Source organism: Gymnogyps californianus, chromosome 7 (genome assembly GCF_018139145.2).
Source record: "Gymnogyps californianus isolate 813 chromosome 7, ASM1813914v2, whole genome shotgun sequence".
In the NCBI taxonomy this organism is placed as follows: Eukaryota; Metazoa; Chordata; class Aves; order Accipitriformes; family Cathartidae; genus Gymnogyps; species Gymnogyps californianus.
Window position 1 is genome coordinate 36856928 of NC_059477.1, and position 50711 is coordinate 36907638.

At 41.0% G+C, this 50711-nt stretch overlaps 3 protein-coding genes across 5 annotated transcripts in view; 1 reads left to right on the forward strand and 2 right to left on the reverse strand.

Moving 5' to 3' along the window:
• Positions 1 to 10088, forward strand: part of UBXN4 (UBX domain protein 4) — a 16786-nt gene extending 6698 nt beyond the window's left edge. Inside the window, exons 2-13 of one of the 2 annotated variants that reach the window (XM_050900172.1) lie at positions 374 to 476; positions 1345 to 1373; positions 2213 to 2331; positions 2928 to 3095; positions 3541 to 3644; positions 5232 to 5286; positions 5441 to 5605; positions 6418 to 6545; positions 7583 to 7685; positions 8035 to 8166; positions 8497 to 8705; positions 9456 to 10088. In XM_050900172.1, coding sequence (XP_050756129.1) covers positions 374 to 476; positions 1345 to 1373; positions 2213 to 2331; positions 2928 to 3095; positions 3541 to 3644; positions 5232 to 5286; positions 5441 to 5605; positions 6418 to 6545; positions 7583 to 7685; positions 8035 to 8166; positions 8497 to 8705; positions 9456 to 9594 — 1454 coding nt within the window. In that variant the 3' untranslated portion in view covers positions 9595 to 10088. The remainder of the gene's footprint in view (positions 1 to 373; positions 477 to 1344; positions 1374 to 2212; positions 2332 to 2927; positions 3096 to 3540; positions 3645 to 5231; positions 5287 to 5440; positions 5606 to 6417; positions 6546 to 7582; positions 7686 to 8034; positions 8167 to 8496; positions 8706 to 9455) is intronic. The other variant, XM_050900171.1, reaches the window with a different exon arrangement.
• Positions 10089 to 11055: 967 nt separating this feature from the next.
• On the reverse strand, positions 11056 to 31144 carry LCT (lactase). 2 transcript variants are annotated; one of them, XM_050900247.1, is made up of 19 exons: positions 30481 to 31144; positions 28525 to 28554; positions 27907 to 27968; positions 27109 to 27192; positions 26000 to 26102; positions 25266 to 25336; positions 24801 to 24841; positions 23763 to 24450; positions 22730 to 23375; positions 20603 to 22162; positions 20009 to 20277; positions 19291 to 19581; positions 17981 to 18179; positions 17059 to 17261; positions 16561 to 16670; positions 14464 to 14598; positions 13163 to 13386; positions 12017 to 12253; positions 11056 to 11264 (listed from the first exon to the last, which is right to left on the reverse strand). In XM_050900247.1, the coding sequence occupies exons 1-19, from the start codon at positions 31142 to 31144 to the stop codon at positions 11056 to 11058; spliced, it is 5826 nt and encodes a 1941-aa protein (XP_050756204.1). The 2 variants fall into 2 exon arrangements, with proteins under 2 accessions (XP_050756204.1, XP_050756205.1); XM_050900248.1 differs by lacking the exons at positions 24801 to 24841; positions 27907 to 27968 and having other exon boundaries at positions 25258 to 25336; positions 28475 to 28554.
• Positions 31145 to 33532: 2388 nt separating this feature from the next.
• MCM6 (minichromosome maintenance complex component 6) lies at positions 33533 to 47899 on the reverse strand. Its single transcript, XM_050900071.1, has 17 exons — positions 47790 to 47899; positions 46885 to 47031; positions 46208 to 46318; positions 45458 to 45707; positions 44603 to 44768; positions 44371 to 44516; positions 43317 to 43467; positions 42525 to 42666; positions 41376 to 41517; positions 41125 to 41232; positions 40368 to 40523; positions 39165 to 39293; positions 37913 to 38074; positions 36671 to 36806; positions 36234 to 36401; positions 35163 to 35302; positions 33533 to 34537 (listed from the first exon to the last, which is right to left on the reverse strand). Exons 1-17 carry the CDS (start codon positions 47897 to 47899, stop codon positions 34424 to 34426), a joined length of 2478 nt encoding a protein of 825 aa, XP_050756028.1. The 3' UTR covers positions 33533 to 34423.
• Between the last annotated feature and the right edge of the window lie 2812 nt (positions 47900 to 50711).

A 50711-nucleotide genomic window follows, 5' to 3' on the forward strand; every position in this document is an offset into this window, starting at 1 on the left:
ACTAGATGATGCAATCAAGCCAATCTTCGGACTTGCCATCACCTGCAGTTCCTCTCTCTCTCTCGTCTGTGTGGTCCAGCCCCTTCTGCTCCCTTGGACCAGCTCACCATGCAGTTAAATGACTGCGAAAGCTACGTGCTTGCTGGCTTGGGAGGATTTCTGGTATGTTAGGTTTTTGGCATGTTAGCCAGGCAAATCAGCTTAAGTGAATTGTCTCCAGATTATAAAAAAAAAAAAAAAGATGAACTGACTTGAAAATAACCATGGGAGTGTCTTTCAAAGGTGATTTCAAGCAATTGAAGCAAAGCTGAAATCAGACCAGAGACAGTAATTTGTGGTGTGTTTAGTTTCACACGTGTGCTGTATCTTGCAGGTGAGGATGAACAATCTACTGAGATGGCTGCAAGGTGGGAAGATGAGAAGGTGACTGAAGCTGCCTCAGATGGTTTTGTTGCTATTAAAATCGACACCAAAAGGTTTGATCCTATTCTAATTCTGTCTCTTATACAGTCTTTCATTGATGATGATGAGAGTAAGAGGCTTTTGAAGTCCTTGCCCTGATTTGGAGGTATTCTAAATACAAGGTTCCAGAACACAAGTGAGTTCAGCACTCCTGAAGCCACTAGAGCCTGAGAAAATTCCAAATTTCCAAATTTACTGTTGTGTTCTGCAGAATATTTGTCGTGTATTTTGGACTGTATTTCAGTACTAGTAAAAGAATGCTTGAGGTTGTCCTTTTTCAACAGGAAGAGACACAAAAGTTATGTAAAAAAGCTGGAATCAAAATGCAAGTACTCTTGAGGCAGTTCTTGATTTGCCAAGTTACATAACAAATTTAAAAACTCATGAATTCACAAAGATAAAAATCTGTAAAGCCCCAGAGAAAATGTGTTTGTCTCTATTGTAACAGATAGAATAGAGAAGCATTGAAGTTCCTCGGTAAACTACTCAACTATTTTTGTTATGTATAAGTGTTCCAGTCCATGTGCAGAAAGTGCATTGACATTTCCAAAAATGGTATTATTTTGAAATGCTCTATAGACTTTTATTAGACTTACTATATTATTTGCACTCAATAGACCAGATTCTCTTTCCTGAATTGCTTCTTAGCACTGTTTCCTAAATCTTATGTAGTCAACTGTGATAACCAGGAATTGTCACCATGTCAACACTTATGCAAAATGTCAATGAGAAGATGCAATGCAGATTTGCTTTTAGTGTTCTCTCAAGTATTTAAATAGTTTTGTGTGTGGTAGTAGGACAGTTATTTTTATGATGAAAGACTTAATCTAAAGTTGTTGCAAAGTGATTGCTCCTCCTAAACAAATCTTTTCTTTTAAACAGTGAAGCATGCCTGCAGTTTTCTCAAATTTGTATCCTTTGAGATCAGTATAGATGCTATATTATGATTACAGATAATTGCCTTTTACAAGTTAATACTGTTCTTAAGAGAAATATGTACAAGCAACATTATTAAAAATACTTATGGCAAAAAAATATGTGATAAACTATGTAGTTAAAAGATACCATCTATGTATTCAACTTACCGTCAGGTGAACAAGTTGGGGTTTTTTTTAATGTTAATCCTATGTAATTCTCCAAATAGAAAATTATCCAAAGCTTTATGTAAATAAAATAACCCATTGGTATTACTAATCAGCATTAGAAAACAAATAAGTAATTCTTTACATTACCAGCTGGAGTTCAGAGTTACAGAGGAGGAAGAACAAGTAGTGGATTGGGTTCTATCAGATACACAGGGATGAAGTTAGGTAAACATCTGCCTACCTTAAGTAGGTTGCTGCATATAGCTCAGGAATTCTGTATGATGCTGAGGAAGGGAATTCGGTACCTTAACTTGGTTTTTCTTAATACTGTAAAGAATTCATTATTGTCTGCATAAGATGTTGTCTCATACTAAACCAAAATCTTTGAAGTCGAAGCATAAGCAGTTGTTGGATACATGTGTGTGGAGAAAAATATTTTGGCTTAAACTATTTCAAATAAAAGAAGAAGTACTAATCAGTTGTATGTACTGTTTTCCAGCATTTTTGTTAGTGTCTTTTTTCTTCCTCCCTTGGCAGTGACTACTGGCGGCCAGGTGGAGATAGGGTATTGGGCTAGAAGGTTCTGTAGGAAGGACTTCTGCTTTTACTTTTAAAGTTACTTTATAAACTTTTGTCGTTTGTTGCCCTTAACTGTTTCTGTGCAGATCCTGTAGTGTGTGTTCCATCGAGTTTTTTTATAGGAGACAATGGAATCCCTTTGGAAGTAATTGCTGGCAGTGTTTCTGTCGAAGAGCTTGTTACCAGAATCCATAAAGTTAAACAGGTAACGCTTGCTGGCAGGCTGGATCTTTCAGATTGAGCTGGGTGTGCTCACATGCTCAAGACAAGAGATGTCCCTGGCCCTTAGCATGTGCCTTGGGGAATTATGAATTATTGGTTCTATATCCTTCCAACAACAATCTGCAAACTTAAAATCAGTACACAAATTGAACAGGTTGGAAAGCACTTTGCAAAAGTGCTACATGGTTTTTTTGTTTCACAGATTGGTTTAGATATCTGTAACACCTACAGTATTGAAGAAATGTCAAGAACTCTAAACGGGAATGACGTGCTGATTACTCTTTCAGTAAAGTTCATACGTGGTTTTGCAATACTGTCTTGTAATGTGGATTTATAAAATTATGCTATGGAACATAATATAAATGTAGATAGTTTTATCACTTTGACTTCAAGTGTAAGACTAAAATTAGGAAAAACTATGAAATGTGTGATTGAATCACACTCAACAATATGTGATAATTTTAGTTTTATGTTTTAAATAGGACTGATTCTCCAAAAATAGTTTAGTCTTGACCTTTGAACCTGTGGAAAATATTTGAAGTTTCATAGTCTCAGCTTTTTTTTTCCCCAATTTCTTAGATGCACACAGTAAAAGGGGAGCCTTTGGAAAATGGAAGTCAATCATCTGCTCCCTGTCCCTCCTCTCAGTCTGATGGTGCTCCAGAAAATACACAATCCAGAGCAGTAGAGTTTTGTGACTCTCCTGAGTCTGTTATGTCTGAGACAATAAGACCTTCTGCTGGTAATGTATTTTTACACAAATGCTAGCTAATTTGCTTTTGAAATAGTTTTCCTTTTCTGAAGTTGTTATATGATGGTACAAGAAAGGCAATATATTGAGTGGACTTGTCGAGGAAAAACTTGGGTATCCCAGAATGCTTCTTGCAAGTCTAGAAGGAAGACTAACTTCTCATTCTGCTCGGTTTTAATAAGTGAGAAATCTATGGTTTATAATACAATAAGAATTGTGTACGCTTTCTTGAAATAGGATTCAATTTAAAAAGTTTCTCCAGGTTAGTAACCTGAAACCAAATTGTTGGGGCGGGGGGGAAGTCTAAATAGCAGAACATCATATGTCCTTAAGTTACCCTAGTTGCTGTGAATTATGGCTAACAATGAGCATAATCATTTTTTATAAGAAATACACCTCTTATTTTTCTCTTATGTGTTACTTTCTTGTAAATCACTTGAAGATGGAGCAAATTCAGGTCAAGCAAACCAGGAAGCAACTAATTCTTTAGATGAACACGTCAGTGATGCTCAGCCTGTGAATGATCTTACACTCAAAGTAGAAAGGTAAGTCTTCTTTTGCAGACTTCCTAGTGTATTGTATTTGTTTCTCAGGAGGCAGTTGTGTTGTGGGTTTGGTTTTGGTGGGTTTTTTTGAACAAACAGGCTTAATTACAGGATTATGGTGCTCATTCTGTTATCTGGCAACCATTTATGTGGTCTTATTTTTGTTTAGATGTATGTGACAATACTAGGGTTGATACAAAAACAGCTTTTAAATTAATCTCATTTTTCACGTACTCTGAAAGAAAGAGGTAATCTGGAAAACTACAAATGTTCACCTTTGATATAACTTGAGTACAGACAATATGTTTGCTGCAAATTTTTGAACGAGTTAAAACATTGAACTGAAAGCACTTGAAACTGGGGTGATAAAGTGCTAACCTATGTTTTGTATAGAGATACCATCTTTTTTCTTTTTCTTCTTGTCTATTTGATGACTGTTTGTAGTCTAGGCATATTGAAAAAGCCAGAGGAATCCTATTCTGAGACTCTTCTTCTGATCAGTGAACAGTAATGAGGTCTGATGAGCAATGCTAGTTCTAGTATTTTAAAGTATGGTGACCAGAAGCATCTGGTTCAGTACATGGTTCATTCATTACATTGATTGTTTTTAAGTACAAGATTTAGTGTATAAAGTTGTTTTTTAGCATCTGTAAGACTGATACTATTTGTAATATCCTACCTAAAACCAGTAACACATACTTAGTAAATAGGATTATTTACACTGCTAAAATACATTTTAAAACTTTTTCACATTTAATTTCAGTTTTCTTTGAAAAATGTTGGACAATAAGTATAATTTTTACTTATAAGAAAATGCAGTCAGCATTTTACTATAAATACCAAAGTTCTTTTTTAAAATACACATTAATCTTAAATTATACCATATTTGCATATATCTACAGCACTCCTTTCAGGGGAAAACAGGCAAAGCTCTATGGTAATTACCATGTTCTTTTTTAAAAAGCAAAACAGCTACCATACAAGCAAAATTTTTCTGATTATCTGACTTGTCATGTTGTTTGTTCATGCCTGCCCTTTCCCCAGACTTAAAATATGTTGTAAATTACTATGGTTTTTTAAGTCAATCCTTATTCTAAGGCACCTTTCTGGATAGGTGAGGCAGATGCATGTGCATCTATGTCAGTGCTATATATTGCTTTCTGTTTTAGGAAGTGATGTGCAGAAGAAACCAGATGGCTTAAATAGCTAAGAAGAGATTGAGTTTTAGTGTTTCTGTTACCACAGATCATAAATAGTATTTGCTTATTTTATGTCTTACAAGTTGGTTCAACAGTAAGATGTAAGATTCTTCATTTACTGAGCGGAAAAGGACAGAAGGAATATGTTAGAACTCCATTAAAAGTTGGAAACTCGGTGGTGAATCGCCACCTCATCTTTTTATGGATGGTACACCCGTGTGTGAATGAATCGTTACTGTTACACTAGGTAGTAGCACTGTGTTACAGTTCATGTTCATTTTCATGTGTTCCGTTCTTCTGCGAGTGTTTGCAAATGCTTCATTAAAATTTTAAATGTTAATAACAGATACTGCAATTTTAAGACTTTTCACTTCATTCTTAAATTTAGAATAACAAAAAAGCTTGAAGAAAGACGAGAAGAGAAAAGGAAAGAAGAAGAACAGGTAACACAAAAATGTAGAACCGCTTGCAATTTTTTTTATACCCTTATTTGTATAAATGCTTAATTCCTTTTTAAACAGATGTACTTCAGTCTTGTCTTACTCTTGTCCAAGGCAATTTCGTGGTCCAACTTTTATGTGTCTGTTGTTTATTCAGAAAGAAATTAAGAAAGAAATTGAACGGAGAAAAACTGGTAAAGAAATGTTGGAGTACAAAAGACGACAGGAAGAAGAATTGACAAAACGTATGTTAGAGGAAAGGAACAGAGAAAAGGCAGAAGAGAAGGCTGCTAGAGAGCGTATAAGACAACAGATTGCAATGGTAAATTTTTCATTTTGGAAGATAGCTTGCTGCTTCTCTCTCTCACAAGGGCCACCGGTGTACTAAAAGGATACATTTTCTCATTCGGTGAACCTTCGAAAGATTGTCCGTTTTTCTGTTTGGAATCCTGTGGCCTTGTATTTGTTACAATTTGTGTGTTTGGGGTTTATGTAGCATTTCCTGTGTATAAAATGAAGCTTCTGCTTTCATATTCATGAAGATCTTTTCTATCTGGACAAACATACCAACTTTTCTGTCGTATTGCTTGAGTCCAGTCAAGAATTATCATTTAAACATAAAAATAATTGCAATTCAAGCATAGTTCTGGAACAGAAGCACAGGGAATATTTAATTGTGGAACATGCAGAAGAACACTCATCTCAAAATGGTGGTGGGGATTATTTTCTAAGTTTGTATATTCGTGTGTACGTATATGGATGTAAACAGTTTGTAACAATTGAAATCCCTCCTCATTATTAGGTTTTGGCCTAGAACACTTAGAACTGTAATCATGTAACTTGTCATAAGATTTTTTCCCTTTATCTTCACTGGAGTGTTAAACTTGCATGGGAAGATCATCTATTAACAGCTATTTGCATGAAGTGACTCATTGAACAGTGTGTCACCTTGGCTAATGACATCAGATTGTGCGGTTTGGCAGTGAATTCTTTGCAGCACTACTGTCTTTTCTCCATATGGCCTGCTTATATCTGCGTAGTTGAGTGCTGAGTACAGATCGTAGCTCTCTGTTTTAATGAGTATTAAGCTACAACTTATGTTAAAATTAAGGTTTCTGTTTGGTCCTTTCACAGGATCGTGCTGAGAGAGCAGCTCGTTTTGCAAAATCGAAGGAAGAAGCAGAAGCTGCAAAAGCTGCCGCTCTTCAGGCTAAACAGGCTGAAATAGAGGCCAGAAAAGAAGCATCTCAAAAGGAGCGAAGGTGAGTTGCTGTAGAGAAAGAAGTGTATATTTTTGGGGAGAGAGGTAAAGAAACTTGAACTTTTAAGAGATTTAATATATATCCTAATCTATTAATTGATGCCACGTTGAACTGTTTAAATAGTGACATAAAAAGTTGGCTTTCTTTTATAATATTTGTTTGTAGCTATTTACATGAATATTATGTTCTTTGATAACTTTCAACCTTTTGACATTCCTGATTATGAAACACTAACCACCTTTCCTTGTGTGTTATTTTAGTTACATAAGAGCTTTTTCTGTCTGATCTTTGATTTAAATACCACATGTAATGGGGCTAGGTGGGGAACTAGATAAGGTGAGAAAGTCCTAGATAATGACTGGACAGGATGACTAGATAATGTCAGAACTGCGCTGGGGAGCGTGGTGCCGACCCGGCTGTTTGGCTGGGTGCGCAATTGGCTTGGATTCAGTGAGGCTTGATTGGGCTCGTCAGCTGTCCGTGTCAGAGCTGTCTCCTGCTTTGCCCAACACGACTGTTTTAAGAAATATTCTAACCTATAGAGACCTTACGTGGAGTTATGGAGCCCCTGTGAGTCTAGTACTGCCCCTGAACAGAGGGCAAGCACGGGAGTAACAGCCTGTGTTGGTGTTGAAACTCAAACAGTAATGCTGGGCCATAGCTAGTTGAATATAGAATTACTTGCCGAGCCAGCTTAAATGTCTGTGCCCTCATAGTACAACTTCTTGAAAAAAGAACAAAAGTAATACAGGCCACACAAAAGAAATATGGTTTATATTTCATTCACATTTTTTGCATGATTAACGTAAATACCTTGTTTGAATGGTGATGGGTCTTGGACTCTGACAAAAACCAGAGGAGATGCATTGTGAGATATAAGCAGGTGGTTATCAACTGTGGATCCAAACTTACAAGCCATCTGCACTGCCATAAGTAGGATGACTGTCCCTCTCTTCCACATTTCAATACTACCAAGCGAAAGCCCCAGGAGCATTTGTCTGTTCATATGCTGACTGACCCCGATACGTGTCCTGCAGTGCAATAGCCAGGATTCAGTTCCGCCTCCCAGATGGATCTTCCTTTACTAACCAGTTCCCATCTGAAGCACGGCTGGAAGAAGCAAGGCAGTTTGCTGCACAGGTAAATTGGTGTTTCGTTTTCTCAGCTACGTGCTGATTACAACTTGGTGTAGCATCAAGTAGTTGTTGATCGTGGTGGAGTTGTCATCAACTGCTTTCCTTTTTGTTTATTGGAAGAGGGTTTTGGTAGCAGCCTTCTCCAGTGCCACCAACTGCCTTTGTGTTACTGCAGTGTATCATTAGTAAGAGATAGTAGGATATGAAAAATCCTTCATTTATCTATATGAAGGTGATTGATAGTTTGATATAGAACTCTTGGGTCAATATGGCAAGGTATACTCAACTGGCAAATCTGCAGTTGTTTGAAAGTGAACAGTTATAAATAAAATGTTTTCTTTATATTTTCACAGACGGTTGGTAACGCTTACGGCAATTTTTCACTGGCGACAATGTTTCCCAGAAGGGAGTTTACCAAAGAAGATTATGGAAAGAAATTACTGGAGCTAGAGTTAGCACCCAGTGCTTCAGTAGTGTTGCTGCCAGTAGGTGTTGGGTTTTGGTTTGCTTGCTTTTCATTTTCCTGCAAACAGCAGTACTGTAGCTGTATATTTGCTGTTAGTTGGCCATGATAATATTTGGCTTGAATTTTGTGTCTAAGACAGATTGCAAAACTACTTTAATTTTTGTCAGGACTGATTTGGAGGAGGGCTTTTTCTGAAGCAGATAAATGGTGGCATAGATATTTGTCTAATGTGTAACGAAAGGAGTTCTCTTGGGTCTGCTAAGCTGCTTCTAAATTATGGATTAAATACTCTGTCTACAAGTGCATGACTTTAATACCTGACACGTTTGCTTTATGTGTTCATGACCAGGCGGGAAGACCTGCTACTTCTGTTGTTCAGGCTTCAGGCGGTGATCTGTGGAAGTTCTTGGGCACAATACTTTATCCCCTCTTAGCGGTCTGGAGATTTATTAGCAACTTCCTGTTTACGAGTCCACCCCCCTCCCAGCCTAATGTGAGATCAGCTCATCAGCAAGACCATTCAAATCCTTCAGCATCTAGCAGCATTGAGCAAAGCAGGTAATCAAAACTGTTTAAGGCAGCCCTTTCTGAAACTGCTTGCCAGAACTGTTTTCATCTTGTAGCGGGGAACTGAACTGTATCTGTCTCGTAACTGCTGCCCTCTCCTTGTAGTTTCTGGCCACCACCCTTCCATCTGGTTAAAAGGCTTAACCTGGTGGCTGGTAAACTGCATGGCAGCTCTGACTAGGACTTCTCGGTTTTTACATGTGTGATTAAGCAAGCTCCTTATTGTTTGCTTCAATTCCCAACTACCGAGTAGAAAAAGCATTGTCTTGCAGTCATTTATGAATAGGGAAATCAGCTGTAACTACAACGGTGGGCTTCTCTTGAGCTGATATTGTTTGGAAGATAAAAATTTGGAAAACTAGATGTCAAATTTGTTATGGTATGTGGTTGTACGAGGAACTCAAGCAACTGAAGTCTGGTTTTGACAGTTAGGGTTTTGTATTGCCTAGAGAATGAGATCTCCCCTGTACCAGGAGAGCTGCTAACCATTTCACGTGAAGCAGCCACGTGTCGCTTCAATGACAGATGCTTTCCAGGGGAAACGAGATTCTGTCAGTTTTTGTGACTCCTAAATGACAAATGTTCAGCTGGGTATTGCTTCCCAAGGAATCAAAGGGCTGAAGAAAACTGTTACTGGGGATAAAAGAAGGAAGGATGCATGATTTGCATTTATTGCATTCGCTTCTCTTCTGTAATTATTACCAGGGAGACTGTCAAACCTCACTGTCATTTGTACCCTAGGCAAGCAGTCAGGAAACGAGTAGTGGAAAAGCGGGGGGAAGACTTCAAAAAAGAAGGCAAAATATATAGACTGAGGACTCAAGACGATGGAGAAGATGAAAACAATACTTGGAATGGAAATTCTACACAACAAATGTAGTTTTGAGTAACTGCACTAATCACTGTCTGGCTTTTTTTTTTTTCCTTCTTTTCTTATTTGATCTAAGTCAACTAAAGCTTCTGGACAAGTGGGGCTTATTTTACACTGACTGAATTACTTCATTCTTATTCCTGCAGTGGAGTATGGAATAAAGTCACCTAAGTCAGAAAAATGGAGTGGGTGTAGCTGAGGCCTAGAAGCAAAGAGTTAAAAACACTGAAAATCTCCATCAGCTTTCATAATCATTACTCTACTGCCATAGAAAGGCACTTTTTAATCTATAAATATTCTGCTACATAAATTTAAGGGCCAGATATTAATATAAAGGTCATGGTAGGCAATGACTGATTAAAATGAGGGTTTCAGAAGCACTATAAGTAGCAAATCAGGTAACTAATTTATGTTTAACTTTTTTCTTGCTTCTGCAACTGCAAGCAAAACCTTGTAGTTTTTAATTCCCCAAGCACTCAATAAACTATTTTCCAGAAAACATAACTGTCTTCTCTTGTGAAGTTCCTCTGAAGTACTTGTGTCAGAAGGAAGCAAGCAGTTAGGATCATACACTGAAATTTAAAATAGAGCGGACAAATTTTTTGTTCCAGTTTAAATGACCTTACTTGGGAGTTGTTCATATTAAAATCTGGTAAAACACATCTGAAACAGTGTTTTGGGTCCAGGCTATGGTACAGGAAGAAAAAAGATGGGTCTTTACCACATAAAACGGAAATGTTGTTAGCAGGGGGCTGCAACACGAGAGCCTGGAAGCTTTTATTTTGGAGGAAGGGTCATAGCCTTCCTACATGAAAGGATGTCAACCTTCCCTCCCCCACACCAAGTACTGTGCATCTCATTGTTAGAGACCTCTCTGCTGCTTCGGATTCCTGTTTAAAGGAGATTTAATTAAGTATTGCACTCCATTCAAATGTGAAGGCATAGTACTAGGGCCACTTCCATTATTTTTTTAATAACTTACGATATATAATTCAAAAAATACAGTATGTGAAATAAGGGGCGGGGGGGGAACCAATACAGTAGCTGCAATAGAAGAGTACGTTCTCCTACACCAGTTTTTACCAGTATAGACACTAATGTGTCTTAAAAACACTAAGAAGCAGTAGAGCTTCTAGGGGCTGCTCTCGGATCCCTTGAAGAGACCTGCATCATCCAAGGGGAGATGATGAAGCAAGAACAGATGAATGTTGAAGTTCAGAATCCTTATGCAGATAGGAACAAGCAATTTTACTTTTGTCTTTAAGAAATCAAATCAATAATACCTGGGGAGAAAAGAGACCAAAAATTTTTTTCGTTCATATTTTAAAGTTGGTAAGCAAACAACAAATGATGATGAGCCATCTCTAAGGCAAGACACAAAGTTGCGGTAGTATAAGCACTAGGTTTCTTTTCCTGGTGCTATAGCCTTTTTTAATAAAAACCAAACACATGCTTTAGCAAGTGGAAACTTTACAGTTTACTAAGTTCCATGTGTGATCGTTTATGGGATCTTTGGGATAATTTTCCATACTTATATGCAAAAAGAGCCAAGCCCAGTGCTCCAACTGCAGAAAGAGCAAAAAGCACATACAGTGCTATTTCTGCACTTTGTGATGTTAAATCTAATCCCAAAAAGCGCACGCTCTCAGCCGGTCCTGGTGTGGGGTCTGTTGGTGTCACTGTCCAGGGGAAAACAATAAGAAAGTATTAGTATGCAGCCTGGGGTGAACTCTTTCACGCACGTGTGTGCATTGCTGCCTCCTGCCTCTCCAAGGCTTTCAGTGCTGCTGTTCGGTACTCTGGCAGTAGCCGTAATTCTGTGGGATCAGTGATTGACACCAGTCTAGCTCAGAGTAAAGGCACAGCGGAGGCTGATAGTGCAATTTTTGAGACTCCAGGAAAGGCAAGTATTCTCTGGCAGCCGTGGTCATCCCCAAAACCCCACACTGACAATGGTTGCTGTTCGATGTACTCCTCTAGTTCAGAAAATGTAAATGATGAATCAGTATTTCCAAAGGCTTACCCAAAACACCGATTCGTATAAAGTATTCAAAATTGTTTAGAAAAAAAATGGTGTGGGAATACTGAATGTGTGTGGTTTGGAAAACATTTTAGGCAGTTCTGTTAATCAGAGGAAAGTAGAATGGAATAACTTTTGCTGCATTTTGGAGACAGGCATGTATCGAGGTGCTATTGCACAAAATTTCGTCGTTGTTCTGGTTTTGCGTACAGAAGTGACATAATTCCACATGAATGTCTTCAGTCATAACAAAGACTGATGATTAGTCAGTGCACTACTGGAGCCCCTAATAAGAATATTGCAGAAAATGGCGGTGTCTTTAAAGACCATAGATTATGGAAATCTTTTGGGACTAGAATCAGATGCACACAAACATATACACACCAGCACAACGTCTGCTGTATCACTTACCTTCAGGCTCCAGTTCCAGACAGGGATGTGGGCCTGTTGCTGGGTCTGGAAACCCATTGCAGTTTATGATCTGTGAGTAATACCTGGCAGAGGCCTTGGGGTGCCGCGGCAAGTTGAGGTCTGTGAAGTTCACGTGATAGAACCCAAACCTTTCATCAAAGCCCACTGCCCACTCAAAGTTGTCCATCAGCGTCCACGCCGTGTAGCCTCGTAAGTCGACGCCGTCGAGCACAACGGCTGTTAGCAGGACCAGACAGAGCAGGTTAGTTGTGCGGCCGGGTGACAGGAGGCGTCACCACTAGGCCAGCAGTGGCACAAAGATGCTCCGGGACACTACACAGCAGCCGAGCGCAGTGAGGTTATTGCCACTTCGGCCTCATTGGTTTTGCCGTCTCCCCATTCCCACCTCTCTCACGTGTTGCCGTAGCTCAGTTGTTCTGAGGTAGTTCAGCTGCCAACTTACAGCTAAGGAGCAACCAGGGTGGCTCAGTCAGCCTGCCAGTATTGGAGGCTGCTTTCCTCTGCTCCAAAAATCAAAGCTTTTGTCCAATAAACAAAGGTTTAGGAAGAGAGAAGAAAAGCCATCAACCCGCAACCAGTGTTTAGACAAATGCTTGTGAGGCCTCGCTGCTAAAAGGCAGTGAACGAGCACTTTCTGAACATCTGGCTGGCAGTTCCCAGTATGTCAGAGAAGCAAACTGAAAAAGCCCTTCCCCGATGCTGCTTGACCACTGCTGTAATTGAAACCAGTTTGGGGTTTGGGTTTTTTTCTGTTTTTTAAAAAGATGCAGTTTTTAGACACAGCAGTAGTCAAACTAGAAGTCAAAATAGGTATTCATCAAGTAGTAGTACCTTCTCTTGCCAGATGCAGCTATACAAGGAAGCTGCAGTTACCCTACTAAACCCAGGGTTTGTTCCTTTAGATCACCTTTCCCTGCAAAGTCGTGGCTATCCATGGCCAGTTTCTGCTCAACCCAAAGACTCTCAGAAATGGACACAGAGTAAACCCATGAAGTGTGTAGCTTGCAAGTGTGATGGCAGTGGTCTTTCAGCTCTTCACAACTTGCTTCATACACATCAGGCTTGTGGTGAGACACTGCTGCTCTCTAGAGATTTGAATGATCAGATTTAAATAATCATTCCTACCTTTCAGTGCTTCGTTAACATAGCTCCGATAGTAATGCATTCGCCAAGTGTCATTGAAGTCTAAGGCTCCCCTTTCTGAGATCCCATTTTCAGTCACGTAAATCGGAGGGTTGTTGTACTCTTCCTTTATCCATCTCAGGAGCTTTCGGAACCCAAAGGGTGTCACCTTTAGCCAGAAGGAACCAGAGTTCAGCCAGCTGCGGTCGGTTGCTGAAGCTACACCCCTGTGGAGGAGGACACGCCGATCAAGGGACCAGTCCCAAGTGCCTGCCGCTGTGCCTGGCACCTCATTGCTGCAGGGCTGAGGAACACGGTGCCGAGTTCTGCGGGAAACTGAACCAGAGGTGACGTTGTGGCACGCTGGCGAAAGCACAGCGGGCTGAGGTGCTGCTGGTGCTCACAAGCCTCTAGAAAACACTTCTCATACTTGGCTTTCCAATCATATTTTGCTTAAATCAACTATGGCTGAGGATGTGATGTTAGCTCCAAATCTTTGTACTTTGACACCATTTCTACTGTTCAACGTATAATGCAGTGCTTGAGCACACAAAATTGCCACTTACACCTACATCCAGGAATGCAAGACAGCCTAGTGTCCATCTACAGGGCTAAACCACAGGGGCTGGGATGCAGCAGCAAAGAGAAGTTACAATAATTTCATATATTCTCTGTGGAAACATTTCAGGTAACGGCCAATGTTCACCCCTGTGTGTGGTCCCACCATCACCTTAATTCTCATCAGAAAAACTGATAAGCTCCTATTGTTTACCTTTTGAAGCTGGGGAAAGAAACTGGTATCTAAATAAAAATCTTGACATGTATACTTAACCATGAAGTGATAGAGCTCTTCAGGCTTTGAACTTACCTTTATCCGATGTGGTGAGGGAACTAACAACTGTTTAACAGCAAATGGGGCAGTATCCATAAACAAGGATAATCTTAGCAGTTCAAACTGCAGATGAGGGGCAGGAAATATGACGAATACTGTTTACAGAGGATCCCAAATCATTGGGAGACTCAGAACTGCAGATTCCTTCCTTTAGTCGATCTTCTACTTTTCTTTGTTCTGTTTTAAACATTCACATTTATCATCAGGTCTGTAAAAAAAGGGCTGTTGCTGGACTTCTGTGAAAATAACAGCACCACAAGGTACTGTTTGGGGATATTTTCCCTAGTATTGGTTATATCACGTTAAAATACCTGTCTCACGGCTTTATTTGCTATCAGTTTACATTGCTCAGTTGGCCCAGGCTCCAAGTGTGCATATTTTACTTGACCAATCATTTACATTCATCTCTTACCTATCAGAGTCATATGACAGAACACCAGCAGGATAGTTTACATGGTATGTTAGAACTGTAGTATAATGATTTAGACCAAAGTAGTCATATGTGCCTTTAATTCTTTGCTTTTCACTTTCAGTAAATTCTGGAAGTCTGCAATAGAAAACAGAGAAAAGCATAACCCCCTCAAAATGTAAGTCTTCTCAGGATTTCCCCTTCTTTTGCTTCTACCCCTCCCCAGTCCTGTTGTATAAACTAAGCTTTTGCTAGAATACGCAGTTCCTGCTGCCTGCTTTAATGTTCTCCAAGAGAGGAACAGACATTTCACTGACCAGAAAAGAGACACCTGATGGCTAGAGGTCCTGCTCATGGTCAAACAAGAAGTTTGACCATCATCCTGCTTTGTAAGACAAGAAACAGTGCATGCCCAGTCAGGAACGACGGGACGAACCAGCGAGAATCATTTGGGTTGTCATGTGCTCACCACACCCCTATGGAGACCCAGAGCTGCGGTGTTCGTGAGTGAGGTGTCTCAGCCCACCATCCGGCAAGAGCGTGACTAGCTCTGACAGAGGGAAGCATGAAATGGTGCGTCCTAGCAGCCAGTGACATCCAGGCGGTCCTGCCCCGCTCAGGGGAGCTGTCACGAGCCCCCTCAAAACACTGTACTCCTGCTTGCACGCACTGAAGGTGCAGCCAGCCACCTGTGCTAAGAAAGATGTGCTTCACAGCAGCAGGGAAGCAGGCATCTGCTACAAGAGGAGCTCTTCTCTGTGTGGCAGTAGTAGTACTTGGTAGGTCATGGCAGAGGCTAATACAGCATTGTCTTACAAACTCTGGCTTCTACACGGGCAACAAAAACTTCTGAGCTTTCTCCCTGAGATCCATACTTTGAACACACTCCATATGTAATGCTGATATCCCTGGTACCAGCACCACAAGCACAGGGGGAGGGACCGTGATCCTTCTGGAGGAACCCGGGAAAACCCACGAGAAACTGGGAATGAGGCTCTGTGTGTGGACTCTACCATTTAATCCCAAAGTGCTTGGTTCCCTTCAAAAGGGAGGCCTCCTCAGAGAAGAACATCCCCCTTTGAGATCTGCAGCCCTACACAGTCTACACAGAGTAAGAAACAGAGTCAGGGACATCCAGGGTACTCTGGAACAAGGAGTGAGGTTTCAGCTCTCTTTTAGCTAGAGGAGGGAGAAAATTCTTCTGGGAATTAGGTCCCTAGGCAACGCCTGCTGAAAATGCAGCCAGTGCTCCTGGCAATTTGGTGATGCTTGAGAGTTTGCAGTCTTAGATTGAGGACAGGACTTCTTCCCCAGATTGAGATGCTTGGGCATGTTATCTCATAAAGCAACACACATGGCTTTGCTCTCTTATTAATGGCAGCAACTGCCAGAGAAGAAATAACCTGTCAAAAAAAGTGCCTAAGAATGCAAGTGTTTTAGGCACATATAAAAGCATAACTCGAATCTTGAAGAGACCTGCCTTTCCTGCAGAGCATACACCAATTCTTCCACCATCTCCCTCATTTTAAAACAAGCGGTCCTTCACATTTTCAGAGAGGAATGATCAGGAATAGCCCCAGATCTAACATACCCCATGAAATCGCTATTAAAAAGTGAAGAGGGAAAAAAGTGCTTTCCTTATGTGTGCCTAGGAAAGGAGAGAAAAGGAAAAACATTCCTGGTGGAGCACTACTACCACAATAATGTTAAGAATAATTAATGGAAATGGAAAATAAGAAACATAATTCAGAGGCACCAAGGAGTTCTCAGTGTTCGAGTTCAGTACATAGTTTTAAGAAAAGTTAAAGCACATTTACCATGGTCGTCAGGTAAAGCACTGTGTCTAATGCAGAGCATTTAGTATATCACTCTGAGCTGCCAACTTATTACCCCAAAGATAGGTTATATTAGTAAATTTAGTTTGCAAAATAGGTAAAGACAGGGAACAGGCAAAATGTACACTAGAATTTTTCTGGGAGGATACAGTAACACTTTTACAGTAACATTGCAACAGAATCATTGAAATTTAGCACTTCTATCAGAAAAGCAGGTTTCAGCACAGCAAGTAAAACAAAAGCAGATATGTGCCTGGGCTCTTACCGGGACTGGCTCAGACCCTGAGCCAGGCTGCGTTCCCGAATCCTTGTTTTCATCACTTCATTATAATCACCATTTTTGAAAATGGGATGAGCAAACCAACCTAGAAGAAACTAAGCCAGGAAATAAGGGAGAAGGATAAATTATGTATCAAAACAAGGGATTTAACCATTTCTCCGTCATGTGCTGCTTTATAGCTAGTACCTGAATTTATAATAAACAGGCACATGGAGATACCCAGGGATGCCCTGGTGTTACTTTATTGGCAGTAAATTTAATAAGCTTTTGTCACTGCAACCATATTTTGTCTCATTTCTGTTGCATACTTGATCAGCCACGAGAAGAGAGTGATACATTTCCTTGCAGTGATGCCTCTGGCTCATCCTTTTCTTTCAGTGAGATGCTGACCTGGGTTCTGGGCATCTCCAGCACCCAGAGAGGGGGTACCACCATGAACAAACCCAGGAGCAGCACGAGAGCTGTGACCGGGTGTCTCTGTACCTGCAGGTATTGTCTGGCAGCATCGATGTCCTCCTGGTTGCGTGGGTTCCTTGGTTCTGCCCAGTCAGAGTTGATGGTGATAGATATTAATCCTCCTTGTTTTGCCCGGTAGGTCTCATTGTAGAGGTGCCAGGCTTCCGCGTGGGCCTTTATTAAGTTGTGCGCCACCACGTAAGGGGCTCGCCCTGGCCGAACAGAGATGCCTGGAGAGACAGTGACAGCACAGGCAGTGGAGCAGCAGTTCCCAGCTTTCTCGTCGCCTGCTTCCCGGGTTAACACAACACCCAGGACACCCAGAACTGCCCACTATGAATAAACGTGCAGCATCTGGTGCCCTCAGGCCCAGCCCTGGGCTGAAATCGCTGCTTCGGCAGAGACAGCTGAAGGTGCAGCTGCAGTGGGCAGGCTGTGCAGAACCCCGCGTCGTCCCTTCCTCCCCCTGCGGCAGGACACGGGCTGGTTCAGCTCTCCGCCCGTGCAGGGCTGCCAGCCCCAGCAACAGGCTGACGCTGCCAGTATGGAGAGCAGAAAGCCGTGTGGCCAGGCCAGCTCCCATCCCTCCCCTTCCCCTTGCTTCTACCCTACAGCTGAGCTTGGCCCTCCTCCAGCCCTAACCCTTCTCCACAGTCCCTGGAGCTGGTCTGGGAATGGGGTCTGCTCCAGATAGGAAGTGTAATCTGGAGGTTGCGGAGGAGGGGTGGATTAGAGGAGTGGAAGAAGGAGGATGGGTCTTGGAGAGGACAGGCAAAGTGAAAGAAGGGCCTGTTCACCACACCACAGCAGTCCAAACCCCATTTATCCCCACCATGCCATCTTTCTTGCTCTACCTTTGCAAGCCTCTAGCATCTACTCTGCTGCACCACAAACCAGAGTTGTGCCTACAGTGGTGTGCAGACTCTGAGGTTATGCCCAGCAGTCTTACCTGGAGCAGCTGTGCCAACGCCATAGCCAAAATATGCGGTGTTGTAGGGTTCATTGAGGGTTATCCAAAATTTCACTTTATCTCCCAATCTCTGGAAAAGGAGCTCAGCATATTCCTTAAACCTCTGAACTATAGTATCATTCTCCCACCCACCGACGTTCTGCAGTGCCTGTGGGAGGTCCCAATGATAGAGAGTTACCTGTGGGGAAAGACAGCAAGAGAAAAGACTCAACCAGTCACTCTTACTTCTGGAAATAAGGACAGTAACCCAGCCTCATTTATGAACATAAATAAACTGTGCTTTGATCTGCAGCTACCTGTTCCTAACGGTGTTTGACTTTGTAGCAATCACTCATGCACTCAAATAAAAGACCTTTTTGCCAGTGTTTCAGTTTCTTCAGGACACAGGGAAATGACTCAAACTCTAGGGAATGCCTATTGGTGGAGATGAAGCTTTTACCAAAAAGCACCACAACCTTGTGATAGCAAGAACTTGTCAGTGAAGAACTGCTGCGCCTGCACTGACTCTCAGATGAAATACAGTCCGACAGAACACCTCTTTGGGCTGGTACATCTGTTGGACCAGTCTAGAGCAATGCCATGAAGGCACAGGTTTGCTCAGGCATGATCTGATGCTTGTGTAGATATTCCTGGATTGCCCCCTGTACGGTGTGCATACACACATATGCAGTGTTTGGTGCAGCCATGTGCACTCCCTACGTGTACCAGCATGGTTTGGGGAGGACAGGGACAGCCAGCAGTGGGGAAGCAACAGGTAGAAGCAGAAAAAAGCTACATGTGTTCAAGTCTATGGGGACAGGTCAGATTCACTCAACAGTGCTGAAAGAGCTGATTGATGCTGTGGTGAGGTCACTGTCCATTGTACGTGACAAACCATGCTCATCAGTGGAGCCTCCTGACTCCCGGGAAAAGAATAATGTTACACTCATCTCCAAGAAAGGCAAGAAGGAGGATCCTGGGAACTACGGGTTGGTTGGCCTCACCTCAGTCTCTGGAAAGATCACTGTGTAGGTCCTTGTGGGATCCACTTCCAAGCACGTGAGGGACGAGAAGGTAATTGGAAACAGCCAACAATAAGGTTACTGTGATCTTTCTGGGTAGTAATTTCTAACATATCACTATATTCTCAGTTCATTTGCTTATGCAAAAAGCATGTTTTCTTGCAGAACACAATGAAAAACAATTTTTCGGTGAAGGAGGGCATGGATGGAAACACACACATGTGCTCTGAGCATCAGACTTGGGTTCTGCTATTTTTTAGTTACCTGAAAGTTACTGGTTTTAGTTACCTGAGGCATAATGTTAGCTGCCAGAAGAGCATTGATAAGCCTTTCATAGTAGTTCAGTCCCCTTTCATTGATGTATCTGGTGGTCCCATCTGGGAGAACACGGGACCAGGAGATTGAAAAGCGATAGTGAGACACCTTGAGGCTTTTCAGCATTTCCACATCCTCCTCAATCTTGTGGTAGCTGTCACAAGCTACATCTCCAGTGTCATCATTGCTGATTTTCAAGGGAGTGTGAGAAAATTGGTCCCAAATGCTAAGTCCTTTCCCATCTGCTCTCCATCCTCCCTCAATCTGTAATTGAAGATGGGGAGGAATTGTTAGTAAACCCCAAATTTAGGTCTTGGCCTAGCAAAGAATTCAGCCTGTTAGTCTTTGTGGCACCACACAATATTTTGACTTATCAGCTTAGGACTAGAAATAGCGATGTTTTTGCTATACCAAACTAGTAAGACCTCTTGGGCCTCAAGGTCACAGAACAGGCATTGTTTCAGTTCACCTGCTGCTCCATGTTGGCTGGCTCTTGTGAAGCCCATGATGCTGTCTCAATCCCTGTGGTATAACCATGCCCTTAAATATCTCCAAGTTCCTCCCTTTTACAGCAGTTGTTACACTAACCCTCAGTTACAGTAAAACCTAATGTTACAAAAGCTGTAGGTGTCTCATCTAAAATGAATTAACTGTCTGCAGATACTTTAAGAGTCTGTCTCAGTTTCCTAACCTGATATGCTGAAGTTGCTACACTCCACCAAAAGTTCTTTGGAAACTCTCCATATAAAAATTCATCTTCTTTTGGCAATGGGATACCATTATTGCGGATGATTTCTGCATAGTACACAGCAGAGCGCTTTGGGGTTCTTGGCCTGTTAGGATTGTCAAAATCAACCTGGTGCAATCCAAATCTTGGATCGTAACCATTCAACCATTCAAAGTTATCCATAAAAGACCAAGCGTTGTATCCTCTCAGATTAACACCATCCAACTTGTAAGCTGAAAGACCAGAAACAAATGGAAGCGCATCACACATTAAATGAACCACAAGGAATTCACATGCAAGCACATACATGCTTCTAGCTTCATAAAGCTGGCTTTGGTCAACTAAGATCATTAAGAGACTCTTCATAGTTGGAGGATACAAAGTACAAACCGCCATGCAAAAGAGATCATAAAAAGAAACACTATGTTTATATTGTGTTCAGAATATTTAAAGATTGATATCAATCACTTTTAAAAACTACTCTTCAGAGGAATAAAGTAACCAGAAATCTAGAGAGGAGACACAAAACACCAACAGAACAAAAGCAAACACTGGTACCTTTTAAAGCTTCATCAATGTATGTTTTGTAGTAAAATATCCTGGTATTGTCATCAACATCTGATTTGGTCTTTATCCCCACCCCGTTCTCAATTATGTATATTGGGGGATTTCCATATTCTTCTTTGATCCAGTTCAGTAGCCTCCTCATCCCCCAGGCCACAGCCCTATGGTCAGTAATAGCCGAGGAAGGCCAGGAGCTGTCAACCTTTGTTAAAACTTCCTGGTCATACTCATAAGAGAAGGGCCTCAACCTGGTCGTTGCATGGGTTACAATCTTGGAGGTGTAGGTGTTGAAGCAGAAAACATCTGCTGTGCCCCTGATGTATTCACGCTCCTCCGCTGTGAAAACTGGGAGGCGAGACGATGGCAGGTTCTGGAGCTCACTCCTGTTCCCAACTTTCCACTTCATGACCTCGGGGTAGTCCCCATTTTTGAAAATCGGGTGTGTAAACCACCCTACCAAAAACTGCAGGTACCTGTCTGCAGCTTCTATGTCCCTGGGGTCACTTGGTGTGTTCGGCTCAACCCAGTCAATGTTGGGACACAGAGCAATGACCCCTCCCTGACTCGCTCTGTATTTGTCATCATATGTGTGGTAGACCCTGGCGTGAGCTTTCAGTAAGATGTGGGCAACCCTGTAGGGAGCACTGCCAGGGTCATTGACATTGGGTGGAAATGCCCCAACGCCATAGCCAACCCAGGCAATGACTTGGGGTTCATTGAACGTAATCCAGAACTTCACCCTGTCCCCAAAGGTCTGGAAACAGAAGTCCGCAAAACTATCAAACAGGTCAATCAGCACGCTGCTCTCCCAGCCACCGATGTCCTGAAGAGCTTGTGGCAGGTCCCAGTGGTAGAGAGTGACAATTGGAGTGATGTTGTTTGCAACCAGTCCATCAATGAGACGGTTATAGTAGTCAACTCCATGGCTGTTTATTGAGTTGTTCCTTCCGCTGGGGAAAATTCGAGACCAGGACAGGGAGAAACGGTAGTTCTTTACCCCTAAGGCTCTCAGCAGGTAAATATCTTCCTCCACTTTGTTGTAGCTATCACAAGCTATATCTCCAGTATCATTATTCTTTATATTCCCTGGGACATGGGTGAAGTTATCCCAAATGCTGGGTCCTTTGCCATCAGCATCCCAACCTCCCTCTATCTGGTAGGCAGAAGAAGACACACCCCATGTGAAGTCCTCTGGGAATGTCCCATAAAAGTACATGTCCCTTTCAAAGTCTGTTTGAGATGAAAACTTCTGCCAGACCACCTTTGCCTTGGAGGGAACTTCTGATGCTGGTAAATTTGGCAACTTTGACGGCACGGGTAGGTCAAACACCACTGGTGTAGAAAATCTGTCCAAGACTTTGGATGGGAAACCATTTTTTTCAATAACACTGGAATAGAAATAAGCAGATGCCTTGGGAGTCCTTGGTCTGTTGCTATCTTCAAAATTCACATGATGCAGCCCAAATTTTAGGCTGTACCCCACTGGGCCTTCAAAACCATCAACCAGGGATTGAGCAATATATGACCGAACATCAACTGTGTCTAGTTTCACCGCTGTCACAGAAACAGTACAAGACACTGTTATTCATTTGAACATGTTCTGAACACAGCACAGCACAACATAAGCACCACAACTGAGGGTAACAGTTGTGATAAGCCAAACATCTATGAATGATCTTTTAGGAAAAAAAAAAACCAAACGCCAAACAATTAGAGTATCTGGCAAGAAAAGCAGTCAGCACTGTAATAGGAGCTGCTGAAATGCTTAGTGATAAAAATGCATGGGAAAAGAACTATTAGTCAAGAGATATTTGAGTACAGGACACTGTGCCACTGGTATCCCTTTCCCTGTGTTCTTGTTCTCACAGAGGGACTGACATTGGGGTCCAGGCTACATTTATCCATATATATGAAAAACTTATTCCCATATCTAAACAGAATGGAGAGTTCCATAGCTGGACACCAGATAGGCTTAAGTATATGAGGTCACACTACATATGCAATAGGCAGCTGACCTCATACCACTATGCAAGTGGTGATGTTTTAAAGTTAACCACCATGGCAGTGATAGAATAATTAATTGCCATTATTAAAAAAAAAAAATTTACAATTTCTCCATACCTTTTAGAGCCTCATTGATGTACCGGCGGAAATAATTCACTCGCAGAGTGTCATTAATAAGATCACCTGTGTCTTCTGTTGGCATACCATTTCCTGCTATGTAAATTGGGATCTTTGTCCCTGTATATTCCTGGGACACAAACTTCAGCAGCCTTCTTAATCCCCAAGGGACCACATGGATCCAAGAAGAGGCAGCCTGTGGCCAAGAAGGATCTACATGCAAGGAGAAGTTCCCGATGCTCTCGTAGCTTGGTGTGCAGGTCCCATTAGTCACAGCACTAACCAGGCGGGAAGTGTAATGGGAAAGACCAAAAAAATCTGCAGTCCCTTTCACCCAGGACTTCTCCTCTTCTGTAAACAGAGGCAGCTGTGCAACTGTTGTGGAGCACTGCTGGTTTACTTCCTGGATCTGAGCCTTCAGAATATCTGGGTAATCACCATTAACAAATATAGGGTGAGCAAACCAGCCAAGCATGAACTGCAGGTACCTCTCAGATGCCCTCACATCCTCAGAGTTGGTTGGAGTCTTGGGTTCAGCCCAATCCGAGTTCAGCACCAGCCCCACCTTTCCCAGTTGCTGAGGACGGTATTTGTCATTATACAGGTGCCAGACCTTGGCATGAGCCTTGAGAATTGTGTGAGCCACCTGGGGGCAGAAAGCAGAGGAATATGTGTCACACTGCTTTGCACAAGAACCCTTAAGCATTGAGATTATTGCTATGTGAGAATGTCATCTCCATCCAAAAGAAGAAACCTGACAAAGAAATAATCATAGCCAGAGTGCAGCAGGTTTTGGATTAAGCAGAAGAATCTGGCTATCCGTCAACACCAGCTTTCAGAATAGAAAAATAAAATAAAAACACAACTAGCACCCATTAACTACCCCATTTTTTTGCAAGTATCATAAATCCAACAAGCAAACAGTTGTCTCAGAGGCCACGTTAGGCTTGAACATAGTTAAAGTACAGAACCATCAGAGGAAAACAACACAACAATGGTAGCTGCAGGCTCCTAGTTATTGCTGTGTCCCTACCTTGTAAGATGCTACTCCTGGGTCAGTGATTCCTGGAGGATGCTCTCCGGTGCCATAGCCAGCATAGCTGATAACCCAAGGCTCATGGAAAGTGATCCAGATCTTGACCCGATCCCCAAAAGTGGCAAAGCAGAAGTCTGCATAGTTTACAAAAGCATCTATGATACTGTCATTCTGCCAGCCACCAAGAACCTGAAGAGCTTGTGGGAGGTCCCAGTGGAACAGAGTCACCATGGGCTCAATGTTAGAGTCTAGCAACTGGTCAATTAATTGGTTGTAATAATCAACACCCTTGGAGTTGATGGTCTCGTTGGTGCCAGCAGGGAAAATTCTAGGCCAGGATACAGAAAATTTGTACAGTTGGGGACGAAGACCCCTAAGTAGGTAAACATCATAGCTGGTTTTATAGTAGCTGTCACATGCCACATCTGCTGTTTGGTTCATGTAGACATGACCTGCATGCCCAAACTGATCCCAGATGCTCTCTCCTTTCCCATCCTCTGCCCAAGCTCCTTCGATGTTAAAGGCACCTGTGGATGTGCCCCAGAGGAAACCACTTGGGAAAACGTCTTGCAGAAAAGAATCTCTCTCCAATTCAGACTGTTTAGCAAACATTTCCCAAACTGTTTGATAGGATGAGCGAGGGGCAAGAACAGTATCTGGGTTCTCCTGTAGAGTATTTGTTTTGCTGGAAATAGAATAAAAAGAAGTTACAGTCTCCAAGGTGGATGCCAGTGCCACAGAACTTGCCAACACAGAGGACAGAAGAATCGTTTGCTTCCCATTCAGCTGACGTAAGCCACTTAGGGTATAGTTCCTTTGTCATCTGATCAGTCCAACTTACTGCCATCCAGCTGGCAGATGAAGGTGGAGTGCAATGAATTAACTGCAGAGCAGCTCAAGAGCTATATATCTAATGCATTTCTTTGCAGGTAGATTGTCATAATTCATTACAGCCAGGTCAAAGGTGCAGACAAAATCCTTGCAGTGTGTAGCATTTTGTCATGCTACAACTGCTGTCACCAGTTTCCATGGGACAAGCTAAAACTAATCAATCCTGCTTCTGTAATCCTTAGGATCTCCCTGCACAATGACATCTACATTTCTGTAGGCACAATTGGCTTCTCTCCTAGGAACGTCTCTATTTTATTTTATTTATTTTATATATTTATTTATTTATTTAATTTATTTATTAACTGTTTTGCTCTTGTAAGAACAGAAGCCTTGGAAAATGTACTTGCTACTATTGGCTTGCAGGTGCAATCTGGGTAACCAAGGATGAGAGAGTGGAAGGGATTACATTGCCTGTAATAGTAGGATAGAGGATTGCCTGTAATAGCAAGAGACTGGGCTCAGCAGAAAGGCATTCCTTTCCAGTCCTTTCAGCCACTAACAGCAGACTTTACCTCTAAAACTGTATTGTGTCTGCCTGCACACAGGTTTCTAGAGGACACTATTTTATTATAGTATCTGATTTAAGGGACAAAAACTGTACCTTAAAACATGAGATGATGAGAAGTCCAAGAACTCATTAACATCATACCCAATCGTACGTGTCTCTTTTTTATTAATAGCTGAAAACAAACAAATATTAAGTGATGGACTTAGTCACAACTTAGATGCCATGGACTGCGTAACACTACTTGTACATACAATTACACCTTCAGAAACAAGGTGCTTTTCATAACTAATAGCTATTTTTCTCAGATCAAATATGTTGGGTTTTTATTAGATATTTACAATTTCATGTTAAAAAATGATCATAGAATCATAGAATCATTTAGATGATTGGAAAAGACCTTTAAGATCATCGAGTCCAACCGTAAACCTAACACTGCCAAGTCCACCACTAAACCATGTCCCTAAGAAGTGCCACATCTACAAGTCTTTTAAATACCTCCAGGGACGGTGACTCAACCACTTCCCTGGGCAGCCTGTTCCAGTGCTTGACAACCCTTTTGGTGATGAAATTTTTCCTAATATCCAATTTAAACCTCCCCTGGTGCAACTTGAGGCTGATGAAAATGATGAAAAGCTTTGGGAAAGATTTCCTGCTTCCCCTCCCTCAACACTCACCATCCACCCTTAATTTTCCAAGAAGGCTATGAAAGAAACCATAAAGTTATGTTGTCTAATAGCAGTTGTCTGGACTGGACAATTATGAATTTCCTCTATAATTTGCCATGCAGAGCTTAGCTAAAAAACTCTCCTCCTCCTCCTTGAAATCTGTCACTCACCTGTGACAATGGCAGCTACTGGTATGAAAGGATTCTCTTCCATGGAACCACAATCAAGGAACTTTAGACTAAAAACCAAGATCTCTATGTCCTTCCAGACATTCTGCAAAACCAGAAGTCAGAGATTTGTATGAAAAGAAGCATCAGCCCACTAGTAAAACCATGCTCTTGGCATTTGTTGCTTTTAACACAGAATAGGAAATACCTAGAAGACTGAGAATTGGTGATAAAGTTCTTCAAAGTTAAATTCATAAATCAACAGAGTAAGCATTAAATACCACCCACTATTTTTCTCTGATCCAAAAAAAGCCCAATGCAAATCAAAGCATAAACCCCAGAAACTTTCAGTGTTCGACCTCTCATTGAAAAGGCACAAGGGACTATGTCCTTTTTTGAAAGTTTACTTGGTAAGAATTTGTTGCCATAAATGTTTGACCCACTTCACATTTTTAGAGTAATTTCAGCATGCTGGGACCCTAAAGAGAATGAGTCACATGGGAAGCTCCTTATTCTGCTACTCAGTTGCTGGATGACTCTCATCTTACATATTTTAAGAATGCAATTCACTACCAGAGGTTTAATATCAGGTACTAGCCTATAGCATCACTGACATTGTTGCTGCCATGTGATCTAATCCTTTCACAGACTCATCCTCATTAACATTTCACAGACTCATCCTCATTAACATTTCTAGCACAGCCTCTACTGATGAGGAGTTGCAAAGTTTGGTAGTACCATTGCAGAACCCACGCTAGAATAAAATACTGTCTTTTAGTGTATAGGTATTAGCCTATCAAACACTTAGGATGTGAGAGAGGTGGTTTTTCAGTCCTGGACAAAAGAATTATGCCACTCCAGTCGTTCGTGCATCAATAATGAGCATTGACCAAGATGATCCTTTCCAGCACTTTCGAACACCTGTTCTTAAGTCAGAAGAACAACAGAGAAGTAAGTGAGCACTATGCAGCTGTTTCCTAGTGTAGCTGTTGTCTGAGCTCTCGCAGCAAATCAGAACTGTTTAGACATGCATCAAGAAACATGAAATGCCCCTTCTATTTATGGTCTGTTTTCTGCTGCTATAATTTTAACAACACTGTGCATAATGTTACCTGGAATTCATTCAATTTCTTGTAGAAATCTGTTTCATTTCCACAACAGTACTGAATGCTGAGAGACAGAAAGTCTACCGAATCCTGGAAACACGAAAAGGAAAAGAATCATCCTGGAGTCAAATGTATTTTTTGCAGGTATTACATGAAAAATATATAAAATTGTGAAATGTTTGATAAAGATACATTGCTGGAATAAGAAGCCATACAGCTATATGGGAGCCCTGGACAATATAATGAGTACAAACAGGATACTGTATGGGAAGATGCATTTTGTATCTCTCCTTCTAAACAAAGTAAAATTTAAAGAGCTAAATGAAATTCTAGGAGTATTTTATGAACTTAATATTAATGATTTACAGTTGATTTTTTAATTAGTAAGACTGTCTATGCTTAATCAGATAGAGAAACCTTTGCAACTATGTGGTTCAGGTAGGCCTTATCAATAATCCTTTGGGGAAAGTCCACTTCAGAAATCTTTAATCATTCCAAACTACAAGCGTTATCCCACTAGAAGTCATCAAGTTCAAGGGAATAGATCATATTCTTTTATTAAACCAGCTGATGAAGTTGGAAAAAAACTGATAAGCTTTCAGTTTATTTTTCAGTCCAAGGTTTTCGTCTAGTTTAGTCAGCTCATCTAACACAACATCTTTCCTCTCCCTACAAACCACACTTTGCTTATATCCTTGAAATGCCATGCCTACAACATTGCTTACCCTATTACTAAATTTTGAAGGATTGTGAATACAAGCAAAAAAACTGCACTGACATTTGTTCACTGTATCCTACATCAACATCCTCTAGGTGAAGACAACTACTAACAGAGAGTTTGGTCTTTACAGAAAGGATGTCATCGTCTTTGTAGAGATTATGTCCTCCTCATGTTGTGGCATCCCTGTGCCACTAGACCACTTTTAGCACAGCGCTCTCTGTGTTTTAACATACTAAGCAGATTTTTTAAATAGCAGTTATTTAAAATAAAGTATATCTATTTCTTTGGTGGTGCATTAAGTAGACTTGCAAAGAAAATGACAATGGGTACACTTTTTGCAGATGCTTTGTCATTTAAGCGTGAATATTGCTAAAATTGCCAATTATGAGAGCAAATATGTCTCTATATATCTTAATCAATGCTTACTAGCCAAGAAAGGATGCTGAAGTCATTTTTAAAATCAGCGAGCTTCACATGATCAGACTAATCAAATAAGTAAAATTTACCAAATTAGTCAATTGGTCACCTTGCTAAAATTTTATTTAACTTGCAACAAGTCACTTGATCCTGTACATAAAAATCAAGTTAAATTGAATCAAATTTATATAAATTTGGAAATAATTTCAGAAATAATTTCTATTAAGGTGTTACCTGAAGAGAAACTGAAAGCAATTCTGATGAAGCGCTATCCAAGACATGACCCATTCCTAAAGCAATGGACAGTTTTCCACCTTGAAAAAAAAGGAGGCAGTCTATTGGTAGTATGTTAAGGACCAAAATTTCAGTTCACTGCAGTTATTTTAAAATCAGCTGGAAAGTTTTGAAGATGTGGAACATCAGACAGTGCCCTAGGTAGCTGATTTCAGAATACCCACTATGATCTCAATGGAGAGTTGAAGCAGGTTGAAATTCAAAGGCAGAGTTCAAGGACTCTGTCAATAAATCTTGTCTTATCATGACTGCTCATAAACATATTAGCACTGTTGCTTGCAGGAAGGTGGATCTGAATACAGCTGTCCAGTGGGTGCCCTTTCACTCCATGCATAATTCTAAGTAATATCTCTAATTTTGATGCCTTTGTGGTGGTTCTACAGTGGTTATTTTTTAAAATCCATTCTGTGCTGGATGGTGCTGAGATGCTGGGGCACTGGGAATTTGGGAGGACAGGTTATGTGGGAGGGAAACCGGGCAACTTCTAAAGCGTGAACTGTACTGCAAAGTATTTCTGACAAATGCAGGCATTAAAAATAAATTAATTAATTAAAAATTTGAAAAAAACAGGACTCAGTCAGCTCTACTGGTTGTCTGCCTGTGACATAAAATTCCAAGCCCAAAGAAGGCAGACCCAAGAGGACAGCAGCTTAGAAAATCCTGGGTACCCATCATAGAAGAGGTGAAATTCTCTTGCTCTGTGTAACACAGTTAGAGTTAAGATTTAATTACTTAAAAATCCCAGTGTCTGCAATGAGGAAAGTCAAACAAAGGACATTGCAGACTTCCTCACACTATTATTGTCTCTCAGGAGACTTCTTGTGCCTTGTTTCTTCATGGTTTGAGGTACATTTCAGGAAGTTTTTAGTCTTTCCTCTGTGGGTCAGGAAGAGGTACACAAAAATATATTATTATCTGCAAAATAGCTTGATTATTATGACTGTCATTGTACACAGAAAAAATAGAATAAGACTGGATTTGAGTAATTTTAAAATAATTTGTAACTGATAGAGATAATGAATTTTCATTTTACTCTAAAAAGTAAATATTTTGTTTCATGTTAGTTTAACTTTTTAAAGTTAAATAAAATAATTTCACTTTGATTAAATGAGAAATGTCATTTTACACCATGATCAGTTTTGTTTAAGTGGATTTTTTGCATACATTTGCAAAGATTTCCATGTTTTGGGTGGAAGGCTGATAGTTGAATTTGACCTGATTCTTCAGCTAGATCTGGACCTCCAAAGTTGTATTCCCTGGGAACACATCATGCCTTAATGAAAAAGCTTGCACCCATCACAAATAAGAGATTACAGCACAGCCACTGATTGATGGCATAATCTTCCTCTTGTAGCTGAAACGGTAGCTATTGCAATCCCAGTTTTCAATGACATTGAAATAAGGAATAAGGCTTTGAAAATGAGATTACTGGGCAGGAATCAAAGATTCTTCCTAAGTCTTATTCCCACTTTTATTATACAATACATTTAAGGTTTGGTATATGAACAGTATGAGAGTGCAGTTCATCAGGGGCATGTGCTGGTCTTTAAATTAAGAGCACAGGGATAACAGCCCCTAGAGAAAAAGCATATAAAAGTATTATAATTGATTTTGAAGTACTAGTTTCTGATGCTCAAATTAACCAGAGGCTATTTAATACTTCCCTGAAGCTTAAGACTAAATATAAATATGCACAAATACACATATATATTATCCCCAACTATTTTGACTATCATTTCAAGTAAAATGTGATTACTAGTAAATTACAAAACAATTATCAAAATAAGGGATTTGAAGGAACCTGTTACTCAAGGATTTCTATGTAATTCTGAGAACACTGATAGCATATCACAGAGATTGCATGTAGCAGTTGCCATTTAATCCCATCACAAAATATTTCTGAAAAAGTCATATAAAAAAAAAATCCTTCTCCCCATTCTCCTTACCTGCCGGCGAGTATTTCTCGTGGTAGAGGGTGTAAGCTCTTTCATGAGCGGCAGCTAGGGCCTGGACTCGGTACTGGGGGTCATCGTAAGGCAGGCTTTTCAGGACCTCCGGCAGGTCGCTGAAGGTGAGCCACACATCAACCAGGTCCCCAAAAACACGGAAGCTGAACTCTGCATATTCCACAAAAAGGTCAGCAAAAGCGTTGGCTTTCCTACCCATGGCCTGCGTGGCCACAGCGTCAGGGACACGCTGGTGATGCAGAACTACCACCGGCCTGAGGTCTGCAGCAACAAGGGTCTTGAGCAGCTCCTGGTAGCACTGCACTTGGGCTTTGTCTGGCTTCCTGGCATTCCCCTTCGGAAGAATGTATGCCCATGGCAGGAAGACTTTGTAATGCGTCACCCCGATCTCATGAAGGTAGGAGAAGTACTGGGGCAGCTCAGGAGCCACAAGATCTTGTTGGCACAGGTAATCATGGGCTTCAGCCACGGCAGGGCCCTGATCTTCCTTGGGTAGGACGTGGTTCTGCAGATGAAATCTATTTACTAACTTGCTGTGTAGAGGTCCAGCAATGGCGATAAAATTCTGAGCAAATTCCCCATCTATCCCAAGGCTGGGAGAGACTAACAGAAAGAAGACGACTGTCTTACAAATCAGCTCCATTTCTGGACCTGCTTCAGAAACAGTTATTCCACACTACTTATATTACAGTATAAGTAATATTTAACTGAAATTATCTATTACATAGATAAATGTTCCCAGAACTAACTGACACTAGAATGATAACAAATCAGGACTTTCAATCAATAGATGAACAAACAAATGGATGAATACAAAAACCACTGTCAAACAATTAGTTGGAGAAAGGTCATGTGGAAACATTTTCTGAGATGCTCAGGTTCCCCTTTATGCTTGAACATCAATTGACAGTTGCTGATACTGCCTCCATTTCAGAGGAAGATTAAATAAGCAGACAATGCTTTTCATCTCCTCTTGGCCTTTTTTGGCTTAAGAGGAATCCCAGCACAGCTCTAGATGCAGAACGTAACAAGAGCAGAGTTATCTGCATTGCTGGGGCTGGGTGCCACCACAGCTCAGGGTGTGCAGGACAGCAAGAGGCAGGTTTGTGCTCTAATTCTTGGCTGCATAAAGGAAATCCGACATACGGTATCTTACCCACTTGGAAAAGTGACTATTATTACGTGAATTCAGACAAGAGCAACAATGTGCGTCCTCATGCCCGATGACATCAAGGAATTTGAATATCATTTTATTGCTTTCCAAAGTACTTCTTCCTTCAGCCTTGAAAACACATGCTCTCTCAGCAGGGTGGACACACACAGATCACCTACCCGAACTGCTGCAGGGAAGAGATAACTTGACTTTTCTACATTCAAATACAGCAAAACTGAAGAGCTGAGAATATTTGCTGCCTAAATACAGAACATGTTTAAATCAACTAAACACAAAATTCTACATAACTGTATTGAAAAGTCAGTTCCATCTCTGAGTTTATTTCCTTTAATAACCAGCTTTTTGTCTAAAGCATACCTGGAATCATCTGGGGAACTTATTGCTCTGTCAAGCAATATTATCTTTAAGTTACAGTAGAAAACGTCTCTCAACATTTGCTGTTACTCAAATAGCCAATCTTATAGCTTGTACAGGGATTGTAATTTGTGTACTTTGACCCTGTTTGATTCCCAGGTGACTATTTTTTTTTAGGAAGCCTTGAAAAGCTTGCTGAAACATTGTGCTTACTGTTCTGAACAACTACGTATTCTTTTTTTTTCCTCCTGATGTTTGAATAACAGTTTGAATAGGAACTTTACAGCACCACCTGCTGCTTATTTTTCAGTAGAGCAGTGTTAACTCAGAAAGAGAACACCCCTCCTAGCCTATGAAGCATATAGAACTGGGCAAAGAGAAGCAGAAAAAAATACTTTCTCCCATGTGAAGAATATTTATTATCAAAGAAAGACTGGGGGGAGGGGAGGGGGAAACACATAATGAAGTACAAACATCTTCCTGTCCTTATTCTGAAAGTAATATGAAACCGTTGTTGCAGGTGGGTGGCAATTTTTAATGAAATGTAGCATTTGCCAAGACGAAGCTTATGAAAGAAATTAGTGGAGAGAAGTTACTGCAGTTAAAGTTAGTGAGTTAGTGCCCAGTCATGTGGTAGTGTTGTTAGTGACAAATATTTAGGATTCCCTCCATTCCTTAAATATAACTGTTATCTTTAATGATATGCTTAGTTAGACCAAGGCATATCTCTCCAAAGCTGGGAGAGACTAACAGGAAAAAGACGACTGTCTTACAAGCCAGCTCCATTTCTGGACCTGCTTCAGAAACGGTTATTTCACACTATTTTGTCGTGGTTTAACCCCAGCCGGCAGCCAAGCACCACGCAGCCACTCACTCACTCCCCCCCACCCAGTGGGATGGGGGAAAGAATCGGAAAAAAAAAAACCTCGTGGATTGAGATAAAGACAGTTTAATAGGAAAGAAAGGAATGAAAAATAATAATAATAATATGACAATAGTAATACTAAAAGAATTAGACTATACAAAGTAAGTGGTGCACAATGCAATTGCTCACCACTCGTTGACCGATGCCCAGTCAGTTCCTGAGCAGTGATCCGCCCCTCCCAGCCAACTCCCCCCAGTTTATATACTGGGCATGATGTCATATGGTATGGAATATTCCTTTGGCCAGTTGGGGTCAGCTGTCCTGGCTGTGTCCCCTCCCAACTTCTTGTGCCCCTCCAGCCTTCTTGCTGGCTAGCCATGAGAAGCTGAAAAATCCTTGCCTTAGTATAAACACTACTTAGCAACAACTAAAACATCAGTGTGTTATCAACATTATTCTCATACTAAATCCAAAACACAGCACTGTACCAGCTACTAGGAAGAAAATTAACTCTGTCCTAGCCGAAACCAGGACATATTTATGCTCAAAATATATAGCTTTGGTATCTTTCATGCTATTACAAATGTTTCTTAGGTGCTGGTATCAGGTTGACAAGACAAATATTCAGGTATTTTTAATTCTTAATAGATTATTTAATAATCCCATAGCATACAGCAAATAATTGAGAACAACAGAAATTTAAGTAAAATTTTCTTACAGAAAAATCTACAAACAAGTTTACAAATATAGTCTTAAAAATCCCTCACAAGTGATGGCATTTTTCAATTCACTTACAAGTCAAGACATTCATCAAGATGGGGGTTTCTGACCTCCTGACTTAAAGCCTTGCTTTGGGTTTGGCTATTTTCAATTTTCTATTTTACATATGCAACAGGAGCATACACATCTTTAGTCCATCTAAAAAGAAAGAGAAGCAATCAGAGTTTCTCATTATCCATTACCGGAAGTTAAAAAAACTTCTTAAAAAACAGCATCTGTGATCCAGGAAATTTAATCTTTCCTAAAACATTAAACATTTAGATTACTATAAAGCATAGGCATAGAAAATAGCAATCCCACATACGAGTGACAACAAATCCACCCCCAGACATCTTCAGACATTTAATGACCTTTTATTTATGTTAATAAGAAAAACAGTAAAAACCTATAGTATAAAAAGTCTACTAAATACAATAGAAGAACAATGCAAAATTCCTCTCATTTAAAACAGAAGCATCTACACAGCTTGATGCTGAAAAGAGCTATTGAATGATTCTCCTCTGCATCTGGATGATGGCATTGAAACCCAGAATTAATAATGAAACTAATATATGTGTGTCATTTCTTTAAAAACTTTCCAGATATGCTCAGTGTAAATGAGCAATCATATATTACTAACCGCACATTGGTGCATTCCACAGTAAAGCATTCATAGGAATTTAAGATGTTAGCTATACAGCAACCCTTGCGAGAAAAGAATGCATTTCCCAATATGTAACTAGTCAGCTCTACGATCCAGTTCTCAGCCCTTAGTCTTCCAGCAGATAGTTCGGGTTGACAACTAGGTATGGATCTTCATCAAAAGTCTCCTCTTCTCTGGATCCTCTCAGTCCTGACTGGGACAGTTCTATCAGAATGTGATCCTGCAACAGACAAAAATTTGTATTCAAACAAGAACAGAAAGGTTTGTTTGTACTTTTTGAAAGGCATCTCCTTTTTATACTGGTAGCACCTCTTATTGATGAATTATTTAACCCTTTTAATTGTGAACTCCCTCTTTAACAGGTTCCTAATCAATTACGTTCAGTGGAAATCTCTTATATGTTGTATGCCTTCTGGGAACACTTCAATCTAGTGGTTTTGTACCTTTAAAAGTGAGAAGTATTTTATATTTTCATTTTTTTTCCTCCAAACTGCCCTAATGCCCCAGTGACTTAAAGCTATCCATTGAATAATGTGTTGGATTTTATTTCTGTATCCTAATGTATAACTAACACTATAGAAATACAGAAAAATATCACTTACACTTCTATAGGGACATAATATGGCGCTCTAAACTTTTACTTACGCACATCTCTAATTTATTTCAGTGTTTTCTCTATAATTATTTTTAACAGGTATTAAACAAAGAAGGCATTTATGCTGCATCAGTCAATAACACGGAAGCACAAAACATATTTCTCAAATTAGGAATGTATTCTATTAAAAATGAATCATTGCACTATATAAGTTAAAACCTTTTCACTATCCACACATCTCTATACTTACATAATGTGTAAGTCGGTGAATGACTCTCTCTATGATCTTCTTTTTATTTATTAGTTCTTCTTCAGATTCTATTTCAGATTCAATCTCCTTTAGATACCAATTAATAAGTTCACTCTTCTTTAATGATGAATCGTCCTCTTCTGCAAAGAAAATAATTTGCATAAACACAGTGGCAGTAAGATACCATTCAAACTGTAAGAGAAAAGGATTTATATGTTAACATTTACAATGCTGAAAAGAAAAACATGCTTTTTAAGATGCTTAAGAAACATCAGACTTTCTTCTGTTTCTTAAATCATCATATTTTGTACAGGAGGCTGTTGTATCATGGTTTAATTGGAGATATTTAGATTGAGAATTGAAGCTTTCAGTTCTATGCATCCCAGCGGCTTACAAATCAAACGAGCAGCCTAGCAATCACATCAGCCTTCAGCTTCAAGAGAACGCAGTCATAAGGACTCGTACAACTTTCCTCTAAGTAAGGGCAAAAGAAAATAACTGTCACACAAAGCCAAAGAAGTCATCCTTCTACATGTACTCAGCATTTTGAACAGATATTGTAGTCTCCACACCCTTCCAAAAACTTCATAGCATTGGTATATGCTATGAGACAACTGCTGCATTTCATTACAGGAGTAGCCTCATTGCAGCTGAAATATTTCATCTCCCCAAGAAATGATGCAGCCATTTGGCACATACTGGTTAAGTATATACTTTAGGCTGTGGTTGCTGGCATGCATTAAAGCTCTCGCTACAGTTTTCATTGCTGCTGACTCTTCTAGTTAGGTTAAACCAGCAGATGCTACAAATCCTTTTCTGGATCTGCTCTGTTGACATGCTCCTCGACTTAGCAGGTTTTGACAAATGGCTAAGATACGAGAGCTAGAAAGTCCAAGAAGTCATATTTGTATCATCAGATGTAGTATAGCCACATGTGTACAGGTTCACACCTGACCTAACAAGTTCGGTGTCTCAGCAGGAGTGAAAATCGCAAGTGCAACAGCATGAGATGTAGTAACAGTTGCTCCCTGAACCCTGGGTCTGCCATCTTTTTAATAAACAAATTCTTACCTTCCTCTGCTTTCCTGAGGTGCAGCACCAGGAGATTAGAAATTCGTCGATACTCGGAGAAGCCCAGTCTAAGAGAAGCTTTGGGTGCGGCATCTTTGCTCATGTCCTCAGAATGGCCATTGATCCCATTCACAAGACCACTGACCCCAGCTGGAGCTTCTGCCTCACCTGTTTGGACAAATGCCCAGGTTTAAATCTGTAACATCTTTTAACTGTTTAATACTCTGAGCCACTGAAGTGTTGCATTGACCAACCAGGTGAGTGGACCCACAAGGAGGCTGAAGAATTAAGAGAGTTAAGAACAGGAGTCAAGATTCCTAGACCTTATTAGATAAGAAATAGGTGAGAAATTGAAGAGAAGCTTATACTCAAACAAGGTAAGCTGTAAAGGCTGGAAGTACTTTCCCCTTGGAAAAAAATCTCTACAAGTAATTTACCATTGACTCCATCTTGGTCCTCTTGATCCTCCATTTGCTGTTCATCATCTTGGTCTAAATTGATGTCAGGAGTCTCAACTCTAATGATGGACTTATTTAAAAGCCTGAAAGCTTCCTTCACATGTTTCGGGTGAACCTGGGGAAGATTTGAAAAAGATGTACTAAATAGGCATGGTGGCTCTTCTAGTGTTAAAAGGTTTTTTTTCCCAATAGCTCCAGAAACTCACCCCTGCCTGACAAGTATTCATCTCACCTGAGTAATCCTAAGCAGTTAAGACTCTGCAAGTCAAACTACATCCCACTACAAGTACTCTGAGTTCACACAAGGTTATGGAGGGATAAGCAGCCTGATGAATCTTTCAGGCTTTAGCAATCATGTGGAGTCGATAAAATTTTTACTTAAGCCAAGAACATTTTGAAGAAAGATCAGTGGAGCAAGAAACATGAAAGATATGGGTCTGAACAGAAACAATATGAAAAAAAATATATAATTAATGAGACTCTCCTCCAGAATTGAAAAGCAAAAAATGGAAAAATCATCTTTAGCTGAGCCATAAACTAAAAGCTATATGTTTCTTTATAAGCTGAATTTAATTGAAAAGAACCCAATGGGTGCCCTTCTCACACAACCAGTGAGCAAGTTTCTATCACTGCATGTGTCACGTAATCCATAATTAGCATTTCAAAAAGTCCGCTGAGTTTTAAAGCAGGGACTAGATGGATAATAGTCATACTACAGTTAACAGCTATAACACAATATATATTTCAACATTAGTTGACGTGAGGAGGAGCTTAGATCACAAATACAGGTACTCTTAGGGAGGTTCAGATACTTTGATGAACTTTGGCTTTTTAGATTGCAGATGGAAGAGAGCTACTACGCAAACTTAGGAAAGACACTGCCAACAGCCCTGGCTGATACTAATACATGACTGTTCTTCCTATTTGTCATGATTTAACAGGTAACAGGCTGAGAATGCTGATACAACTGTAATGCAAAAACACGCATGTTCTCAATTTGGACCAGCTGATCTCAGTTTTATAAGACACACCTTAAAAACAGTATTTCTGGCATACAAATTCAGACCAAGTATGACCACATCACAAGTGAAAACATGATCCAAGCTTTCCTCCTCACCCACAGGATTTACACATGTACAACACCATAGTCAAATAGCAAAGCCAGAACTCTCACAACATTTATATAAACATGTACACAAACTTTCATCAAAAACCTGATACCTCATCACAGCAGTGCATACGGGCCATAGCTTCAGACAGCCGAATCATGCTTTCCAACTGTCGCACTGTGATTCTCCAGGATGACTTTGTCACTCCAGAGCCATCACGCTGCCGTAGTCGTTTATACTGCTCCACTATAAAGTCCTCAGATTCCTTAGATATCTTTGTGACATAAGACAGTATGACAGTTTGCCATGTTAAAAGTATTAAAGTTTATGCTTCTTCCATCAGATCAGCAGTTCCAAGACTTTTCTCTACTAGCTACTGCTTTTCTCTGAAATATTCTATACTGTCACATATACTATACATAAATATAATGACAATCATATTATAATTATATCGTAATAATTACAGTACCAATGACATTACAGTAAGTACATTGACACATAATTATTTTACAGTAGATTTTTTAGCATTTCTATTTTTCTGTTCCACTGACTTGCTTCCAGGCATAATTCATGCGTGTCTCTACTAGATTGTTCTATGTTTATTTACCTTTCATTCTGCATGCAAACACGCACACAAGCATACACTCCACATACTAACACTGACTACAGCTTTGTGTACACGCTTTTTAACCTGAGTCTATCTGCACATACACAGACCCAGGTGGAAAACAAACTCCCCACCACGTGGAAATGAAATGGGAGTTTTCAAAACTCTGTAAGGGAGGGTGTCCTCTCCTTCTATTTCAGAACTCCACTAGAAGAACTTCTGAAAAATCTAACACACAGCCCAGCCAAGCTGCTATTTGGATAGACCACAAAAATTTGTACTTAAGAGCAGTTTCCCATGTTCTGTATTTTACCACAAAGAAAGCAAAGAAATATTGAGGAACAATACCCTTTTAAAATAAAGACAAACAAACTGCTTGATTAAGCAGTAAGTCAATAAAATACAAAAAATCTCTGCAGCAGCTGTGTTGAATAACCCATGCCCTTGAGGCATGAGAAAGCTATGAAACGACCCCTCAATCATTCTAGACAGAGGTTAAGAACTGCCACCAAAGCAGTTAAGACTACTGATTATAACATAGTCTCAGCTGGGCTAGCTGGGTTTCTGGAGTTCAAAAAAGAGAGTACAAGGCTCCAAAATACGCCACGTTTCTAGATAATAACTGAGTTTACGGCTCCTTTCTTGAGAGAACACTACACTAAGTGTCTTTGCATTTGCCGGAAAAAAGCATGATACAGAGTGACTATTCCTTTGGACCTCCTCATACAGAACAACTTACACAAGAACGTAGAATTACCTTTGGTTTAAACTGTCTTGCAAACAGCAGATACCTTCTGATATCATCTAATGAATAGACACGATCAACAGATTCTTCTACTCTGGAATGCAGATCCACTATGCGTCTGGCAATGGCGTAATCTGTAACCTGGGATATTATTGCTGTCAGATCACTTTCACAACATCAGCCAAATATCAAAACAACAGCTATATTCTTCCTTCCCATTCCCTTCTCTCACTTGCACTCCTCATGGCAGAGCTAGTCTTTCCAGAAGCCAGATTCTCTGCCAGAAGATCTAGGAGAATGCCCTGGAGGTTTTTAATACAAGGAAACATAGCAGAGAAGGGATAAAAGGCAGTTTTAGGATTTATGAACTCTTGCAACTCTCCTGGGTTACAAGTTAGCCATAGAACAGGCAGAAAGCAGCACTTTGCAGCGTGGGAACTGCTTTCTTCCTTTTCAGCCTACTCTGTCTCTTTCATCAGTCCCTTCTCAATTAGATAATCACTCTGAGCAAAACAGTAGACACAATAGTGCTGAACCAACATTAATCTCTGTATCTCATGCATTCCCAAGGCAAACACCACATAGACAGGTGGTAGCAGTCTTAGCCTTAGTGACCAGCGATTTGTAAAAATGACTAATGGTGTTAAGTTTGCAGGTCAAAGCACTACAAGATGAAAAGGCAGTATCCTTGTATTCAGCAGAGCGTGTTCAAATTTGTACTGCCAGCTTCTAACTTCACAGACAAAAGAAAAGCAGAAGCAAGACGCTCTCATGAGATCAGCTTCACCTAAGATTTCAGAGGGCCACCGAGATGGTCAGAGGGCAGGAGCACATGATGTATGAGGAGAGGCTGAAAGAGCTGAGTCTGTTCAGCTTGAAAAGAAAGCAACTGCCTCATTGGCAAGTATAGATGTGATGAAGCCAGATTGTTCTTACAAGTACAGACTGACAACAGGCAACCGACACCAACTGAACCATGAGAAATTCTGATTAGCTATAGAAGTTATTATTATTTTTTAAACACATGAGAGTTGTCAAACATTGCAGTAGGGGCCTAGAGAGGCTGCAGAATCTCCATCCTTGGCGATACTCAAAACTCACTGGGTCAAGGTCTTGGCAACCTGTTCTCAATGATCTGCTTTGAGCGTGAGGTTAGACTAGAGAACTCCAGAGGTCTTTTCTGACATAAATTATTCTACAATTCCTTAAAATTACCTCATTACACTCATCCACAAGGATGAAGAAGAGATCAAAGCGAGACATGATGGGAGCTGACAGGTTTATATTCTGTTTCAGTGACTTGGATCTGTCATAGCGCCCGCCAACTGGGTTCGCTGCAGCCAAAATGGACGTCCTGGCGTTCAGGGTAGCCTGACAATGGGGGGAAAAAAAAAAAAAAAGAAGAATGCTATCTGTGACAACTTGCTAAACCAACTCGTTGCAATTCGAATGGGTCAGCATAACATCTTTTAGATGGAGTTTCAATGGAGGTATTACAGCAATCACTCCTCAAAAGAGCCCAAACTCTTCTAACCAGCCCTTTCTAACCGGGTCTCTGCCCCAAGACACAGTCTGATGAATCAATATTTTAACATTGTCACACTCTTGCCAACAATACCGAAACAAGCCCTTAAAACTGCTTTTCACAACACTCTGTTTTTAACACTGCAAATACATGCTTTACTTCTACAAACCCACACAAATCTATATCCTCTTCTGGGGTTAATTCAAGGTTAGGATTTTCCCATTTTCTGTTTCCTGTCCACTACTATCTCTTTTTTCTTTTCAGTAACGTTTCTGATCTTTTTGGGGTATGTGGCACAAAAACTTTGCAGGCAAGTGATCTCTGTCCTGCCACAGTGAGGCAGCTGCAGAGCTGACACGAAAATCTGACAGATGACGCTAGATCAGTACATGTAACAAAGTCAGGCAATCGTACAGACTACACAACCAGAGGAACAGCGCAAGCTACCTTTACTCCTGCTTTAGTAATGGATATAGTCTGCTGCTCCATTGCTTCATGAATGGCTACTTGATCCCGCACGTCCATTTTGTCAAATTCATCAATGCAACAAACTCCCTGCAGCAGAAGAATAAAAAATAATAAATCACCCAAATTCAATCACTTTTGGGAAAAAAGCATCATTAAGACAACTTGGGGCTCTTTGTCGTTACTCAAAAACATTCCAGGGATGCAGGAACCTCTCTAGCTCCTGGACTCACATTATCCGCCAGCATCAGTGCTCCAGCTTCAATGACAAATTCATGAGACTCTTCATCTTTTACAACAGCCGCTGTTAGACCAGCAGCACTGGAGGCTTTTCCACTGGTGTATACAGCACGAGGACTGAACTCATCCACATGCCTATGGAAAGAAATAACAGCGAGGAACAAACTTAAAAAGTCAGATTAAAACCTGCAGAAACAAGATAACTGAAATGCAGTGCTGCTTTCAACCTCTCAGGCCAGGCCTTGTTCCTCCCTTCAGAAAGCAAATAATATTTAGATAGGCCCTCCCACTTCTAATGACGTTTGCGTAAGCCTTGGAAACTAACCCTTACCTAATTGCAGTCTATCACAAGTCTGTTATTCACCCGTGGTTACACCAGCAGAAAAAATAATCCAGACCTCCTCCCACAAGTTTTCTGCTGACTTCACAAGCTAACACAGCTCTTTACGGGTCAGGTGAATATCAGCACAAGGGAACAAATTGCTTCATAGCAGGAAGCAGCGAGACTGACCACAGGCAGTCTAAGTCAGCTTTTGTGGTGCCTCTACATTTCTGAGTTGCAGTGTATGCTGCAAGGACCTCAGCTTCATGGAGAACGATGCAGACGTAAATGAACAGCATGATAAAACAAAACCATATTAAATAGAATTTCCAATAAAAAAGCATTATAATATAAGATGTAGCATAAAAAATAATTATTTCATAATTATTTTTCAGGGCTAATAGTTGTCTATTTGTCCAAAGTGTTGGCATCTACCAATTTAGACTAAGCTAAAAACAGGAAAAAAAACGCCATTAATTCATCTATCTCTGATATTTTAAGATATGCAATAAGTTTTGTATTTTTAATATTCAATGTCTTTTGAAAATATTTGGAAATTCATACTTTCATAACTACCTAAAGAACAAAAAAAAGTCTTAATTCTTTCTTTGTTATTACCACAGGGGCTTGTTGAGTTTGCTTCAGCCCTGTTCAAGTACTTCAACCACATCCAAACAATTCCTGGAAAATATTCCTGGAAAATATTCTTAAATATTATACTTTCCTTTCCTCTGTTTAACATAGAAAAGGCACAGTACATATTTATAGCTTTAGGCACACTGGACAATATTTAAATACTGAGTTTTAATGAGATACTTACTTTAGAAATTGACTCTTGGCTGTACTTGGATCACCAACAACACAAACATTAATGTCCCCACGCAATGAAGTGCCTTCTGAAGTGGTCTTAGGAACTCCTCCAAAAAGCATCAGCAGGACTCCACGTTTCACTTCATCATTACCTGCCCCAGAAAAGACACTTGACTAAAAATCCAAAGAAAACACCACATTCTTTCTATTTAAAAAAAACTTCAGCCCACTAGAATTTTAGAGCATTCCACTCAGAATTTACCTATTTGCTAAACATCCACTAAAACTGCATTTATGTGCTTGATACAGTTTCAGGGAAGAATGACTCAGAAAGCGGCTGAATTCCGTTATGCTACAGTGGCTCAGAATATGGGCCAAATTCAGCTGATCAAACTTTTCAGACATAACCAACATAGGTCCTCAAACTAGCTCTGAGCCAGAAACAACTGCAAACATACACACACACATGCATGCACAACAGCATACAAATATTTTGAACCCTTAAATCTTTTGAAGGAAGCCCATATAAAATAGAGCCTATATCCAGCTGTCAGCTGTAGGGTTTAGTAGTAGATCACCCAACAGCAAAACCAACCATTTTGACTAGTCTTGCAGGCATTAATGACTAAACACAGGAAACAGATTCTCCTTTTCTAGCATAACCAGTGCTGGAGGGGAGAGTTTGTGGTAGCTGGCATAGGGCTTTCAAGCTTTCCAAAAATGGCACCACACGGACAGCAAAAAGAATTGATATTTTCACAAGTGAAATCTTCCCTCTCTGAGGCAATAACTGGACCCTTACCATGGATAGTGGGGAAGAGGCTGGTGCACAGATTATGGTAAAGGTTCTTATCTTGGCTCATTTCAAAAACCTTTTCCCACTCTTTCACAGACATTTGGTTTTTAATGCTTTCTGCAGTCTGTTCTTCATCTCGGAGCTCTTTTCCACCAAACTAAACAAAGGAAATAAAAAAAATAAAAGTAATAACATGGTCACTACTGAATGTGAGTACTGCAGACAGGAGGTTACAAAAACTTGCTCTGTAAGCTGAATGGAACACATTCAGAAAAGCTGACCTTAGGCTAAGGAAGCTCATCATCTTATACCTTTAAAAACCAATAGACAATTTCCTAGGGGGCAAAATCAATGGAGAGTAACTTCAGTTAGTGAGAAAAACCCAGGAGAGATGCTTGTCCAGAGACTAAAAAGAGAGTAAACCAGTACGGCTTCCTTTGGCTAAAATTTGCCTTTGTAAGCATTCTTCATTAACTGGAATTTACAAGGTCTTTCACTACTCTGGAATGAGGCAGGAAACTTCTACACCCAGAAAATAACAGATGCTATTTTTATCCTCTGTGACAGTGAAGCTGCTAGCAGAATTATAGATTAAAATATCATACCACGCTGAAACCCAGCCATAGTCAGTATTACTTATTACGTTGTAGTAACATCTCAAGATGTTATGTGATAAACCAGAGGGAACAAGAAGGATTGCCGTTTTCCCTGTGACAAAATGAAGCAATAGGATTTCCTCGAGGAAAAGGAAATGCTGCAGAAATGGATGAAAGCTGAATGGAAATAAATGGACGAGTTAGCTCTTTAGAATAAATTGCTAACATTTGCAAACAATCACATCTGTGAAAACTGCTATGAACCATAAAGACAAGGAAAAAAACTTGCTATATAAATCCAATCAGGATATAAAGACAGTCAAATGCACAGGAAGGTGGTACTCATACCTATTTAAAGCTTTATCCATTCCCGCTTTATCCCGCTCCCACTCCCTAGTTTGAGGTAAAACCATACAGAGCAGAAATCATCAATACCTTTAAATCTATTTTCTTTCCAGACTCACCCGTGGATTTGTTGGTGCAACATAACAAGCTAGAAAGACTAGCTTATATGACAGCTCTCTGACTCCAAGGGCACGAAGTCCTCGGATGCCTTCAGTTTCATAGCCCTCTGTCCCGCTCACGCGGGAGCCGGTTTCGGCGCGCACCCCTGCCATTAGAGTGGGAGTCAGAACAGCAGTTCCCAGAACAAGCAGGAGGAACATGTCATCGAGGTCATGAGTGGTAGCAACAAACCTGGTGTTGAGAGCTGGGACACATCAGGCACGACAATCAGTGACCCTGTGAAGTCACATTTGTCACCTGCCTGAGCAGACTCCACTGCTTCTGCACGCAAGATCACTTCCACGCTGCGAGGAATGCTACCACGCGGCAGCTCGGCCTGTGTCTCCTGAATGCGAACCTGGGGAGGGAGAGAACATTAAGCACTTAGCAGATGTCACCAAATTTGAAACCACTTCAAAAGCTTAGCTGCTAATGAATATAGTAAGTAGCTGCCATCCATGCCAATCATGAAGTTCCTCTTACAATAAGACAAACAACCAAAAATCCCTTCACTAATCAGTATCTAAGGAGTCTTGGGGAAACTTACAAGGATACACATGGGCCACAATGATAATTGTGAGGGCTAGGAAAAGCAACCTGAAGAGTCCAGTTAATGCGACTGACACAAAATATTATTGCAGGATGTGAAGTGCTGAGGATTTGGCAGAGTAAATCAATCTGGAAGAGCAAAACACTGCAGATACTAAAAGACACCTCTTTTCATACTCGTATAAAACTACACATGATGCACCTACAACACGAGACTAACAATGGCTCGAATATGTGGGTTTTCAGTGGCTTACTTAGACAATAAACGTCATGCAACAAAACTGCTTTGATACTATTCATAATTTCCCATGCTTAAACATAAGCCTTCTATAGACAGAAAGAAACAATTTGCAGAAATTCCACTGCCTTTTCTTGAGGTCTTTTCTTGATGTTGACAGAACCAAAATTAACTGTCTTCAATGTGTAGCAGTACAAATGCCTTTCAACTACCACAGGAACATCATCGTTTGTCGTCATCCCCCAGCCTCACCACAGTACCTTCTGGAAATCAACAAATCTTGATTTGTTTGTGTCCAGCAGGAATCTCCTTCTGTTGGCACAGACTGGGTTTCTGCAGATGTTTGGCTGCGTGTATTTAAATTGCTGTTCCACGTCTTTAATCACTGTCTGGCAGTCGAGGCACAGGAAGGTTCCACTTACAAGCTCAGGATGGACTGGGTGGGTACGTACCACCTGTCCACTGATACGCATCAATGAGCCAATTTTTGCTGAAGTCAGTTCTCGAATTCTGTTTAAAACAGAAATTCATAAGGATTAAATTCTTGAGTTGACATTTTTAGGCCCAGGGTACTACCCAAGTACTAAGATGCAACATAGTTTCATTCAGTCTGTGACTAAAGAACAGTTGTAACAGATAAAAGAAACAAATTTACTAGAATATAGTCTCATTTTATGATTTTACATAAACTTTTAGATTAATACTAAAGGTCAAACCAATGCAAAAGTTACTTCACTGATACTTCAAAAGCTACATACTCCGAATCATTTTTTTAAATTAGAGAAGTTACATTTGTGTGTGGAATATGATGAATGTAAGTATCTGAGTATGATTCACAAATGAAAAACTGTTTCAAAAAATATCCTGCACAAGATCAGGAAACTTCCTCACAATTGTATTGGTCAACTGTACATTTCACGCTATATAACCAAAACATTTTCAGTATGCTTTGACACTTTTTTTCCCAGTAGTAAAAATGCACAAGTTTCTGGAATTAATAATCATCTTACTTGTGTCTGGTAGGTAGATCTTGGAATGCAACATAAAAGTCCTTGTTTGAAGGAACATTTCCATGGTCTCTGGCGAAAGTCTTTACTGCTCGGCAGAGGTAAGGGTAAACCCTGAAATATGGAAAATAAGTTCAAATTTTATAGAAGCTATCAAAATGTCTTCTTTGCTTTAGACTACATCAAAGGCTTGTATCATACATTTCCAGGTTCTGGCTTTTACTGCCACATTATGTAAGAACACACAAAAGCTAATCTAAATATGCTAAATATGAGATTACTGCATAATAATGCCATTTGCTTTATTGTCTGGAAATCGACTTTTTAAAGTGTCATTTTATGGCACTTTTATCCTTATATTAAGAAGTAGATCCTCAAAATAAGCCACTGGCTCAACAAAATATTTTCAGAGTAAGAAGTTCTAGAGTTTATTCTGTATTCCTGTATTGACCATCTACTTCTTTACCAGAATAAATGCAATTGCCTAGTTAACTAATGGTTTCCAGAGAGGAATCCATTAAGAAATAAGTTTTGATCCAGTAAAAAAAAAAAATTCTTAAATGTAGGTGTTTTCAGGATACAGAAAGCAGATAAACCTCTTGTTTTTTACATAACACATCAGACGTTATGGGCCTGAGACCTCAGCATTGCTCAGCTCTCAGGTAATCTCCACACTTTACCTGTAAAATTCCTCCTGAATAGTGGTAGAGAGCTGCTGATTGAACTGCTCCAAATCCGCAAAGCTTACAATCAACGTATTCCGCTCTGGCCGAATCAGTTCTTCAGCATCACGCAAGTATTTGACCTCCCCATCACTGTTCTGGAACCTGAAAGCGATTCAGGAAAATGTTTCAGAGTTACATATCAGGCTGCAATTGAATACTTCTGAATTCAGGAGAGAAAGAGAAGGATTGCCCACATTAAGGAGCGTGCAAGAGAACGACAGCATCCCACAGTCCCTTGCAAATGCGTTTTCCAACAATATTTCTCCTTCCGCCCCCCCTTGCTACATCCGTTCTATGAACACCCCAGCACAGACACACTGGATCTGCATTTCATACAGCTGGTTTGCCACATAGAATTTTATTTATGGTTTAACAATGACTCTGCACCAGCAAAACGGGTTGTGTTTTGTGTTCCTCAGGGTGATGTCAATGGTTTCCTTGTTTGCTGCTGAAGGGTCCCTCAGGAGACAAAACGTAGGGAGTCAGACGTATTAAGGTATAACAACCAAGCCGCAAAAGGGATTTTCAACCTGGCTGTCACAAAACTTTGTTTAAAGGGGCCAGATGCACCTAACAAAGTCCCATTGAAAGCTGCTTGGGAAGGATTTTGCCAACCAAGGGAGCGCCGCGCTCCCTTCCTGTGCCCCTCGCGAGGCAGACACCTCAGGGCTCAGCAGTGCCTCAGCGGCGGGCCCAGACGACGGGAGAGCTTTTCCGACTGAAACACGAGGGGCAGGGGTGACAGGCCCTGACAGGATCTCACCCAAATGGCGGCCCCCTCTGTGAGGCGCTTGCGGCCCGCCGCCTCCTGACGGCCCTGCCCGCCCGCCGCCAGGCCTGGCCCGGCCCCTCTCACTCACTCCTCTAAGAAGTCCTGGAACAACTTCTGGCACTTCTCGGCCACCTCATCGCGGAGCTGCTGGTGCTGCTGCGTCGCGCCCGCGTCCCCCGCCGCCACCGCCAGGTCCATCCCGGCCGCTGCCGCCGCACCAGCCCCACAACCCGACCCCACAGCAGTTCGCGCCACAGCGCACCCCACGTGCGCCGCCGTGCCGCCACGCCGGCCAATCGCCGGCCGTCGGCCCGCAGAGCCCCGCCCCGCCTCCCCCGCTCCCCCTTCCCTCACGGGCGTTTTCGCGCCAAAGGCGAGGGGCGCGTCGGAGCTGAGGGCGGGGCCTGGTTGCGCGCGGGGCGGCCGTTGAGCGGCCGGCGGCGGGAGGCGGATTCCTGCCGCGGGGAGGGGAGGGTTTAGCGAGTGTAAATTCCGGCGGCGGCAGGGCTCTGTGAGGGGCGGCTCGGTCCGCTCTGTGGGCAGTCAGCCAGCTTCGGCCGCTGCCGTCAGCACCTCGCTCCCCAGCCTTGTGTTTGGCTTTCTGTAACTGCTGGGGGGTTGGTTGGTTGGTTTTGTCAGTAAGTTTGTAAGTGCTGTGGAGGTCTTAAACCTGCGGTGGAGGAACGCGTCCCACAAGTATGTATGCGTCTGCTGTGGGTGGCTTCAGCATGGTCTTTAGCTATGGTGAACTTCTGCAGGTTACTAGACCTGCAGAAGCAGACCAGCTACAACAACTGGAGTTAAAACTCCACTGGTACACCCAGGGCGCTGCTGAGGAAGCACGGAGCCATGGAAGCCCCTGCACTGTGTGCAGGAGGTGTCTCGGGCAGCTTCTTGCTGACAAGACCCACTAGGTAGGCTGCACCTCTGGCTTCTGAAGGACTAGCTTCAGGTGAAAAGGGTGTAAATTAAGCCAGGTGAGGGTCAGGCCTTAGTTTGGACACTTGGCTCCTTGTTTGTAACGTCGTGTTTACGGGTAGGATGGTATAAGGTAACGTTTGCCAAGTGATGCCATGGCTGACAGCCATTACTGAATGGCAGCTGGGGCCCATGATGCCTGCTAGTGGGAACGGTTTCAATATCTATGAAAAATTGCTTAGAATCGCTCTGCCACCTGCAAAGTCATTAATCTCTGCCTAAACTGGGAATTTTGCTGTAATTAAGGCAGCTAAGGGCTGACTCTTTTTCAGTTCTGAAACACTTCAAAAAGTGCTAGCAGCACAAGCTTCCTGCAGTAGTGTTATTTCATGTTATGGTGTACTTGACGTATCGTGAACAGAGTCTTAATTGCAAAATGGTAAAGGCTGCCTGGCAGTTTGGTTTGTTGGGTATAATAAGATTCAGCTCTGCACGGTTCACTCTCTTTTCACTGCAGAGGTCAGAGCAGAGGTTCTGGCTGGGTTAGTCTTTTTTGAAAATTGGTATTATTTTAATGCAGATTATTGTGCTTTGGTACATAATTATAGCTTTGTGAGGGTTTTTTGTTGTTGTTTTCTTTTTGAAGACAGCTAAGGGCTAAAGAGGTGGCAAAGTAGAAGAAAAACTGCCCAACTGTTTACAATTTATCCCATGCTTACAAGCGCTTTTAAATCCAAAGAAAATAAGAAAGTAGTAGAACTAAATTGGTAACTTTGGAGTCCAAGGCAGCCAAGTGGTGTGCCACAATGGATGTTGCCAATGCATTCTCCTCCATCCCTTTGGCAGCCGAGTGCAGGCCACAGTTTGCTTTCATGTGGAGGGGTGTTCAATACACCTGGAATTGACTGGCCCTGGGTGGAAGCACAAAATTTTCCTGCTTTTAGCCTTCCTTTCCTCTTCCCCTGTCCCACTGGGCAGGGAGCAAGCAGCTGTGTGGTGCTTAGCTGCCCGCTGGGGTTAACCCCCAACTGGTGTGTGCAGCCATGGGGAACCAGTCCTGCACACTTTGCTTCCAAAAGAACAGCCTGAGTCCTCTTTCCTGCTGGGCAGATTCAGACAGCTCAGTGAACACAGATGGGTTTTCACAGGAAAATGTTGTAGTTAAACTTCAGAAGCAAACTGAAGCTTTGTGTTTGTTTTGAGCAGATGACTCCCTGGCTATTCCTTACCAATATCCTTTGGAGTTCCTTAGTTTAAAAAAATTGCATGATTGTAATTACCATCTGTATATCATGAAAGAAAAAAAAAAAAAAGAAAACACTTTAACTGGTGGAGAAGCAGCAGCAATGTGGACTCCATGTAAAATATTAAACTTCCTGCAAGTTACTGGAAATAAAGGATGATACAAGTTTGACTTTTCCAGAACTACCAAATCAGAGTTGCTACCTATAAAAGCAACATAAAGTTCTGAAATTACTATTTGCAAGGTTTCAGACTAAGTTCTAACAATGCGCAGCTCCCATTAAAGTATCCCGTTAAGATTACAGTCAGGACAAATGCATTTTGCATTTTGATTTATGATCATAATTATTTTCAGTTAGCTAAGAAAAACTGCATGAAAGGATTCTGCATACAAAGGAATAAGGGTCTCCATCCGAATTCTTGTTCTTGTGCAGCTACTGTGAATAAATCAAACTACAACATGAGCCTGAATACCTCTAACAGAATTGGGATAAGCGCAGTTGTTACAGGAATGTATTTGCTGCCAAATCTAGAGCAAGAAACAGTTCTCAATACTTTTTTTTTGTTGGCACGAAATGTAAATCAGTAATTTTGCTCCTTATTAGAAGGATGCTCTTCCGATGTAGAATACATTATCAGTTCCATATGAACAAAAGTAATTAAATTAAATTCATTCCAGTTGGCTTTGCTGAATAAACAACTATTTTGAAACTTGGATTCATCAGTAATAAGTCTGTGATGACAAACTGTGTTTATAATCCACTTAGCTTTGTAAAGTACAACTGGGTACACTGTAAGATTTTAGAGTTAATTATCTGGGGAAGATTCCATGGTAAATTAATTACAAACA

What these genes read in the sequence shown, in the direction of transcription:
- LCT (XM_050900247.1), bottom strand. Translation starts at nt 31,144, where the DNA reads ATGGAGCTGATTTGTAAGACAGTCGTCTTCTTTCTGTTAGTCTCTCCC. An exon ending in TGGACTTCTCATCATCTCAT is followed by an intron (nt 24,842 to 25,265) that starts GTTTTAAGGTAC and finishes TTGTGCAGGGAG; the next exon opens with ATCCTAAGGATTACAGAAGC. An exon ending in CTGTCATATGACTCTGATAG is followed by an intron (nt 13,387 to 14,463) that starts GTAAGAGATGAA and finishes CCTCCTCCACAG; the next exon opens with GGGTGTAGCTTCAGCAACCG.
- MCM6 (XM_050900071.1), bottom strand. Translation starts at nt 47,899, where the DNA reads ATGGACCTGGCGGTGGCGGCGGGGGACGCGGGCGCGACGCAGCAGCAC. An exon ending in TTGCACCAACAAATCCACGG is followed by an intron (nt 43,468 to 44,370) that starts GTGAGTCTGGAA and finishes TCCTTTGTTTAG; the next exon opens with TTTGGTGGAAAAGAGCTCCG. An exon ending in GTATGCACTGCTGTGATGAG is followed by an intron (nt 36,807 to 37,912) that starts GTATCAGGTTTT and finishes AATCTTCCCCAG; the next exon opens with GTTCACCCGAAACATGTGAA.